Source organism: Bombyx mandarina, chromosome A1 (genome assembly GCF_030267445.1).
Source record: "Bombyx mandarina strain Sakado chromosome A1, ASM3026744v2".
NCBI lineage: Eukaryota > Metazoa > Arthropoda > Insecta > Lepidoptera > Bombycidae > Bombyx > Bombyx mandarina.
In genome coordinates this window covers 943,820-1,015,908 of record NC_143234.1, presented here as the reverse complement: position 1 = coordinate 1,015,908, position 72,089 = coordinate 943,820, and the positions used below count along the sequence as shown (strand labels likewise).

The following is a 72,089-nucleotide window of genomic DNA, read 5'->3' as shown; positions in this document are numbered from 1 at the left end:
ACACTGGTCACCATTCTCGTCGAACCTGTTACTTGCGACGAAGTGCTCGGCGAGTAAATTAATCCACAGACACAGCCCACTGAGTTTCTCGCCAGATCTTGTCAGTGGGTCGCGTTTCCGATCTGGTGCTAGATTCTGCGAAGCACTGCTCTTGCTAGGGCTAGTATTAGCCACGTCACCAGGTTAGAGCCCCGTGCGCTCACCTATTCGTTCAGCGAATCTAGTATAACCCCTCAAGGTTACTAGAATGGGTAGGAAAAAAAAGAGAATGGTGACAGGTGCTTGGAGAGCTTAAAAGCACGGGTCTGATGTCGTAACGCTGGCAGCATTGAAAGATGGCTCATACATCAGGTGGGCTATGATGGGACTAGTTTATCATCAATGCAATTCTTGTCTATCTACAAAAGTCAATTAAATTTACCTTATACTCGATGTGGCCCCAACCGCTGACCGAGATCAAAGCCCCTGGCTGGATGTCGTTAGCATGGCCTATAGCAACAGGTCTACTTTCCATGGTCACTGGCACTGCCACTTCCAACAAAAGCAGTTGATAGTCATAGTCATGGCTGTGGAGTTTTGAAGACGAGTTCCACAACGGATGAAAGAAGTGAGCGCAAACGGGATATCGGGTTGCCCTACTCCTGTATGTCGAACCGGCTAGGATGAAGTCGCTTTTGTCTCTAAAAGAGAAAGTCTTATGGTTAATTAACTCCTTTAACGAGCCAACAAGCTTACAGTGTTCAAACTTAAGTGGATCTTTACCACTTACCAACAGCACAAAACCGACCTAACACCAGTATTTAAGCAAATTTCGCACGTTTGCTTTAGAAAAATCGGTACCCGTCTACGGGATTTTAACACGGGCATCATCACATCGCTTGATATCCTATCCTAAACACGTTCCAGATGCGTGCTATTCGTCACGACTTCAAAATAATGTTAGACCCATCTGGTGTTAAGGTATGGTCGTTTTCAAGAATCCGAATCAAGAAGAAGAAAAAATAATTGAGTGCTTACTTGCAGTGAGCAGCCGTCAGAACCCAGTCTGGTGCTATCAGAACTCCACCGCAATACATACCATAGAGTACTTGATAGGGAATTTGTTTGATGCTAACTTGGTCCCCGCCAACGATTCTCCATTTAATCTTGAACCCAAATATAAATATTATTAGTTTTGGAGCTCTATACATTAGTTTTCCAAGTGTTTTTTTTTAATTATCGGTTCTAGTATACAGGGTGTAATAAATGCGTTTCAAAGCGAAAAGGGAGATTTAATACTATCTTAAAGCAAAAATAAAGTATCTCATATCTAGCTATCTCTATTTAGTATTTTCTTCAACTCTGCCCAGTCGTTAATATAATTCAAATTTTTTTTTATTGCTTAGATGGGTGGACGACCTCACAGCCCATCTGGTGTTAAGTGATTACTGGAGCCCATAGACATCTACAACGTAAATGCCGCCACTCACCTGGAGATATAAGTTCTAAGGTCTCAGTATAGTTACAACGGCTGCCCCGCCCTTCAAATCGCATTACTGCTTCACGGCAGAAATAGGCAGGGTGGTGGTACTAACCCCGTGCGGACTCCCAACAGATCCTACGAGTACCACCAGTAATTTTTGCGGCTTAATCTCGTTTCCGACGTTTCCAATATTTGACAGGTTTTGTTAGAATGAACTAATAAGGTATTATCGACATTCGAATATTGTGCTACTACCGTCTAATTTTCTATAATAAATATAATTCTCGACAATTACATTTCTTTTTTCAGTTGTGGTTGGCATTCCAGAGAAAATGACTGTCACCGTACCAGGAAAGTATTATATAGGACCTTAATACAAATTAGCCAGTTATAGTAAAGCGTGGCTGACCCTCACAAGCTCAATTTGTTTTTGATTTTATATGTAATACTGCGAATATAATATGTCGGCGCAACGTCACTATTTAGTTAGCTAAAAATAGTTAAAGTTAACTGTTTCCATAATATTACGCATGTCAATAACTGTTTAAGACGGTGTTCAGGAGAATTCATGAATAAGCTACCCCCACTTTTTACTATAAATACGAGTGACTATTGTGGCAAAAAACAAAGTCATTTCGGATCCTCCCGATCCACTAACGGTTCTTTTAGGTACCTCAAGCACCGGTCATCGTTTTGGACTCGACGAGTAAATTTACCCACAGACACAGCCCACTGAGTTTCTCGCCGGATCTTCTAAGTGGGTCGCGTTTCCGATCCGGTGGTAGATTCTGCGAAGCACGACTCTTGCTAGGGTTCGTGTTAGCAACGTCGTCAGGTTTGAGCCCCGTGAGCTCACCTACTAGTTAAGGTTACGCTGAAATAGCCTCTCAAGGCTCTCAGCTTAGGTAGGATAAAAAAAAACGCTCAAAACATTCCAGCCTGAGCTGTCGAACGGAGCGGAAGTCTCTGTTGATACGATGTAGGCTTGGAATGTAATAAACGGAATTCATTAGAAAAATGAGTCTTAATTGCTATCACTATGCAAAGCAATGATGAAGATAATGGCATCGCATTTTTAAAACACCATGGAACCAGCCTGCTGCGTCATATACAATGGATCCAATGAATTATAAAATATAAAATTATAAAATATTCGCAATATATTATTTTCGTATGTTGATTGCGGATTCGCAATATTATTAATATTGCTATAATGTTTAAAGTGAAATAAATAAAATAAGTAAATTGGATCCAAGATAGGAGCTTCACCTACGTTAAAGTGCATACATATTTGGGAATATACGACGAATGGAAGATCTTCCACCGGGCGGGTGATATTGCTCGGTAGACCGACGGTCCTAATGTTGTTGTTCGGAACTTGTATATATGCGCTTTATCTTGAAAATGTCGTAAGCGAGATTCAGGCATCTGTCAAATATCTTGCGTTGTATGATGGCTACCCGCCACACATATCAACCAACATACATATTCTTCAACCTATTTGAGTGAGATCTTCAAGATCATAATCCCCGGACGAGAAGAGGACACTGGTCGACGTGGCGAGGTGTATGTGTAAGCGGGATACTACTGGCTTACTCATCACAAGACCTCCGAAGCTGTATGTCCGATCGAATTTAAACTGAGCATCGTTGTTCATTTCTAATGACTTGCCCATGGACATCCACAACGTAAATGCGCCACCTACCTTGAGATATAAGTTCTTAGATCTCAGTATAGTTACAACGGCTGCCCCACTCTTCAAACCGAAACGCATTACTGCTTCAGAAATATGCATAAATAGGCAGGGCGGTGGTACCTACCCGCGCGGACTCACAAGAGGTCCTACCATCAGTAATGACGTAAGACGGTTGTATGTCCGATTGAATTTAAACTGAGCAACGACGTTATAAAGCAAGTCATTAGAAATGAACAACGATGTTCAAGCCAAGAAGTTTTGAAAATTTGGATACTATTTTTCTATGAATTTACATACCATTGTTGAAATCGGCCGTGATAAATTGTAATGAAAACAAGACGACAAACAGTAAGTGACACCAAGTCATGGTCGAATGTTAAATTGTAAATGTTCCGAAGCAAACCGTACAAGGAGCGGTAGCAGTCTTTAATAATTATGTTACATGACGTACATAAAAATCGGGTAACATTGTAAATGACTGCATTATGGTTGATTCGAAGTATCAGTTGAATGAAATATTTGAAATGTATTCAACATCGTTATTCATTTCTAATGACTTGCTTTATAACATAGAGTTCGCCTTTTCGAACTAACCACCTAACTAACCACTAACAAAACGAACATAGTTTCGTTAGTGGAATACAGATGTTTGATTATAGTTTCTTCTTCTTCGAACGAGGCTTGTGGGGTGAGTATTAAGCGGTAGGCAGCGGCTTGGCTCTGCCCCTGGCATTGCTGGCGTCGATGAGCGACGGTAACCACTCACCATCAGGTGGGCCGTATGCTCGTCTGCCTGCACGGGCAATAAAAAAAACTTTAAAGAGAAAATGTGTCTATAGCTAAAGCTACACGTTGTGCTTGCAAGTTTCAAACTTTAAAGCATACTTCGTCGTCAGCGTCACTGGATTGGTCGGACATAGCCTCGTGGAAGTACTGGTAGTTTCTTGGCGCGCTCCTCTTGGTGACGTAGATGCGGTGGTATTTCTTCACGCATTCAGGTGACAATTTCCCTTTGTATGTAACTGGAAGGAGAGCTTATTTTTGAATTCAGTCGGAGCGACTTTTTGGCGGGAACGCGAGGAGTGAAGTGTTGTGATTTGTTTTATTTTGTCTATTTAGTGTTTCTTCAGGTTTAAATGTGTAATAATAGTGTTTTATTAACTGTTTAATATCTGTGAAAGTGCACAAATGTAGGAAAATGAAACAAAGCCGTTGGACGTAACTTCTCGGGAGCCTCCAAAAAGTCCACTGAAAATTTTCCAGTAAATGACTACCGTTTTACTGAGATTATGTTTCATCTCATCTCATTTCATTTCGTTTCACTCCATATTATAATTTTTCATACAATTAAAGAATATAAATTAAAATAAGACATGACCTAAAGGTCTTTAAAAAATCCCTTTAAAAAAATATGAACAGGTAGTAATTAAACATTTTGCGTGATTTCTAGTCTCCCAGAGTCACTAATCTGTATATTAATACGTGAAGCAAAAACTTTGTATCCCTTTTTACGAAAATTGTGCAGACGGAGGAGTATGAAATTTTCCACACCTATAGAGAATATAGAGAAGAAGTGCACAATGCTAATATTTTTTTTAATTAATGCATAAAAGATACATTAAATCAATAAAGAAAACATTACACACACTACATACCATGTATTTGACGCACACACGCATGCATACTATTTATTGTCAAACTTTTGCTCTTGACGTCTGTACTGTTGTCAAATTGAGATTAAATATTGTTTGTCTTTGTTAATATTTTTTATAGTGTAGTCTTGGCGAAATTTGTGATTATAGAAGTATAAAATACAATCATAATAGTGTACAAACTTACAATTCCAGTTAATTATAGTCGAATTTCGACTACTGCGGGACCTCTAGTTTAATTAATTAGAGCCACCGTCTACGCAACCTTGTTCATTCGTAGTTTTGTACATAGTATACAGTATTCTTATCGTAAATGTACTAAATAATTTTTATATCTACAGACTAAATGTTATTAGCTAAATAAAATGTCCATTAATGTGTTTCACAATATATTCTTAGGAACGATACGTCCTATCACATATTAGTTTTTTTATATTTATTTTTTATTGCTTAGATGGGTGGACGAGCTCATAGCCCACTGGTGTTAAGTGGTTATTGGAGCCCATAGACATCTACAACGTAAATACGCCACCTACCTTGAGATATAAGTTCTAAGGTCTCAGTATAGTTACAACGGCTGTCCTGCCCATCAAACCGAAACGCATTACTGCTTCACGGCAGAAATAGGCAGGGTGGTGGTACCTATCCGTGCGGACTCACAAGAGGTCCTAGTACCAGTAATGACGCAAATTATAATTTTGCGGGTTTGATTGTTATTACACAAGGTTATTCCTTCACGGTGGAAGTCAATCGTGAACATTTATTTTGTTGAGTACGTATTTCATTAGAAAAATTGGTACCCGCCTACGGGATTCGAACACCGGTGCATCACTAGATACGATTGCACCGGACGTCTTATCTTTAAGGCCAAGAAGTTTAGAAAATAATACTATTTTTCTACGAATTTACATACCATTGTTGAAATCGGCCGTGATGAATTGTAATGAAAACAAGACGACAAACGGTAAGTGACACCAAGTCATGGTCGGATGTTAAATTGTAAATGTTCCGAAGCAAACAGTACAAGGAACGGTAGCAGTCTTTAATAATTATGTTACATGACGTACATAACAATCGGGTAACATTGTAAATGACTGCATTATGGTTGGTTCGAAGTATCAGTTGAATGAAATATTTGAAATGTATTCAACTGATAGCTATTTTTAATAAATGTATCTTTTTTATTTGATTGGTTTTGTTAATTTTAAGTATGTTTCAATGATACTATGTACACATATGGACTTGTTGTTGTTGTCCGAAATAAAATAAATCATTCATTCAATCATTCATTCATTATTTTAGTCATGACTAGGTATAGGCTGTAATAGTATTCGCAATTCACGGTTTATTTAAACGTGTACTCGGTCGTTAAGGTCGATACTAACACACAACATGAGACATCGCGGGAAGGCTGGTAGATGTTAAACGTTGATATTATTTTGTACAAGCGTGGACGCGCGACAGCCGTTGTAACCATACAGAGACCTTAAAACTTATAACACAAGGTGGGTAGTGCATTTACTGTTCGCGACGGACATAAATAAATGCAGTTAAATAGATATTGTTCACGACGGACATAGATAGTTTTAAAAGTAGATAGAAAATATAGTTATAGGTTGGCTGTAAAATAATAGAAAAATGTCCGTAACAAATAAATGAATAGTATGTTAAAATAAGTTGAAGAATAAATAGTTATAATAGGGAAATGTCCGTAAATAGTTAAATAGAGATATGTTCGCCAAGAACAGCGAAAATAAATAGACATCCAAATAAACGGATATGTTGTGAAATAATAAATGTGAATAGAGATAGTTAAAAATAGGAAAATAGATATAAGTAAATTTGTAAATATTTGTTTGAAAATAAAGATTGGTCCTCGTGGTCTTTAATTTGGCGTGGGAACGCAGGAGCGAGTCACAATACGGGCAACTAATAGAGCGACTAGGCAAAACAATAGGCGAGCGAGGCGGCCGAGAGAACAATAGACGCCCACCGTGCTCGGACTCATAATAGCGCTGGCCGAGTGCGTGTGGGCGACCATAAATAAGGGGCCTACCTCGCTGCAAATTCATTATTCAGTCGGTCTGAACCCCCGTAAGGGATTGTATTTTTATATATTTCTAATTCATTTGTAATTTAATAAGGCACTGATGCCTGGTGACCCTGCTGCTGCCCACTAGATAGCCAATATCATGTCGGGGGGGACATCTCCCCCCATTAACAGCACGCCCGGTCCGTCCCGCAAGGGACGCCAAGCGATGGCGGGAATTTTCGCCCATCGCTCCCAACCCACCGGCCCGGAAATGGACTCCGGAAAGGACGACCGGCCCAGGCCTTCGGTCGCGGCCCAGGGGACTCCGAGGATTCGTCCGGAGGAAACTTCGTCTCCCCCGTTGACGGATCGCTCTGGACCCCCTCGGCCGCGAAAGAAGGTCAGATCCGAGTCCGACCGAAGCATTTCCGAAGCCCAGGACAAACGACCCCGAATTGGACCCTCGTCCAAATCAATAAATGAAGCCGAAGAGGATGAGGACAGCGAGGAGACTTCCTACGAGACAACGGACTCAGAATATGAGTCCGATGTAACTCATTCTTCTCGCTCCTCTTCTTCCTCGAGTAAGGAGTCCCCCCCCACTCGCAAGCCCATTCCCAGACCGAGGATGTGTGTCGAGACGGCCGTGGCTGCAGCAGCTAAGCAGCTGCGTACGCCTCCTCGGTCTCCCTCTCCTCCAATCTCACCCATTCCAACAATCCCGCGCAGAGGTGCCCCCACTACAAGCTGCACAGTGGGCAACCTTGAATCAACAAGGTACATGGATCTCGAATATTCCAAACCTACGACCGGTGCACCCGAGTCCCCGACCCCTTCAACTTCATACGCTGCTATGGCAGCCAAGCAATTCGCTCCCACCAAAAATACTCAACGTAAGCCCCCTGCTCCAGGTAAGTCCGGTAACAGCGTGGTCCCCCGCCGCCATCCCCCTATTATGGTCGAGGCGCTCCCCAATTGGTCCCGCCATATGGCGGCCTTAAGGGAGCGCTTGGGGAGGGCCCCATCTGTGCGTCCATATGGAACAGGGTTTCGATTTCTGCCTGCGTCGGGAGAAGAATATAGGGTTGTCCAGGCCTATCTCGTCGGGGTCTCCTCCACAGACAATGCCATTAAATGGTATTGTTACGCGTTGGAGGAGGAGATCCCGGCGAGGGTGGCTATTCGTGGACTGCCTGTCGACACCGACCCGACAGAAATCGTTAACTCCTTGAAGGAGCTAGGGTTTCCGGCTCGCTACGCGCGGTGTATACGGGCTAAGAGAGGGCGGCCAGGTTGCGTCTTTTACGTAACCTTGGACCACCTCTCGAAAGATGACCTCGCCCGCTTGTACGCAGTTGAAGAACTGATGTACTTGCCGGGGGTGTCAGTTGAGGGATGGCGTTCGAGCCGAGGACCTGCGCAGTGTCATCGCTGCCAGGCCTTCGGACACGCCTCCAGCAACTGCCACCGAGCGGTCCGCTGCGTACGATGTGCGGGTGAGCACATCGTGGCGGACTGCCCGAGGCCAAGGGAGGGACCCTTCACCTGTGCCAACTGCGGGAAGGGCCATGCCGCTGTTGACAAGCGGTGTGTGGTCTACCGCAGGAGGGCACGGATGATGGGGGTCACTATTCCTCCCCCCGTACCGCCAGCGACGCGTGCTGTTCAAGCCCCTACCCCCGCTCCACGTATCGCTCCACTCCCATCTCGGAAGGGCAAGGGCAAGGGAAAGACATCCCAAGCCCCTACTCTCCCTCCGGTTAACAGACAACCTGCTACTGTGGAGGCCAGCCCAACAGCGGCCACCCTAATGGCAGAGGCGAACCCACAGCGACAGGCTACAAAGCCGCGACCTGCCCCTCGTGTTAGCAATAAGGCAGTATTTAATTTGCAACCTGCCCTAACCAAAACCCAAAAAAAAATTAAAAAGAAAAAAATTAAGGCCAAAGAAAGGAAAAAAAAGGAAATGGAAGAAGCAGCTGCCCTTAGGGAAGGCCAAGTTGCGCCAATGAATGAGCCTCCGATAACGACTGAACCTCCATGCCCCTTGGAGACAACAGACATCGACCCGTCCCAGAACGAAAATATCACTCTGGGCGACCCACAGCCCCCACTACCACCCCGCCCGCAGAGAGAGCGGCGCAGTGGTCGACAGGACACGCAGCCTGCCGGCTTCGCTGCCTGGCTCCTCTCCCTGTGGGAGAAACTGTCCGAGGTGATCTCCGGAGTAATCCGAGAGATCGCCTCGGGAGCCAGTCCCTTCGGGGCCTTGCTCGCGGGGTTCTACCGGATGATTGCGCAGCTTAATGGCTAGCCAGGAGCTGCGCATCATCTATTGGAACCCCGACGGGATAGGGTCCCGGAGGTCGGAGCTGATCCGACTCGCCCAGGAGTATGACCCGCAGGTTATCCTCCTGGGTGAGACCAAGCTTAAACCTCGACAAGATTTTAGGATGCCCAACTACTTCGTGTATCGACGGGACGAACTGACCTCCAACGGGCGCCCGTTCAGGGGCACTGCGGCGCTCGTCAGGAGGGACGTGGTGCACGAGGAGCTTGAGCTACTGACCTTCGCCTCTACCAGAACGGTCGGGGTGAGGGTCCACGTACCGGGGGCCGAATTGCGGATTTATGCCGCGTATCGACCCCCGGGTCCTGATTTTGTCGAGGACGATATTAGACGGGCCTTGAACCATGATCGCCATCCGGCCTTGGTGGTCGGGGACCTCAATGCGAAACATGTCGCTTGGGGCTCCCGAATCATCACGGCGCCCGGAAGGCGATTGTACGAGGATGCCGAAAGGGGGGACTACTGCGTGGTCGGCCCCAACGAACCCACCCACGTTCCAACGTCGGCCCGGTACCAACCGGACGTCTTGGACGTGTGTGTTCACAAGGGGCTACGGTGCCCTCTAGCGATAGAGGCACTGTACGACCTGAGTACCCCTCACCTACCGATCTTGGTCACGGTGGGTTTGGGGCTCACTCGGGTCGCGACATCCCCTCTCAGGCCTAGGGTCGACTGGCAGTCCTTTACGGGACTGCTGGCCGACCAATCCTTGTTTCAAGACCCGTCTACCCCTGATGAGGTCGACACGGCGGCTTCCCGTCTCGTCGACACCATCAGGGGAGCCCTGGACCAAGCGACGACTCTGGTACCCAGCGGGGGGCCCAGAGCGGAACTCCCGGTGCACCTCAAGACGTTAATTCGTCGGAAGAGGGCACTGAGGAGGCTCTGGGCGACATCTAGGTGTCCCAGGATTAAGCGCGAGCTAAACCGACTTGAGGATGAGCTGGCGACTAAGATGCGGACTTACCGGGGTGACACCTGGGAGGGGAGACTGTCGGACGCGTCCGACGACCGTACGATGGCCCCCTTCACCGCATCTGTCGCCGGCTCACAAACAAGCCTTCCCCCACTTGCCCCTTGGAGGACGAGGGGGGAAGACGGTGTTTTACACCGTTGGCTCGTGCTGAAGTCCTGGCCAACTCGCTGGAGCGGCAGTTCACTCCGAATGTCTCTGCACCCTCGATGGTTGCATTCCATCGGGAGGTGTCAGAGGGCGTAATCCAACTCCTCAAACCGGAATCGCCGGGAGTCGAGCTGGGAGGTGACGATCTAGTCACTCCCAGGGAGGTGCGCCTCCTCATCAAGCTGATGAAGAGGCGCAAAGCCCCCGGCGAGGACGGTATTCCCCCCCTCGCCCTAAAAAATCTCCCTCCTTCAATTGTGTCAGCAATGACACGATTGTTTAATTCCATTCTCCGGGTAGGACACTTCCCTGGAACTTGGAAACTGGGCAAGATCATCGTCTTGCCCAAACCCGGCAAGGACAGGAGAAAGCCCTCCAGTTACCGACCGATTACCTTGCTTTCGCACGTGGGCAAGTTGTTTGAGCGGCTGCTCCTGAGGAGAATATCGCCGTATATTCTCCTCAGGCCGGAGCAATTCGGCTTTAGAAGCGGCCACTCGACGACTCTGCAACTGACCCGTGTCCTGCATCACTTGGCGGACCGGCGAAACTCAGGCCAATACACGGTCGCGGTCCTTCTCGATATCGAGAAGGCCTTCGACCGTGTGTGGCACGAGGGGCTGGTCCACAAGCTGCGGGACGCGGGCCTACCGCACGCTCACGTGCGACTGCTCGGGTCGTATCTGGAGGGCAGAACCTTCTTTGTCGCGGTCGAGGGCGCACGGTCTTCCGTGCGTCCCATTACGGCCGGGGTTCCCCAGGGTAGTGTCCTATCACCTATCCTATACGCCCTCTACACTAATGACATCCCCACACTGGAGGGTCACCTTCGGGCGTGGGAGGAGGACGTGAAGTTGGCCTTGTTCGCTGACGACTCGGCCTACTTCTCGTCCTCTCCGTTCCCCTCTGCAGCCATTATGAGGATGCAGAGGCTTTTGGATTTACTGCCCCAGTGGCTGGACCGTTGGAGAGTCGCGGTCAATGTGGGAAAGACCGCGGCCTTACTCTACGGTCCGGTCCGTATCAGAGTCGTCCCAAAGAAACTCAGCCTCCGAGGTGTGAATGTCGAGTTCAGGACCACGGTCCGGTATCTCGGATGCGACATCGACCGCTCCTTGAGCATGGTCGCGCACGTCAACCGAGTCATCGGTCAGACTCGCGCGGCCAGGTTCTTGTTGCGGCCGGTGCTTGCGTCCGGGCTTCCGACCAGGACCAAACTCGCCATTTACAAGACATACGTCCGTTCCCGCCTCACATACGCTGCTGAGGCCTGGTACCACCTGTTGTCGCCGTCCCAGCGATCTAGGTTGCAGGCCCGGCAGAGTCTTTCCCTCCGCATTATCGTCAAGGCCGGGCAGTACGTCAGAAATGACGTTATTGCCCGGGACCTAGGTGTGGAGTCGCTCGTGGAGTTTGTGACTAGGCTCGCCCGTAATATGTACGAGCGAGCCGAAAATGGGCCCCATGAGCATCTCCACAACATAGCCCCGCTGCACGCCAGACCACCGGATGGTACGGCGTTGCCGCGGGAGCTATTGGTACCCCCGACGATCATTCGGAGTTAAAGCTCCTCGCCGGCTGTGAGGCCGGGGAGGACCTATGAGCGCCCCTCTCGGAGCTGAGTTTCATCAGTCTCTAGTCCCACGCCTCTTGCCCGTTTGGCGGGTCTCCCGTATGGGGACCGCGGCTGCACCCCGTAGGTGCAGCCTCATTTCCATTAGGGGCTTTGACCCTACCCCCCACCCCCTTTTGGGATGGAGTGTTCATACCCGCTACAGTCCTCCCTCCCATCAAAATTGTAACAATGGGGAGAGGGGGGGGAGGACTCTAGCGAGGAGTGCGGCTTGCTCTCTCCCCCATGCTAGGTTAGATTAGGTTATGTTAGGTTAAGTTAGATTAGGTTTAGGTTTAGGTGTGACGGCGCGCGCTGCCCCGGCACTCCACGGAGTGCAGGAACGGCGCGCTGCTGTCACTTAGATGTAAGTTAGATTAAGTTAGGTTTAGTTTAGGTTAATTGAGAAGCGGCCGCCCCCTGCTGACGACGAAGAAGTTAGAGAAGGAAGAAAGAAGAAAAAGCGATCCCACCCAACATCACAACTCCAAGCCTGCTTCACTCAGTCCTGCAGTGCACCACCCCTGCCTCGATAGGCGGGGAGTTACATGCCCGGGCAGAGGGGTTTCCCCGAGGCCCGCTCCGTGCCCCCGCAAGGGGGTACGACGACCCCGACTGACTGCAAATTCAGTTCGAGACAGCGAGCCGACGAGTCAAGACCTCTCCGGAAGAAGAGGAGAGCGCCAACCGAACAAGAAAAGACTCGCTCCTACGCCCTGCGCCGGTCAAGCCACGAGGACCGTGTGAACGCCATACTTGAAGCCTTCGTTATTTTCCTCGAACCAATCCCAGCACCCGTTCCGCGACAGCCACTGCGGCAATACTCGAGCCACCACGTCTCAACGAGTAAGAAGTCTAAAAATCACACGTGGTGGCCGAAACCTGAGCGGTGGCCGTCCGGAATATTGGTCCTTCGAGAGCCGGATTCATTTGAGGAAGATCGAAGAAAATTGAAGATTGAAGATTGAAGAAATGGTGCTCACACGGTCCGAGAAGATGAGGTCGTCACGCCTTGACCGGCCCGGCAACGAAGCTGTCTCGGGCTCAACATCGCAAGACGCACAGCAACGAGCTGTGTCGGCCGCGCCGCGTTCGGGAGTGACGCAGGGACCGCCACCGTTGGCGGCAACCTCCTCCCAGTCAACCGCGCCGCGTTCGGGAGTGACGCAGGGACCGCCACCGATGGCGGCACCCTCCTCCCAAGTGGAAAAGTGTCCGGGAGTGCCGCGGGGCTCACAAGCGATGCCCCCTCCCGCCAAATATTGCCTACGCAATACTCGCCGGCGTCGCCAACGGGACCGAACAGCGGGGTCTGTCGTCGAGTGGTCAGACCTCCCAGCACCGCGACACCGGCAACAACTTCAGGCGACGCAGCAACGGAGAGCGTCGTATCCGCGAGCCAGAACAGAAAAGAGTCAGCGCTCACGGCCAATCCAATTGTACACGGGTCCCACATCACGGACGCCGCTGCCAAAATCTCGACGACAGAAGAAGGCTCCACACTCCGCGACGGGATGGCGCCACCAGTACGAGGATCTTCGAGAAAGTCGAGTCAACAGTCACAACGGCTGTTGCTTATGGCGCGCCTCAAAGAAGAGCATCTCCGCGCCAAGGAAGAACAAGCCCGACTCCAAGCAGAGCTCGCCGCCGCCCGCATCTCAACATTAGAAGCCGAAGCGCTCGTTGAAGAGGAGGAAGATGCGCGCACAACACTCACGGAGGACGAGAACGAGCAATCACAGCGCATCGATACATGGCTCAGTCAACAACAATCGATCGCGCTACACGGAGTCGAAGAAACAGTAATGCAGCCAACACACGGATCACCAGCCACCATCGAGCAACCGCAACTGGAACTTCCCGCACCAATAGAACAGCTGAAGCTACCGGCCCCTGCCGCGGCACCGATTGCCGCACCTGTCGCACCGAAGAGCGACATCGCCGAACTAGCAGCTGCCATCGCGACGGCCGCCCGCCAAGCCAGGCCCGGACCATCGCATCGGTACTACGGGGAGCTTCCAGTGTACAGTGGATCGCACCAAGAATGGCTCTCCTTCAAGGTCGCCTACGCCGAATCAGCGGACAGCTTCAGCGCCGCAGAGAATACTGCGAGACTTCGGCGTACGTTGAGAGGAAGAGCAAGAGAAGCGGTCGAAAACTTGTTGCTGCATTACACCGAGCCCGCCGAGATCATGCGGACTCTAGAATCGCGCTTCGGACGTCCAGAAGCAATCGCCGCAACGGAGCTGGAACGACTGCGCGCGCTGCCACGCTGCACGGACACACCGAGGGACATCTGCGTATTCGCGAATAAGGTGAACAACGTCGTCGCCGCTCTGAGGGCCCTCGACCGCGTACATTATATGTACAACCCGGAGCTCACCAACATCACATCAGAGAAGCTGCCGTCCACTCTACGCCACCGCTGGTTCGAATTCTCAGCGACTCAACCGGCGGGAGAACCGGACCTCGTCAAGCTGTCGCGCTTCTTACAGCGCGAGGCGGACCTGTGCAGCCCATACGCACAGCCGGAGCCAGAGACGAGAGTGGAGAACACCAGCGGTCGGCGGAAGATGGTGAACATGCCCCAGAGGACGCACACCACGCAAGCAAAGGAAGAGAGGAAATGCGCAGCATGTCAGAAGCCGGGGCACATCCCACAAGATTGTCCCGAATTCAAGAGAGCAGCCGTCAGCGAGCGCTGGGATACGGCGAAGCGCGAGAATTTGTGTTTCCGGTGCCTACGGTTCCGGTCAAGGGGACACGCGTGTAAAAAGAAGAAGTGCGGCGTCGACAGCTGTGAACGCACGCACCACGAGCTGTTGCATAAGAAGCCAGCATGGCAGAAACCGAAGGAAAAAGAAGAGGCGGTCACTTCGACGTGGGCCGCAAGGAGTGCGACAGCCTACCTAAAGATGGCGCCAATTACTGTTATCGGACCGGCGGGAGAAGCAGATACATGGGCCCTGCTGGACGACGGGTCAACGATCTCGCTGATTGACGAAGACTTCGCGAGACGAGTGGGCGCCAAAGGACCGATCGAACCCCTCTTCATCACTGCCATCGGCGACAATAAGATAGACGCAACACGCTCACGACGCGTCCCGCTGAAGCTATGCGGACGCACGGGGGAACCGCAAGACCTGAACCTACGGACAGTCAACGGCCTAAAATTAACACCACAGCGACTGAACGTCGAAGTCCTCGCGTCGTGCCATCACCTCACCGACCTCCGCCATCACTTCAAAACGAGCTACGCCTCGCCGAAGATACTGATCGGCCAAGACAACTGGCACCTGCTGGTGACGGAGGAGATGCGGACGGGACGACGCGATCAACCAGTGGCGTCTCGTACTCCGCTCGGGTGGGTCGTGCACGGAGCACACCCGGGAGGCAAGAGACAGCGCGTCAACTTCGTGGCACACACGACGACGGTCGACACGAACATGGACGAAGCCCTCAGGCACTACTTCGCGATCGAGGGACTCACCGTCGCCGCCAAGACGCCGAAGAATGACCCAGACGAGCGCGCGCTGAAGATCCTGCGAGAGACCACTCAACAGCGACCCGACGGCCGCTACGAGACCGCACTGCTGTGGCGTGAGGAGGGCCTGAAGATGCCCAATAATTTTGAAGCCGCACTGAATCGCCTGACGTCCGTAGAGAAGAAACTGGAGAAGGATCTAAATTTGAAAGAGCGCTACAAGCAACAAATGGACGCACTGGTAGCGAAAGGATACGCCGAAGTAGCTCCGTCAACGGGGACGAAGGACCGAACCTGGTACCTGCCACACTTCGGCGTAACACATCCCATGAAGCCGGACAAGATTCGCATCGTGCACGATGCCGCTGCGAAGACCAGGGGAAGAGCCTTAACGACTTCCTGCTCACCGGCCCGGACCTGCTGCAGTCGCTGCCCGGAGTGATGATGCGCTTCAGGCAGCACGCCGTCGCAGTCTCAGCGGACATCACAGAGATGTTCATGCAAATAGGCGTCCGAAGCAAGGACCGCGACGCGCTCCGGTACTTGTGGAGGGAGGACCCTTCACAGGAGCCTACAGAGTACCGGATGAAATCTATAATCTTTGGCGCGACAAGCTCACCCGCGACCGCCATCTACGTGAAGAACGCCAACGCGGAGAAGTACCGACTGCAGTACCCGGACGCCGCGGACGCAATCGTACGCAACCACTATATGGACGATTACCTGGGAAGTTACCGGACAAGCGAAGACGCGATCAGGATCGCAAATGAGGTGAGGGCAGTACACCGGCAAGGCCATTTCGAGTTACGCAAATGGACCTCGAACAACGAGGAGGTACGGTGCCACATGACCGACGAGGCCCCACCTACAAGTGTGACGCTGTCCGATGGAACGGAAATAGAACGAGTACTAGGCCTGGTGTGGAGACCTGCTGAAGACGTCCTCGCCTTCAATCTGGACATGGCGCGAATCCCAAAGGAAGTCTTGGAGAGCAGCGCGCCTACGAAGAGACAGGCTCTGCGAATAATGATGTCCGTCTACGATCCCCAAGGCATCGCATCACCAGTCACTGTCGGAGCGAAGAAGATCCTGCAAGAAACGTGGCGCCGAGGGACGGCGTGGGACTCCCCCCTCGATGAAGACCTCTGCGCGATGTGGAGAGAGTGGATCGACCACTTAAGACGCCTGCGCGACGTCTCAGTGCCGCGCTGCTATCCCGGCTACTCAGACGCCGCCAACCTCCAGCTCCACACATACGTAGACGCCAGTGAGTCCGCCTACGCCGCCGCGTTATACTGGCGCGCCGAAATGCCCGACGGGGAGATCAGGACCTCCCTCGTACTCGCCAAAGCCCGAGTCGCGCCCTTGAAACTCACCTCGATACCGCGCCTCGAGCTACAAGCTGCCGTGATGGGCAGCCGCATGGCCGCGGCTGTCACAGAGGAACACGACAGAAAACCAGACGCGAGAGTGTTCTGGACAGACAGCGCCACCGTACTGACCTGGCTACGAACGGGGTCGAGGTCGTATCGACCGTTCGTCGCTCACCGCATTGCAGCGATAGAAGAGGACAGCACTGTGGAGGAATGGCGCTGGGTCCCCACGAAGGAAAATGTCGCCGACGACGCCACTAGAGAACTACCCGTCGGCTTTGAAAGAAACCACCGCTGGTTCATAGGCCCGGAATACCTAAGACGGCATCCGGATGATTGGCCCGTACAACGGACTGCAAAAAGGGCAGAAGAGACGGGCGAAGAGAAGTGTGCAACGCTCGCCGTGAGCAGAGAGAGCCTCGGCGAAGCGATCCCGGACCCAAGACGCTTCTCCAAGTGGGAGAAGTACCTGCGTACAACGGGGCGAATACTGCAATTCGTCGACCTATGCCGCAGAAGTCGCGAGCGCACTCATTACAAGAGGACCAGACGGAACCCGCGTTCGGACCCGACGTGGGAGAAGAATAGAAAAAAGACGACTTCGAAGACCCCGCTGAACACACCGCGGACGCCAGAGCAAGCAGTCATTCAATGGAAGACTTTAGACGCCGACACGCTTCGACGCGCCGAGACGCTCATTTGGCAACAGAGCCAGCGGGCGGCCTTCGAGGAAGAGATTTTGACGCTCCAACGAGGGAAACAAGTATCCCAGCGAGCCGACTGCGAAACTTGTCCGTAACTTACACGGACGGGATATTGAGAATAAACGGACGCATCGGCAACATAGAGGGAACTGACGTCATCACCTCGCCTCTCGTGCTAGACGGATCCCGACGCGAAACGAGACTCATGATAGACTTCATTCATAGAAAGATGCACCACGCCGGAACCGAAGCTACGATCGCCGAGTGCCGACAGTCGTACTGGGTCTTACGCCTACGCCCAGTGACACGGAGCGTAATCCACAACTGCCTTCCGTGTCGTATCCGCAAGGACACACCACCGCGTCCAGCCACGGGCGATCACCCACCGAGCAGACTGGCACACCATCGGCGACCATTTACATACGTGGGCCTCGATTACTTCGGGCCCTATCAAGTTACCACCGGCAGAAGCACCCAGAAGCACTACGTGGCCATCTTCACATGTCTCACTACGCGTGCGGTACATTTAGAACCGGCAGCGAGCCTCAGCACGGACTCAGCGGTGATGGCACTCCGACGCATGATCGCGCGCCGGGGAGCCCCGACGGAAATATGGAGCGACAACGGCACCAACTTACGAGGTGCCGACAAGGAGCTGCGCCAAGCTATGGACAAAGCGACTGAGCATGAAGCGAGCTTAAGACTTATCCAATGGCGCTTCATCCCACCGGGCGCGCCTTTCATGGGCGGCGCCTGGGAGAGAATGGTGCGGGCGGTAAAGGCCGCGCTCTCGGCCACGGAACAGCCGAGGCACCCGACGCCCGAAACATTTCATACTCTGCTAGCTGAAGCAGAATTCACCGTGAACAGCCGACCTCTCACTCACGTATCGGTGAGCGCCGACGATCCCGACCCCCTGACACCGAACCACTTCCTGTTGGGAGGCCCGGCGCGAGTCCCCGTGCCGGGCAAGTTTGACGACGCCGACCTCATAGGGCGCGCACACTGGCGCGCAGCTCAACGTCTGGCAGATGTGTTCTGGAGTCGCTGGCTCCGGGAGTACCTGCCCGACCTGCAGAACCGGCGGGAGCCCCACAGCCGCGGGCCCGCTCTGAAGATAGGCGACGTCGTGATAATAGCAGACGGAACGCTCCCACGGAACACCTGGCCACGTGGGATCATCCAGGAGGTTTACCCGGGGGCCGACGGCATCACTCGAGTGGTCGACGTGCGCACCGCCGGCGGTATCCTGCGACGCCCGGCGAAGAAGATTATCGTGCTGCCCACGATGACCGCCGCTCACCAAGGAGGATGCAGCGACGTGAACGACGCTGCACGGCGGGAGGATGTTCGCGACGGACATAAATAAATGCAGTTAAATAGATATTGTTCACGACGGACATAGATAGTTTTAAAAGTAGATAGAAAATATAGTTATAGGTTGGCTGTAAAATAATAGAAAAATGTCCGTAACAAATAAATGAATAGTATGTTAAATAAGTTGAAGAATAAATAGTTATAATAGGGAAATGTCCGTAAATAGTTAAATAGAGATATGTTCGCCAAGAACAGCGAAAATAAATAGACATCCAAATAAACGGATATGTTGTGAAATAATAAATGTGAATAGAGATAGTTAAAAATAGGAAAATAGATATAAGTAAATTTGTAAATATTTGTTTGAAAATAAAGATTGGTCCTCGTGGTCTTTAATTTGGCGTGGGAACGCAGGAGCGAGTCACAATACGGGCAACTAATAGAGCGACTAGGCAAAACAATAGGCGAGCGAGGCGGCCGAGAGAACAATAGACGCCCACCGTGCTCGGACTCATAATAGCGCTGGCCGAGTGCGTGTGGGCGACCATAAATAAGGGGCCTACCTCGCTGCAAATTCAGTTCGAGACAGCGAGCCGACGAGTCAAGACCTCTCCGGAAGAAGAGGAGAGCGCCAACCGAACAAGAAAAGACTCGCTCCTACGCCCTGCGCCGGTCAAGCCACGAGGACCGTGTGAACGCCATACTTGAAGCCTTCGTTATTTTCCTCGAACCAATCCCAGCACCCGTTCCGCGACAGCCACTGCGGCAATACTCGAGCCACCACGTCTCAACGAGTAAGAAGTCTAAAAATCACACGTGGTGGCCGAAACCTGAGCGGTGGCCGTCCGGAATATTTACGTTGTAGATGTCTATGGGCTCCAGTAACCACTTAACACTAGGTGAGCTGTGAGCTCGTCCGCCCATCTAAGCAATTAAAAAAAAGAATGCAGCTCATTTCAGAGCTGCGTGGAATGAATTTTAACGCCAATTCATAACATTTGCGGGTATGTTTTTTTTTCGCTCCATTGATGTCATTCATGTCTTCAAAGAAAGTTCTTTGTAACTAGAACTTAAACAAAAAACCGATTTCTTTCTTCGACTGCGACAATTAGGGAATACGAAACTGTGACTAATATTTCGTTCACGCGATTAAATACAGCCATTAAAATGTATTACAGTAATGAGAAATATCAATACGAAGAACATAAATTAAATACGTGAATAATGAAGTCGCGGCGGCCTAAAAGATAAGACGCCCGGTGCACTCGTATCGACGGTGCCGGTGTTCGAATCCTGCAGGCTGGTACCATTTTTTTTATTTTTCTAAACACACGCACTTGGAACTTTTTCACGAATGATCTCCACGATGAAGATAATAAAAAAATTGTAAAATAAATAAAAACAAAGCCTAAGAATATTTACAATTTGAGTAAGTACTTGTGCTAAGGCATACTGTAAGCCCGTATGGGTAAGTACTTGGTCCTTGCTACCGCAAAGCAGTCATGCGGTTCTTGTACACCTCGAGATATGACTTATTTTTTCCTACCTACGCCGATAGCCTTGAGAGGCTATATCAGAGTTACCCTGGCGTGTAGGTGAGCTCTCGGGTCTCAAACCGGAGGTGTTGCTAACATTGGCCCTAGCAAGAGCAGCGCTTCGCAGAATCTACCACCGGATCGACAATGCAACCCACTGAATAGATCCAGCGAAAAACTCAGTGGGCTATGTCTGTGGGTCTGTCAGAATTGATTCTGCAATTTGTTTCCTGAGCGATATGAGATGTCCGTCTTCAAACCAGGAGCTGTAGACATTGTCTCTGATACCCACGAGCATCGGTAGCTATACAGCATTAAACATTCGGGTACTGGCTTCATTACTCCCTGTACATATTATTTTGTAAGCCGCTGACTAAACCCGAAACTTTTCATATTGCTTGTAAAATGATAACCCAAAATTCAGGGTATTTATTGTATATTTAGAACTATTGTCTGCTGTTATCAAAAGAAATGATAGGACTGTTTTTGACATAACGCCTTATAATTTTTTATGGCTCGTGTAGGCAGACGAGCATACGGCCCACCTGATGGTGAGTGGTTATCGTCGCCCACGGACTTCAGCAATGCCTGGGGCAGAGCCAAACTGCTGCCTACCGTTAAGTACTCTTCACAAGCCCGTTTGAAGAAATATATGTCATAGCGCTCGAGAAACAGCGTGGAGGGAAGCTCATTCCAAAGCCGGATGGTACGTGGCAAAAAAGATCTCTGGAAGCGCTACGACAGACAACTTTGTAAAGCAAGTCTTTGTCCACGCGTGACGCACTGCTTCTCTCTGTTAGGGATTCCCAGGATTTTGGACGCCTAAATTGGCTTTGCCATCCAAATTACTCATATATTGGACATCGATGGAAAGGTCGACCCCAAGTATCCCAATACTCGTGGAAGGTTGATTGCTCTCCTGATCCTACAGCGTAACTTCAATACGTCTCTCCAGGTCATTGTTATCGACGGTCGGATTTCGGTAATGTTTGCCACCGGCTGAAGGGATAAAATCGCCTTAGCGCGATTCAGGTTTTTGCTGTGTTAATTTATTCTGTGATATAAAGTGCTACCATTGTATGATCACACTTTAATTTCCAGTACAGGCTGTCTCGAGGATACAGCTATTAACGTTGGATCGGCTCTTACATTATACAGGGTGTTGTTTTTATACATATTTTTTGCTATGGTAAACCTTTTACTTCAAGGTCCTAATTCGTTTGATGTTTGAAACCGATATTAATGTCACACGTTGTACGTCTTATACGACCGTGTGTATTAATTCAATACCCAGGCGTGAGCACGTGTCGCGAACAGCCGATCACGAGCCGGCGACGTAGATCAAAGGAATTAATGCCGCGTTAAATGGTTCCTTGATATACTGTTGGATTATTGTCCTAGCTTTGAAGTTTGATGTTTTTATCGCGAACCTATTACTGTGAAGTTTGTGTGCTTAGCACTTTTTTTGTACTGCCATTATAGAAAGATAATGGTACGGCAAACCTGATGGTGACTAGTTACCATCTCTCGTGACCATCAGGAATGCTAGAGGCACAGCAAAGTAATGGGCTACCGCTGATGAACTTCCTTAAACCTCGTTTGAAGATCATGACATATTAGAAGTCATTGTGGCCTAAAAGATAATACGTCCGGTGCATTCGTATGTAGCGATGCACCGGTGTTCGAATCCCGCAGGCGAGTACCAATTTTTCTGATGAAATACGTACTTAACAAATATTCACGATTGATTTCCACGGTGAAGAAATAACATTGTGTAATAAAAATCAAACCCGCAAAATTTTAATTTGCGTAATCACTGGTGGTAGGACCTCTTATGAGTCCTCACGGGTAGGTACCACCACCCCGCCTATTTCTGCCGTGAAGCGTTTGTAAGTAATGCGTTTCGGCTTGAAGGGTGGGGTAGGGTAGCCGTTGTAAATATTCTGAGACCTTAGAACTTATATCTCAAGGTGAGTGGCGCATTTACGTTGTAGATGTCTATGGGCTCCAGTAACCACTTAACATCAGGTGGGCTGTGAGCTCGTCCATCCATCTGTGCAATATTTTTTTTTTTTTTTTTTACATATTTAGATAGTAAGCCTCCAGACAAAATGCAAAAAAAATGTTCGTCACACAATGTTTGCTCTATGTGTGAATCGAACCCACGACCCTCGGCACAACAGTCAGGGCTGCTAGCTACTGTACCATCGAGTTACTCAATATAAAAGATCCGACCATTAGGCCGCCCGATACGAAAACCGATAAAAGCCTAAAAAACAACCCGCAAAAAATCAAGACATTGGAAACGTTTAAAACAGCTGTCACGAAATCATAACTTCTAGCGAAAATAAGGGAAATTAGGCTGGAGACGTTGATCGCAACACGCGATACTAGTCTTTGTCGCTTACAACATAAAACACAAATCGGTCGGCTCGTAATTATGGACGTGCGACCTATCGATGCTGCATTGCGAAGTACGGCAGGAAAAAAGCCGAAAGAAACGTGTTATTTCACGAAAATCAAGAAAATCTTGTTCAAATAACCCTTTTTATTCGTGACCCTCGTTATAGAGCCAGATGGACTGTCATAGATCAGTTAAGTGCAGACATATTACTAATACATTGCGTGAAAGGCGATATGTGTAAGAGAGGAGTGAGCGAAGAAATGGTATTAAAGAGAAAACATCTTGCGGCAACCCCAGGTGATTGGGAGAAAGGCAGGAGAATGATGATGTATCACTAATACATCGATTATAAAAATAGCGGTGGTCAGCCATTATCAAATCACTTAATGCCTATAGATATTGCGATCCAAGTTACGTTCTTTTCGTTTTTTTACTGTATTGATTTTTATTATATTTACTTTATTTTTTTTACGTCATCACTTTAAAAACCCACGGAACCAGTCAGCTCCGTCATATACCTAATCAGGTCATAAATTCAATGTCACATGTTTAATGTAAAATAATTGAAACAAGTTTTTCATTATGTAACCATTCATATACCAAAATGAACTTAACAAAACATAGATTCTTATGACACTAAAGTTTATTAAAAATGACCTCCGTGATTTGAATACAGACCTTCAATCTGCGCGGCCAGTCGTCTATCGCAGCACGAACGAGGTCCATGTCAATATCGGTGGCTGCCTTAATCAAGGATGTCTTGGGTGACTCCAAATTGGGATGAGGCTTTGAGCACGCCTTTTTCTCCAAGTGTTGCCATATCTTGTAATCTAACGGATTCAAATCTGGACTGGAGGAGGGCAGTCTTCGTGCCGGATGAAGTCGATTTCACGCGCCGCCAGCCAGTCTTGTGTGCTCTTCGCTCTATGAGCTGGCGCCGAATCATGTTGGAATACCCAGTGCCTGTTATTGAACATGGTATGAGAAACAGGTTCCACAAGGTTCGTCAGGACTGTATTTTGATACACAACTGCATTCGTTTTTACACCTTTCTCACAAAAATGTACCTCTGTTAAGCCCCAATAAGAAACTCCCAACCATACCATGAGCGAGGATGGAAAATGACCTCGTGGACACGCGGAATACGGTTGCTCGCTTCTTCACTACTGTGTGCGTACACCTTATCATTTTGTTTGTTGTAGCTCTCTTCTACGGTAAAAATTTTTTCATCCGAAAAAGAATTTCCCGATATTTTTTCCCGCGTACCGCTTCAACAAAGCGCGGCATCTCTTCAGTCTCAGATCCATTAGACGAGCATTCAAACGATGTCTGTTTTTCTTCGATATGCCCGAAGCCCTAAGTTTTCATTTAACACCCTTTTCACCGTGGTTCTGCTTAACCCCATCTGAAGGGCCAACAGTTTCTTCTTACGTTTGGGATTTCTTTGAATTCGCGCCTCCACAGCTTTTATCACTGTTGGAGTCCTAACAGACCGAGGGCGACCACTTCTTGACCTGTCATCTACACTAGTCTTCATTGTATCGTTGATGGTACGATAACGAATCTTTTGGTTATATTCAAATTTTTCAGTATGTTAAAAATTTGAATTGGCGCGTAATCACAACGATGCAACGCAATAACTGCAACACGGTCTTCTTTAAGCGTCACTCCATATTTAAAAATGAATAAAATTCTAAAAGTATACATTTTTATTTTCATGAACAATTCGAAATTCGAATTCATTAAACTTTTTTGTGGCCAGCATTCTAAAGAAAAGTTTTTACTGTGTGACAATACTTATGACCTGACTAGGTATATGCAGCTGTTATATACTATAATCATGGCGCTTAGAACAAGCCGAGTTATCGCGAACACATGAATTTGAAACATTTTGTAAAAACTGTATGCAGATAGTTGCGAAATTTTTGAGATATTCATAAGTAGTGCTGTTAAAAATGCAAGCGCTATGATCAGATTCTGGTTCAATCCTCTGAATGCAATTTAAGGTCTATGGGCGCCACGCTGCCTGCTCCAACACCGATCGCCTGATCCTCTGCTTGTTTATACAGCGCACAGCATGAATCTGCGGAACGATAACGCAAACATATCCGCGAGCTGTGGCTACAATAGAAACGCTATAGCAATTATCTTTCTGAGAACATTCCGTAATAACGATTTAAATCAAAAGGAAACTGTGAAATCTCATTAAAATTGGTGTAAGTGTATTTGCTATGCTACAATCAAATAGATTCACTGAGAATATTTGCTTCTCAATAAATAAATTATTTATCTATGCTAAAACCGTTTCAAAATCGAAGCTATATCGATATTCAAATATAAATTTGAATATCTGCTTTGTGAAATAAACTTCTTTAGGTGTGTTGAGAGTAAAATTTGACTTGCGACATATTCGTTACGGCTAGAGAGAAATATACAATTAGGAAGAGTCAGAGAGAGAAAATAGACGGAGTGTCTCGCAAACCACTCGTCCGTGGAGAGAGGAAAGGACAAGCAAGCTAGGTCGTTTGTCGTCGTTGTCGTCGTTATACACAGCATCCACTATTACAAGAGAAATTTGATTTAAGATTTAAGGACGAAAAATGAAGAAAACAAATACTACACACCTCAAAAGAAGTTTCACTTCTTTCGCGCGAAATGCACGCGCGCCATTTTTTTTTTGCTTTATCTAAATAATTATCAATGCTGTACAGTATTCAAAACCGTAAAGTATGTTTTAAAATTTCTAAGTCTCACGAGAAATTAAGTACATACTTTTTTTGAACTAAAATAAAGTGTTGAAAATGAGCTCCCTTCTATAGTCTCAATTTTTTCTTGACGGGCTTCTACAGAACAATGAGTGAAATCATTAAGCTAGCATTTATCGTGTAAATGTTTTGAAATAATTCGTCCGCCTTCCTTCATCTGTGCTTAGAAGAGATATCACAATATTGAAGTAAGTTTGAAGAAGGGATTTAGAGCCACAAAAAGAGCTTTACACAATACAACTGAGTTATTTTTATTGCCCTTATAGGACGAGCATACAGCTCACCTGATCTAAAAATCCTTCGACCCACAACAATAAAATTAGTTAAATTCAAAAGATTTCAAAGGAAGCGACCTTCGGCTCGTCTCGTCGGTCCCTTTTTAACAACTCACCCGATATCCAGCTCCCATATTTAATTCAATTCGTCCCTCGACGACGTATATGCAAATTTTTGCCCACATTAACAGCTCGCTGTACGATACCATTAATTGTGGGTCGTTTATAATCGGACGAGTGTATTCAAGAAGCATCCATTATTTAAAAATAGGTTAGTTTCTATTTCGGAAACACCTGATAGCTTAGAGCAGTGCTTCCCAACCTTTTTTATCCCAAGCCCCACGCCAAAAATTTTATGCCCTCCATACATAATTTTTTCATAAAAAAAAATTTTTTTTACTTAGGATACACAAATGATAGGTTTTACGAAGAAATCAACATAAAATTGTTATCAGAACACAGTAAGTAATACATATTTCAAAACGTATAGTAAAAAAATTAAATTGAAATTCAAAATAAGTTTAATACAGATTTTCTATATTAATTTAGTGCAATTGGTCTCAGTATAGTTACAGTTAGTTCTGCGAAGCTCTTGTTAGGGCTAGCGTTAGTAAATCTTCTCAGGTAGAGTCCCTGAGCTCACCTACGCATCCGCGTAGCTGGAATAGCCCCTTCAGCTACGGACGAATGGATAGAAAAAAAAAACTGATTTTCGGGTGAAATTTCGTATACCTATTTTAATTCAGGTGGTCACCAAAAAGTATTTTTAATTAAACCAATATAGGTTTATCAAACTGGTCCCTCATTGCATAACAGCATCCAATTAACGAAATCCCCAGCGCGTCAGAACGTGTATGTACATCAAATGAAATTAAAAACGATTTTTGTCCTTTTTAAAACTTTGAGGTCGAAGTTGCGTGAGATTTGTATAAATGTAATTCGTTAATGCTGTATTTCTATATATTCTATATACGCCACATACACCAAAATAATTATTTACAATTTTTGTCTGCCTGTCTGTTTGTTCCGGCTAATCTCTGGAACAGCTGGACCGATTTTGACGGGACTTTCACTGATATGTAGCTGATGATATAAGGAGTAACTTAGGCTACTTTTTTTAGACTAGCTTCGTCCCGCGGCCGACAATACCGCGGGTAACATCACGGGACTCAGCTAGGCAATAATAAAATTTAATGTTTCCGAAGCGAAGCGAGGGTGGGTCGCTAGTATAATATGTAGGTACTAATATTATTTCGCAATGTTTGGATTTTATTGCTCACGCACGAGGATATGGCTGCACGGCTTGGGTTCAATTTCACGCACAGACAAGACTATGACCTGAATGAACAAATAGGAGACGATTTTTCGCGCCAAATGACATGACCCGAACAGCGCCGGATATCTTTTTGCTATATTAAGTACCTGGTAATCGTTCTCGTCGAACACGTCGCTTACTTAGGTACCACCCTGCCTATATCTAACGTGAAGCAGTAATGCGTTTCGGTTTGAAGGGTGGGGCAGCCGTTGTAACTATACTGAGATCTTATATCTCAAGATGGGTGGCGCATTTGCGTTGTAGATGTCTATGGGCTCCAGTAACCACTTAACACCAGGCGGGCTGTGAGCTCGTCCGCCAATCTAAGCAATAAAAAAAAATAAAAAACCAGACGGCACAGCTCACCCCAAGGACGCCCGTCCGACGGAGTCTTCGAGGCGAATCGAAGGTTTTGAAACGTCGGCCGTCTCGGTACGGCCATAGACAACGTAAATGCGCCACCCACTTAACGATGTAAGTTCTAAGGTCTCAGTATAGTTACTGCGGCCGCCCCACCCTTCAAACCGAAACGCATCACTGCTTCACGGCAGAAATAGGCAGGGCGGTGGTACCTACCAGTGCGTACTCACAAGAGGTCCTACCACCAGTAATTACGCAAATTATAATTTTGCAGGTTTGATTTTTATTACTCGATGTTATTCCTTCACCGTGGAAGTCAATCGTGAACATTTGTTGAGTACGTATTTCATTAGAAAAATTGGTACCCGCCTGCGGGATTCGAACACCGATGCATCACTACATACGAATGCACCCGACGTCTTATCCTTTAGGCCACGACGACCCAAAAGTAGTGTTGACCGCGGTAGCGCCTTATCTCATCCGGGCTCTGATCTCGGAGGGGATCGGACGCTTGGGCGAAGAGTGCAGGAGTCATTTAGTGGGTAGGGCCCTGAAAACATCCTTGGGCAAGCGGTCTCACAGTCGCGGACCAGTCCCACATACCCCGCGCGCACCCTAGGCGCGGGGACCTCGTAGGAGGTTCGGCCAACGACCCGGAAAAAAAAAGGTCCACATTAGGTCGGACAGTTTTGCCGTAGGTGGTCCAGTACCAGTTTGACTGGTCTACTGTTCACTTCACTTCACGTGCCTTTTCCAATTCAAGGTTTATAGTTTATTAAGTTGGTAGGTCGGTAGGCGGTTCCCTGTATGATGCTCAGTCATGGGTGGCATAGACCACGTGGTATGGACTGCCACCAACCACCTTGACTAGATCTGACCATCTGGTTGGTGTTCTGCTTAACTTAAACGTTGGGCAGCGGATTGGCTCCGCCTGGTATTTCTGGAGTCCATGGGCGACGGTAACCACTCACCATCAGATAGGCCGTGGGCTCGTCTGCTTATAAGGGCAATAAAAAAATCCCACCATTTTACTGAGAGGTTAATTTTATTGAACTATTGGCTGAATGGGCTGCGTTTCGTTTGCCTAAATTAAAAAATAAAACTCTCAATATTTCAGTAATTTTAATTTCACCGAAATCTATGGAAACAGACATCCAAGTTTTATATATTTATAATATATATAATATATCTGTTTATGTGTGTTAATTGAGTCGTCTATTATCAAAGGTGGCAATCTGTGCATTTGGAGAATTTTTTTTTATTGATATGTCAATACAGATTGATTTGAATATAATCGTCTCCTTCAAAGAATACGGTTCAAAACCTGCATTAAATAAAGGTTAATAGTTAACCTGTTATTTATCTAAGATGTCGTTCCGAAGAGTTTTGTGACTGCCAATGGAATACAAAGTCAATAATTCGTTTTCTGATTTACCAATCATTGTCCAAAAGTCAGATTGCCGGCTTTGATAATAGTCGACTCAATTATTGTTTCCACAAAACCATTACATTCTTCGTCGCCTTTGGCTGACGGTAGAGAATGGCATTAGTAACGGCAACGTATCAAATAACATAAAGTGTAATAATAAACAAATACATTTCTATTATATTATTTGATTCGTGTATGTATTAACTTGGAGATACGGGACTTCAGACGAACAGACAGTACTCACAAAAATATATTTTAATATTATACTACTTTCATTTTTATTATTAAATTATAATTTTTAAAGTATTGGTATTCATTTTTTATACGTTCACACAAACAAATCATCTTTCAATAATAGGAATACAAAAAATAAGAAAAAAAGTCAACGGCAGACAATAATGCATTTTTAAAATACAACTTCACTGATTAAAACCGAACGTTTTTAATTCAGTGCATTTACTGAACATGAATTAAAAAAAAAAACGGTTTTTGAGTTAATTTCGATCACAGATAACATATTATTTCTTCATCTTCTTAAAAACTATTTAATATAAATTATTATTAGCGTCAGTTTCGCTTGCGTTCTGCCAATGGACATGTGAGACGAATTTTTCCTTGCAATAGGTAGTGTACGATATATGTACAGTAAGGAATACCCTACTAAAAGGGTATAAAACCGGCGCGCAGTTCCGTCACGCGCGCATTTGTCGGTTGACATTCGTCGAGAGAACATCGTTCAGACTTTAAGTGTTAGTATTTAAGTGGGTAGATTTGAGACAATGGCGCGGTACCGTAAGTAGTTTAATCTCACTTCTGTTTAAAATTACATAGATTGTTGTTATTTAATCTGATTACATTATTGTTTTTTTTTATTGATATTTATCCGATTATCTAAATGTACTATTAAAAAAGAATTTGAACAGTTTGAGAACCGTACACACATCGCACTAACATCATTCACGAATCACATAATCTTTATCACAATAATTACATACCAATTGTTTTTTTTTATTTTATTTTTTATTTGTTCAATTTAAAATCGCACCTTTTATACATCCAAGATATTAATAAAATCAATATTCGACGATTTTTTTTATCACAGCTAACATTTTTCATTTGTTACACAAAAATACATCCAAATTCAATAATTTTATGTTTACCATCTCAGTTCGATATAGCAACAAGGTCGAAATTCGTCTAAGCATGAGTGATGGTTGCCTGAATTGACTTTTAATTCGAATTAGCTTACACCGAACCGAGATATCGATTATCGATATTATTTAACATTTAAAATTTTATATCGATTTTTCTTTTTTTTCAAATCGATTTTAATTTTGATCACATCATTCCATTTTAACATCACATCCCTTAATACATCTACTCTAGTTTTAAATTTTTTTTTTTTTCATTTATAATGCATTAGATAAATATGCACGATACTAAGAATCTATTTCAATATCCTGTAAACATGAACATCGCCATAGACGTCCGTAAAAGATCGCAAAAACAATATATTCATCCCATCTTAAACTTTATTTAAGGTAAAATATTCCAAAATTTCAACGTACTAATATTATCTTTGATTTTCGCGCCTCAAAGACAGCCTTCAGTGTGACATTACTTATTAATGCACAGAGGACATTGATCAAGTGGAGAGTGTTAATTTACAAGCACTTAACTAAATACTAGAGAACCCACATATGACGTCATTAGAGGCCAAAGCAAGATCTGAGCTAATAACGATCAGCCATAAGTTACATCATACATTATGATCGATATATAAAACAGTAATAATATAGAATTATTAAATTTTCATACATCATTAATTAATCCACAAAACTTGCGTACGAAATGTATGTGTAAAAAATTCATTTTATTAAAGGTCTTAAAGATAATCTTTTACAACAACTTTTACTGACAATTATGTTATCGATATTCTAATTTATTGAAGTGGAACTTCTAATGCGACTTCCAACAAGGTTGCGTTAAACGTTTCACACTACCTTGGAATAGACAGAGACAGAGCGAGAGTGAATGCGTGGCACTCGAACGCATGCGCGTAGTATACCTGTCACAGGCCAGCGCGAGCGTCAGCAACGAGTAGCGATATTTTAATGAAGTATTTAAAAAAAAAAAGTTATCTTTCTATTAAAATGTACATTACAAATGTTGAAGATGTCGCATCTCTTATACACAGCATTCCCTATTACAAGAGCGATCTCATTTAAGTATGCAAAAATAAAGAAAACCACAATACTACACATCGAAAAAGAAGTTTCACTTCATTCACGTGCACCAACTTGCACGCGCACCGTTTTTTGTATACATGTATAATATTATCATTGTTTGTGATCTGCACGTTATACATCGCTCATCCCGGGGGGCGCGACACTCCCCCGGGAACGCGCCCCCATAGTAGGGGGACCGACAGGTGGCGCGGGGGGACAAACATCATATCTATTCTCGGCCAGTACATTTACTTTGTTGTAGTCACGAGAGAAATATATATAGATATAGCAAGAAAGCCCTCTGACAACCTGAAGAGACTCATAGTGACGGGTAAAGTGGATGGAAGACGATGCAAAGTTCGGATCCGAAAAGATGGAGTGACCAAGTGTCCGAGTATCTTTTTTTATTGCTTAGATGGATGGACGAGCTCTCAGCCCACCTGGTGTTAAGTGGTTACTGTAGCCCATAGACATCCACAACGTGAATGTGCGACCCACCTTGAGATATAAGTTCTAAGGTCTCAAGTTAAGTTACAACGGCTACCCACCCTTCAAACCGAAACGCTTTACGGCGGGGTGGTGGTACCTACCCGCGCGGACTCACAAGAGGTCCTACCACCAGTCAAGAGAGAGTTACTCGCCTGGTGTCCGTTTGGTTGCGCAACCAATTTGGTGGGGCGACCAGCTCTGACGGTAGCTCAGAATGATACTGGTCGCGCCACCACTAATTACTATAGCGCTGTATGGTGTCTCACTCCCTCAGCCGCCAGTCCGGCCGCCATTCCATTACTGGCACAGTATGTGTGTGGCGACCCTGGGTCTGTATAGTGTCTACTATGGTAGCTTACGGATACCAGTGGGTCGACCGATTTGCGTCACCATGGTGTCGAAATATAGCCCTAATTGAGTATATTGTATACTAGCGACCCGCCCTCGCTTCGCTTCGGAAACATTAAATTTTATATTGACTAACTGAGTCCCGCGATGTTACCCGCGGTTATTGTCGTATCGCGGGTGAAGCCGCGAACTAGTCAGGTCATAAGTATTGTCACACAGTAAAAACTTTTCTTTTAGAATGCTGGCCACAAAAAAGTTTTGAATTCGAATTTCGAATTGTTCATGAAAATAAAAAAGGTATACTTTTAGAATTTTACTCATTTTAAATATGGAGTGGACGCTTAAAGAAGACCGTGTGTTGCAGTTATTGCGTTGCATCGTTGCGGTTACGCGCCAATTCAAATTTTTAACATACTGAAAATTTGAATATAACCAAAAGATTCGTTTATCGTACCATCAAACGATACAATGAAGACTAGTGTAGATGACAGGTCAAAAAGTGGTCGCCTCGGCTGTTAGGACTCCAGCAGTGATAAAAGCTGTGAAGGCGCGAATTCAAGAAATCCCAAACGTAGCAGAAACTGTTGGCCCTTCAGATGGGGTTAAGCAGAACCACGGTGAAAAGGGTGTTAAATGAAGACTTAGGGCTTCGGGCATATCGAGAAAAACAGGACATAGTTTGAATGCTCGTCTATATGGACCTGAGACTGAAGAGATGCGCGCTTTGTTGAAGCGGTACGCGGGAAAAAATATCGGAAATTCTTTTTTCGGATGAAAAATTTTTACCGTAGAAGAGAGCTACAACAAACAAAATGTAAGGTGTACGCACACAGTAGTGAAGAAGCGAGACCGTATTCCGCGTGTCAACGAGGTCATTTTCCATCCTCGCTCATGGTATGGTTGGGAGTTTCTTATTGGGGCTTAACAGAGGTACATTTTTGTGAGAAAGGTGTAAAAACGAATGCAGTTGTGTACTCAAAATACAGCCTGACGAACCTTGTGGACCTGTTTTCATACCATGTTCAATAACCGGCACTGGGTATTCCAACATAATTCGGCGCAGCTATAGAGCGAAGAGCACACAAGACTGGCTGGTGGCGCGTGAAATCGACTTCATCCGGCACGAAGACTGGCCCTCCTCCAGTCCAGATTTGAATCCGTTAGATTAACAAGATATGGCAAACTTGGGAGGAAAAGGCTGCTCAAAGCCTCATCCCAATTTGGAGTCACTCAAGACTCTGATTAAGGCAGCCGCCGATATTGACTGGACTCGTTCGTGCTGCGATAGACGACTGGCCGCGCAGATTGAAGGTCTGTATTCAAAATCACGGAGGTCATTTTGAATAAACTTTAGTGTCATAAGAATCTATGTTTTGTTAAGTTCATTTTGGTATATGAATGGTTACATAATGAATAAACTTGTTTCAATTTATTTTACATTAAACATGTGACAGAATTTATGACCTGACTAGGTATATCATATGCATGTAGTAAAAAGCGGTTATTTCAATATTACAAGCACTCAACTTTATTTATATGTATAGATTTCCATCAAAATGCGTAGAGGAGTAGTTAGGCGTTAACAAACATCAGTCCCCTAAACTTCAGGCGTGTAAGATCTTAGAAACCGGTTCAGCTGTTTCCGTTGATGCTCCAAACAGAAAAGACATGTGTGTCTGGCGAGTCCTGCTCATCACCCTGAGGATATGGTTCCACTAGTCGTCGTTATGGTCTGGCTCGTCCGGAGCGAGGTAACCGGAGACTTTTCGTCCTTCAGAGCCTGCTCCAAGATCCTCCTCCAGCTTGTTCTGCACGTCCCCGAGGAGCGCCGCTGGGAGGGCTCGGAGGCCCAGCACGACTCCATGATCTCCCAGCACTCGTCCGAGAACTGAGGTAGACTTCAGGTCTCAGACCTACCGATATACAGAGAGACTATTACAAACAGACACATCTAAGATTATAAATGTTTTTTTTTTAATCCTTAGATGGGTGGACGAGCTCACAGCTCACCTGGTGTTAAGTGGTTACTGGGCCCATTGACATATACAACGTAAATGCGCCATCCACCACCCGCCATAGTTTAAGTTCTCAATGTAGTTACAATGATTGTGTAGATAATGAATTCTAAATTGAGCACCTCTACCTCATTGTGGTTCGACCTCATGTCTCACGGGATCAAACTCGACGAAACTGTCACGGTGTATAAAGCAGAAATGTGAAGAAAAAAAAAAAGATTGTATTTACCTCTTTTAACCTTACTCCAAAGCTGTTCCTTTTTTGGAAAGTTTCGAAAGCTGACGGTAGCTTTATGTCACCAGCGCACACGTACCTGTGGACAATTATTTTATTAGGGATTTTATGACCTGGTAACTAAGACCTTTAAATCATGTCTTATTTTAATTTATATTCTTATTTTTATGAAAAATGATATATGGAGTGAAATGTAGATTGAATTAATTTGAGACATTCATCAAGTGGGATGAAATTAAATGAAATGAGATGAAATGAGATGTTATAGGATGAAATATAATCTCAGTACAAAATGGTGGTCATTTACTGAGATTTTTTCAGTGGACCTTTTGGAGGATCCCGAGAAGTTACGTCTAGCGGCTTGGTTTCATTTTCCCACATTTGTGCACTTTCTCACATGTTATACACAGTTAATACCTTATTACACATAAAATTGAGAAACACTAAATAGACAAATCACACAACTTCGTTCCTCACGTTCCTGCCAAAAAGTCCTTGTGTTAGAATTTTTTATTGCCCTTGTAGACAGCTGAGCATACGGCCCATCTGGTGTGAGTGGTTGCCGTCGCCCATGGACTTCAGCAATGCCAGGGCAGAGCCAAGCCGCTGCCTACCGAGCCAAGCCCTTGAATACCGAGCCAAGCTGTTGCCTACCGAGCCAAGCCGCTGCCTACCTGAGAGAGCCAATAACAATGAGAGACAGAGTATGTCTTCAGTTCCCTATAAGACCCCCCTGACTGAGTGGCCGTACGCGTTAACAGCAGACCGCGCTCACCAGAACAAGATCCCGAAAGCGTACACGTCGACGGAGGCGTGGTAGTCCCGGCCAGCAGTCGGGCGCCATGTGCACCGGCGTGCCCACCACGGAGCCCGACATGAGCGCGCCGGCCGTGCAGAAGCCGAGTCCGACAGCGCCGCGCGGTCCGCCCGTCCAGGAGCACGTTCTTCGTCTTGATGTCGCGGTGCACCAGACCCAGCGAGTGCAGGTAGCGGATGCCTAGAGGCAGTGCAAGGATCAGCCCTGGTTAGGTACTACAGATGTCTCCACTTCTAGACCTATTACTTGTGGTAGGACCTCTTGGCCTTGAGGTCCACTCACCGTCGACGATATCGCAACTGATCCTCATCCGAGTGGAGAAGGGGAGTTCCCTGACGGCCGCGTGCAGATCCCGACATTTCCTCTCGGACACCAGCAGCACGCTGGGCCCGGAGCTCTGGCGCTGCACTATCGACCCGTACAGGCGGACTATGCGGGGGTGCGCCGGTATACTCCTGGGAACAGGATAGGGACGGTAATAATAATAATAATAAAAAAGACGTGTGGCACTTGGAGACTGCCGGGGTGAATCTATTACATAGCATTTTTATCAACTTATGCAATTATAAATATACCAATTATATCACATATTTTGATAGTACATAAATCGTGTTTAGACTTCCTACTTTAAACACTACACAAGCGGAACGTGTGAATGTGTTGAACGCGAGACGCGAGCTACATAGTAAGCGTAGTGAGGGGTGGAAGGTTTTTTTCGTTACGGAATTTCACGATTCCGCTCTCAAGCCCGCGCTCAAGGCCCGCGATAAAATCTATGCAATAGCTTATAATATAATATAACTCTTTATTTAACACCACAGGTACAGAGTAAGTATTATAAAACAAATAATAGACGGTGATATAAGTGCGCCTTATCGCTGAAAGCGATCTCTTGCAGGGAGAGGAATAAGCAAACTAGCATGGATGGTGCTATATCTTAGTAAACTTAAATAAAAATATATACTTATATACACATACTGTGAAAATAAATACAATATAAGATAGAGATATACAATATAAAATAAAATAAATAGACTTACATACGATTAAATACAAATAAATACTAAATTATGCAAGTAAATACAAAAGAAGTATCAACTTATATAGTTATATCGTAGGAGCCTATTAGTGCAAGGTAGTGCGATTTTAATCTGAACTTGAAATTTCCGGCGAGGAAGATTGTTTGATGCTTAAGGCTTCGTCAAACAGAACGCGTAATTAGCGCGTGTCATAGCGCGGCGTTAGTTTAGCGCTCTGACGCGCGCTAATACGCGTTCTGTTTGACGAAGGCTTTAAGGGTAGTGCATTCCATGAACGGACTGCTTCAACCGCAAAGGAATGGTCATAAAATGACGTCCCGTGAGCCGGAAACTTCAGCATTAAATTTAGTTATTTAAAGCAAAGACGTACATATTTCAGCCTTGAAATAGTTTTTTTTGGCACAGTTTGACTCCGGGAAAGAGCATAGGCTATTTTTCATCCCACTGCTGGGCATAAGACCGCCCACGCGGGCAGTACTGCGTGCAGATATTAGTGCCACCACAGCTCTCTGTACAGAACCCTAGTCGACTGCTGGAGAATCCGTCAGACATTCGGTATGCCGCTATGCGCTAGTTAAGTAAATCATGAAAATGACCAGCACCTAGTAAAAAGAATTCCATGCCAGCTCGTGGTAATGGCGCTCGTCCGGGGCACAGACTTGACGGCGACCGGCGAGTGACCCCCCCAGCGCCGCGGACGGCGTACACCACGCCGTACTGCCCGCGACCTGATGGACAATGGTGGTCAATGTGTGAAGGACGAGACATATCGGGCCTCAAAAAACAGAATAATAGTTAGGGACCACAAATGTCCCCATAGCAACTATTCATATGTACGTGTTAGCGATAATATTATATTTCAGTGACGCTAAGTCAGACTCAGGTAGGCCTTGAAACTGTGATACTTTAGAACAAATATATATTTTTTGTATGGAAACTATCGACATCTTGTAGCGGATGCCCCTAAACTTATTGTTAAGTCTTATTTTTGTTATAGACAAAATCGATTAAATTTATCAATTTGTGGTTTCTGAAGATTTACAAATCCTTCATTGATGCCTTTGGAAAACATACAGCATTGTATTATGAAGAAGCAGTGTGTACTTAGCTTAGATTCCTTGTCTATGTCCAACCATAGACCGTCAATTTAGTTCCATCTTTAGCCGCTAGGTGCTGCCAGCAAGTATAAAGGAGCGCAGCCATCTTTGATCTTCATAGCGTTGTGTACTTTCGTACTGTGAAGTCGCAAGTCCACAAATATTTATTCGACTTCTTATTAATTGCAAAAAAATTTATTTTGTGTTTCTATGAGTGTTATTTTGCAATCATTACGAGTATTATTTACCAATCCTATCATCGGACGCCATGAATCACGCGTCATCTGTTGGAGGTGATGTTGAGTCAAGCTCCATAATTTCCGAGAGGGAAGATGTCCAGGCGAGACGCGATGGAGACGCCTCGCGTTCGAACAGCTCGTCAAGCGAAAAAGAACAAAAGGAGTCTCTGCGTAAGAAACGACGGGATTCAAAGGTAACGGTCGATCTTCGAATCGGCTCGTTATCCCACCAGGTCAGTGACGTTGTAAATCTAATAATGCATCAACTGTGTGTAACAATTGAATGTAACGAAAATGTTGTAAACAAATTGATCTCGTCAATACGGAAATTTTGACAAAAACACAACAGATTTAAACTAATAATCTTTGTAACATAATTACTGAAAACTTTGACAAATCGTCTCCGTCGTACAAGTTACCCGTAAAAGCGTTTTAAATTGTATACGGAAAAAAGGGCCGTATGTATAGAAATAAGTCAAAGTTTAATTTCCGTGGTCTCTAACAAAGTATCCTGTTGCCAACGCACCACTCATTGAGGAATTTTTGTTTGATAATAGTAAATTGAAATCTATTCAGTCCCTCGGAGGGCTACAATCCTATTTGTCACGATCTCGTACAAAAGGTAAGCCAAACATTATAAACAATCATAGTCTGTAACATCTGGCACAATCCAGAGGGGGCAATTGAAGACACCGACGGGAGGCACTGAGTGCCACCAAAATTGTAATAATTTGTAAACCATGTATGGTTACCAAATACCGTAAAAAAAAAAAAAAAAAAAAAAAAAAAAAAAAAAATACCTTTTTCTGCGGAAGAAAAGCGACGGATCAATGCGTCCAATTTTGGATCTTCGAGAGTTGAACAAGGTCGTAAAGATAAAACACCTAACTGTTTTCGGACACCTAGGTACCAAACTTTCTCCACCCAGGGGACTGGATGATAGAATTGAACATTTCTCAGGAATATTTTTCTAGTATCAGTCGCAAAATTTCGTCGATACTTCTTGAGGATCAGTACCAAGGTACCAGTATCAGTACCTCAGGAAGGAATCGGTACCTTCTTATGAGTTAGTATGAAATGACATGCCTACCCTTCGGTCTGGCTTCAGAGCCACACCTTTTTGCTTCTATAACATGCGGGTCGCAGAGACCTTGCGTGCAAAGGGAACTCGAGTGCTAGTGTCTACTAGACGACTTCCTTTTGGTCGACCAAGACAAATCCAAGTTGAAACTTCAGGCTGCAGAAGCTGTGAAGCTTTTGGATTAACCTTTTTTGCTTCCATAACATGCTGGGTCGCAGAGACCTTGCGTGCAAAAGGAACTCGAGTGCTAGTCTACCTAGACGACTTCCTTTTGGTCGACCAAAACAAATCCAAGTTGAAACTTCAGGCTGCAGAAGCTGTGAAGGTTTTGGATTATCTGGGCTGGCATGTCAATTTCCATTATATAGGGTGCTCGGTCGCTCGGTCGCGGAGATATTGCGTGCAAAGTCGAGTGCTAGCTTACCTACACGACTTAATCTTGTTTCACCAAGACAAATAAACGTTTTTGTTCCCATAGCATGCTCGGTCGCGGAGACCTTGCGTACATAGGGAAGTCAAATGTTAACGTACCTACGCGACTTTCTCTTGGTCCTTGAAGACAAATACACCTTTTTGCTTCCACAGCATGCTCGGTCGCGGAGGCATTGCGTGCAAAATCGAAGTGCTAGCTTACTACACGACATGATCTTGTTTCACCAAGACAAATAAACGTTTTTGCTCCCATAGCATGCTCGGTCGCGAAGACCTTACGTACATAGGGAAGTCAAATGTTAACCTACCTACGCGACTTTTTCTTGGTCCATGAAGACAAATACACCTTTTTTGCTTGCATAGCATGCTCGTCGCGGAAACATTGCGTGCAAAGGGATGTTGAGTGTTATCCCACCTACGCAAATCCCACCAGGTCCATCAAAAGAAGTCCAAGTTGAGTCTTCAGGCCACATAAGCTGTAAAGCTCTTGGATTATTTGGGCTGCCAAGTCAGCCTTACAAAAAATCAATTAGTACACTGGTTCAAGAGATGACATGTCTAGGGATTCGATGGAAAATTGCGAGAAACGAAGTGGCCACTCAACAACATCCTAGCTCAAACTCTGACGGAATTACATCAATCTATGCTAACTTGCAAATTTTCTTGCGAAGTTTCAAGAAAAGGGGTAAAAAACAGGCCATCCTGCATGTGTTAACAATTAAATGCAGTGCTGACGCGAAGCCACATGTTAGACATTGCCGATACACAAAACCAACCATTTCCTGGCAACGGAAGCTTCGGACATGTGTAGGGGTTACAAATGCAGTGCTGACGCGGAGCCACATGTCAAACATTGCCGAGACCCAAAACCAACCATTTCCTGGCAACGGAAGCTTCGGACATGGGTAGGGGTTACAATTAGACAAAATATTAACGTCCTGTCTATGGTCAGCTCAACAACAAAACGGCTCACCCACAAAAGAGCTATTTGCAATGGTAGTGACAATCAAAATGAATCTGAAAGTATTTCACTAACGTTGACCTTTCGATTTTTAAACCTAAGCGATAAGTTCAAGATAACTGTCAGCTTATCTCTCGGGGAGATACAACATCATAGCCGACAGGCTATCACGAGGAAATCAACCTGCGAAATGGCACTTTTTACCACAAGTGACCACAAAAGTTTTTCGAAAGTGGGGTCATCCGGATATAAACCCATTCGCCGACCAAGATTGGATACCTTCAGCAGACCGTAGAGGATGCAACTAGCATGGAGAATTCCTCCTCTCAACCTTCTCCCCAAAGTACTGACTCACTTCAACAGTGTCTAGGGAACCTACCTGGTAGTGTTCCCAGACTGAGCGAAAGCATTTGGGTTTCCAAGCCCTCAGATCCCGAACGCTAGATAACTCGCACGAAATCCAAAACCTGCCTCCTCCACAGGTTAAACATTAACCCTGAAAGCTTAGAAAGGGGGGGGGAGGTTGTACAAATAATGACTGGTCTAAACAGGAGAAGATTTGTTGAAAATTAGCTGGTGTCAATCCACTTTGTCAGCATACTTACCAGCAACTAGAAGATGGTGCATATGGTGCTACAGTTTTAAAATTGATCCTAAGTCTGCAGATGTTGCCAAATTCTTTCTTCTTTTCCAAAAAGAAAATTTTGCCTATAAAACAATCCTTCTGCATCAAAAGCAGCGCTGTCGACTTTCTGTGGGCGAAATACATGTAGGACAGCAAACATTCTCAAGCTCTCTAATAAAAATTGCTATTTAAAAAAGCCATCGGAATAGCTAAACAAAATTCAACTACTTATTACAATTTTACTAAGTGTAGTCCCATTCACATGAGATCCGAGAATAGTTCTAAACTGGTTTTCTTCAAACCCAGCCACCACATCACGCCTCAATGTAGCTTGAAGGACACCAACAACCATGTTGCTGGCTACGGACGCAGAGTTAATGACCTTACTTTGCTCAACATTTCTAAAGACAGTTTCTTTGATAACAGAGAAAAACATCTTTCTGATACCAGTCTTTGGGTCTAAAATTGAAATCCATTTTCGTCAATAATCTGCATAAGTGCTTTCTAAACATGAAACTAAAGACATGCCCGTAAGATTCGTAAGGACTTTTTTCTAACTATGTGTGTTGTCACAAAAGCGGCATCCCGTACTGTAATTGGAAACTGGTCTTCGTTCAACCTTACGAGGTAATGGCATCAACGCATCTCTAAGAAGTGGTAGATCAGCAGTAGCCTCTGAGATGGATTGATAATGAACCAATGGACGAAATACTTTCTAGAGGCAATTGCAAATCATCCAAACGTTTACAATAATTATTGCCGAATAATAGAGCTTCGTAAAGATCCTCACGATTCTTTTTTCAACACATTTACTTCTACATGATGTATATACATCATTTATACAATTTATACATTTTCTTGTATATACAAGATAAAATGTTTATTACAAACTTATAAATATTTTTAATTATTGAATTAACGTGGAAGTTAACAACTGTTTTTCGATTTAATAATTATATAAATTATGAACATTATCATTGCGCTTCATAATTTTATTATGGCTTTACCTATTTCATCATAGCGTTGTGCTTAATAATTTCACCAGCAGATAACAAACACGTCTTCATAATACAATGCTGTATGTTTTCCAAAGGCACATCAATATTACGGTTTTACATAACAATAAAACCGATATTATGTGCCGAGAAGGAAAACATACAGCATTGCAGGAAGTTCTTCCTGGAAGACTATGAAGATCAAAGATGCTGCGCTCCATACTGCTGGCAGCACCTAGCGGCTAAAGATGGAACTAAATTGACGCTATGGTTGGACATAGAAGGAATCTAAGCTAATACACACTGCTTCTTCATATACAATGCTGTAGTTTCCTTCTCGGCACATAATATCGGTTTTATTTTATGTAAAACCGTAATATTAAAAATAAAATAGATATAGTAATGTTACTGCCAACAGGAGCATGAGAAAAATCGAAGCGAATCTATCTAGTTGCCGACTCCGTAAACATTTTGTTGAGTGCTTGAGTTGCTTATCTATAACAATTTATGATATATTTTTGTGTGAGTGTGTGCATCAAATACATGGTATTTAATTATTCATTGATTTAAGTATTTAATGCATAATTAAAAAAAAATTAGCATTCTGCACTTTCTATATTCTATAAGTGTAGGAAATTCATACTCCCGTCCGCAATTTCGTAAAAAGGAGTCAAAGTTTTTGCTTCACGTATAAAACAGGTAATATACTTTTGCACTGATAGAAACTGGATGCAACGAAAAGACGACACCAAAAGACAGATACAATCAATCGTAAGAGTTAACGTGCGAGTGAAGAGATAGAATCTTTGAATGTCATGTCACCGCGTGTGAACTGCATATAATTTATAATTGCGGTAGCAGCGACTTGGCTCTGCCCCTGGCATTGCTGAAATCCATGGGCGACGGTAACCACTCACAGCAGCCGTATGCTCGTTCTGCCTATAAGGGCAATAAAAAATAAATAAAAATACACTTGCGTTACATGTTATGGTACACCGTGGTGAACGAACTAAAGGTTACCTGATCTCCAGTGATCATCGGAGTCAATAGACATTAGATAAGAAATATCGAAGTTCTTTAGAGCACCAGTTTAAACCAGTGGTTTTGGTAATTTATCTACTACCCTTGTATTAAGATAACGGTACCGCCTACCAGATGCTGAGTGGCTACCATCGCTCATGGACTTCAGCAATGCCAGGAGCAAAACGGTGACTTTTTTTATTGCTTAGATGGGTGGACGAGTTAAGTGGTTACTGGAGCCCATAGACATTTATGACGTAAATGCGCCACCCACCTTGAGATATAAGTTCTAAGGTCTCAGTATAGTTACGACGGCTGCCCGCCTTCAAACCGAAACGCATTACTCATTACTGCTTCCTACCGTCCTACCACCAGTAAACAGTTGTAGGTCTTATGTCCTGTCAAAGAGGTTGCACGCCACGACAGTATTAACGAACTGTGTGCTGGGTGGTGCCATGGTATGGTCCATATCGGTGTACCGCAGCCAGGTCAGTAGACCGGGCCAGTCCTGTGAACACTTACCGATCTCCCTGCCCAGCTCGGGAACGCCGTGCATCAGCATGTCGCACAGGGACGTGCTCTCGAGGCAGAGTCTGGCGAAAGACGGGGCGTGTTTTCTTCCTGATGGCCAGCTTCACGTCCTCGGTGTGGTGGAGGCGCCCCGTCAGAGCCGCCTCGAGGGACGCCAGCGCCGAATTGATAGCGTTCGTGAGCCGTGCTTAGCTTCTCTAGGATCTGTGAGCATAATCATTACACGGGTCAACACCAAATTTAACTTTGATTGCAAAGCATAAATTTCGATATTTTAGATCGTAATTAGACGAAAAAAAAATACATGGCATGAAACAGTTTGCTTTTGAACTGAAATAAATTAACCACATATGAAACAAATGCATCAGCATCGAATTTACACTTCGTGATATTTTAAAGTTTTCTGGCTTGGTATAAAACAATGATCGTTGTCTATGACTCGAGTGCATTTAGTGGCACTGTGTAAACGTAACATCCCACTCATCCAGCGCGGTTTTTTTGAAAGTATTAAAATTAATTAAATTTATAAAAAAAATTGAAAAATGTGTATTATTACAATAACTATCACAAAAGCAAACTATATACCAAAAAAGGTATTTTATTTTCGTTTTTGTGATAATTAACCGGAAAAACCTAATATAAACGTTAAAACAAAGAACGATTATTTTTTTATAGAGTTGTGTTATTGACACATTTTTTATAACGCATATTCTTGGATTTTCGTGAATCCTAGACATATGACTAGTTTTACTGGGCATCTTGTGAGCCCGCACGGATAAATTCCACAACCCTGCCTATTTCTGCCGTGAAGCAGTAAATGCCTTTTAAATCAAATGAATTTATTTAAAAGCATGGAGCTATATTTTCGAATTCAACTTAACTTTTCCCTGTGTTCCCCCCTCCTGCCCCCACTGACCTGCGTGGATATGAGCCTGGCGAGGCGGTGCGGGTTGAGCGAGTGCGCGGCGTGCATCGCCACGTGGCGCCTCCACACCGGGCTCAGCACGCAACACGCGTCGTCATCTTCACCGCTCACTATCTTCAATCTACACGATTTAAATACTTTATAAGGTACTAGCGACCCGTCTCGCTTTGCTTTGGAAACTGTAATTTATTATTGATTTCTCCACTATTTAATGGATATTATTATATATATACGGGCCGTCTGGTGTAGTGGTGACATGATCACTACACAAGGGGTCGCGGGTTCGAATCCCGCCAAGGGAAGGTATTTGTATGATCAATATAAATGTATTTTCAGGATTATGGATGTATATCAATATATATACGTGTATAATAAAATCTTACATTTCATTTCCGTTATCTGGTACCTGTAACACAAGTTCTTTACGAACTTAGCACGAGCCCAGTTAACGTGGCGTGATTATTATTAAATATTTATTTTATTTATTTATATAAACCTTCCTCTTCAATCACTTATCTATTACAAAAAAAAACCGCATCAAAATCCGTTGCGTAGTTTTAAAGATTTTAAAGATTTCAAATCGGACCAGTGCTTCCTGAGATTAGCGCGTTCAAACAAACAAACTCTTCAGCTTTATAATATTAGTATAGATTACATTGTACATTACTATTGGAGATCATCTTGACACATTATTAGATTTTTAATAAATAAGTTCAATATCTCAAGGCTTAAAGCAATAAAGTCACTCACTTATGCAAAAGTCTTCTAAGTGATTCGATTAGAGTCCTCATACAGAGAAGGAGGCACAGGGCTGGAGGTCCACCTGCCAGGCAACCGAGAGCAGCTGCCTCATTGCTTCACTGGCCGGTAGACCACCCAACTCCTGTCTGCAAGACGATTCTAGGGATTCTAGACATCTGAAATAAAAATATAATGATCTACAACATGATAAACTAACTAAACGTTCAACTACTACCTGTTCATAGATTTAATAAAACTGTTAAGGAACGTTGTGCAACAAGGCATATTATAAAGTTAAGGATTATCTACTAGATGGCACTACGTGGGAATGAGGCGGTCGCTCCTGGCCTTTTAATTTTTCATTATTATTATTATTATTTTAATTGTATGTTTTGACTTGTTTTTTCCTTTATTGTAAATATTTTATTTATTTAAAAAAAAGAAAATATTTGAGAAAAAACAAGAAAAAAGGGCCGCTGCGTTTGTTTCGCCGGTTCCTCTCAGGACTGTGGCTTTTTTTGGAACCGGTGGTAGAGTTAACATTGTTATTTGTATTTGGACATTCAACAAGTGTGTCATACTGACATCTAAGTTGAAATAAAAGATTTTGAATTTGAATTTGAATTTGATACGATACATAATCTATACGGGCACGGGTATTTATACTCATCATTTTCAAAATCAATTTTTTTTTATTAAACATAAATGAAAGTACATACTTGTTGAACGTGAAAAAGAACTACCGCCAATTCACAAGAACTAACCTCCGTCCTGAGAAGAGCTGGCAAGAAACTCAGCGGGAAAGTTTTTTTTTTTTTTTAAATATTAGATTATTTTTTTAATATTAGATTTTTTAAATATTCATTTTTACATGAGTATAATAACATAACAATTATTACAATATTGAAATGCCCGGAGCGAGCAACTCATTCCCACTTTGTGCAATCTTCTAGATAAATAATCATTGACTTTATAGTAAGCTTTATTGCACAGATGTTCTTTAATAGTTTTCTTAAGCCTATGTATATCTAGGTTCTGAACATCTTGTGGGGTTTTGTTGTACAGGCGCACACCGTACCTATTCGCTGGTAGCCTAAGAGGCTATTCCAGCTACACCCGGACGGGAAGGTGAGCTCATGGGCTCAACATGGGAAAATTTGCTAACACTAGCCCTGGCGAGAGCAGGGCGTCGCTGAATCTACCATCCGGCGAAGATCCGTATGAAGATCTGGCGAGAAGCTCAGTGGGCTGTGTCTAAGGGTTAGTTCGCTCGTCGAACCGGTGCTTGGGGTCCTAAAAGCACGGAGGGTGAATCCGGGGGATCGGACAAGACATGTCTCGGGCGACGGCGGGTTTGCGATGCCCCTTAACGTTCTGAGCGCGAGCCGTCGATAAATCGACAATGTATTAATAGTTATAAAAAGTGGTGCGTCGGAATACCGACATTTAATTTTATAAAATAACAATTTAAAATTATTTTGCTGTGAATTTAGCACTGATTATTTATTGTATTTTTTTAAGTTAAAGTTATTGTAAGGTACTTTTTTTTTAAATCCTTTAAAATCCCTCCTTAAAAAATGCAAACAGTTGCTTTTTTTTTAAATATCAAAGCTTAAAGTCGACTTTCAATAATTCAAAGAACAGTATTACAGTCTACTAAAACAATGCGTCGTTAAAAAACGCGCACTTTATTGATTTTGTGTGTAGGTGTCGCTGCGATCAGCCCTCATCGGGCATGTGGATGGGCCCACCGATATTAAACCGACTCACTCACCTTTGCAGCGTACCGAAGTACGTGTTCTTGAGGCAATCCACGAACTTCACCAGTTTCAAGCTAATTTTCGGCTCAGCTTCGATAGCACTATAAGTATAAAAAATCTATGAAGCAAAAACTTTGTATCCCTTTTTACAAAAATTGCGCGGACGGAGGAGTATGAAATTTTCCACACTTATAGAGAACGTAAAGAAGAGGTGCACAATGCTAATATTTTTTTTAAATAATGCATAAAGATACATTAAATCAATAAAGAAAACATTACACACACCACATACCATGTATTTGACGCACACACGCATGCATACTATTTATGTCAAACTTTTGTTCTTGACGTTTGTTGTCAATTGAGCTTAAATATTGTTTGTCTTTGTTAATATTTTTTATAGTGTAGCCTTGGCGAAATTTGTGATTATAGAAGTATAAAATAGAATCATAATAGTGTACAAACTTACAATTCCAATTAATTATAGTCGAATTTCGACTACTGCGGGACCTCTAGTATATATTAATGAAACTATACATATCTTTTTTACTAAATTAACCATAAATACTTTTATCATATCGATAAGTTCATTATCGTTTCATGATTACGTAATATTTGTAAGTGATAAGCATTGGGTCATTGACCCCGTCCGTCAGCTGATCAGTGTGTATTCGTTGAATGAAGTCGGGAAAATAAAAAAAATTCGATATTTATCGAAACTTTATCGATGTTACCATTTGATGTTAAGTGGTTACCGAAATGTGATAAGCTGTGGAGGCCACCACTCAAGAGACACCAGTGTGCTTAGTGCGAGTTTTTAACATTCTGGATAGCGTAAAGGTTAACCTTATTTTGTATGCAGCTGGAACAGCGCCCTAGCGGCAAACGATTTTTTTTTTATTGCTTATATGAGTGGACGAGCCAATAGCCAACCTGGTGTTAAGTGGTCACTGGAGCCCATAGACCTCTACGACGTAAATGCGCCACCCACCTTGAGATATGAGTTCTAAGGTCTCAAATATAGTCACAACGGCCACCCCACCCTTCAAACCGAAACGCATTTTTGCTTCACGGCAGAAATAGGCAGGGTGGTGGTACCTACCAGCGCGGACTCACAAGGGGTCGACCTTACCACCAGTAATTACGCAAATTATAATTTTGCGGGTTTGATTTTATTACACGATGTTATTCCTTCACCGTGAAAGTCAATCGTGAACATTTGTTGAGTAAGTATTTCATTAGAAAAATTGGTACCCGCCTGAGATTCGAACACCGGTGCATCGCTACATACGAATGCACCAGACGTCTTATCCTTTAGGCCACGACGACTTCAGCAGCACGACGTAGGCAAACGATCCCATTCCATACGAATTTGAGTTAACTTTTACGCTATCGAGAACGTTAAAAAACTCGCACTGAGCACACAGACCTAAGTCGAAGGCTTTGTGGTAGCCGTCTTTATAGCTGTGAGGGGTGGTCCCCCAGATCTACCGGTGAGGGAACACGCCCCACCACAAATTAATGCAAACACACTACTACAAATATTGTTAGCGATTTCTAATATATTATTAATCCTTGACTAAAATAACTGTTCATGAAAACATGCTAAGAATGGTATGAAGTCGTCGTGGCCGGGGGCCGAACCCCTACTATATTGAGACCTTAAAACTTATATTTCAAGGTGGGTGGCGGCATTTACGTTGTAGATGTCTATGGGCTCCGGTAACTTAACACCAGGTGGGCCGTGAATTCGTCCACTTATCTAAGCAATATTTTTTTTTTTTTTTTGCTTAGATGTGTGGACGAGCTCACAGCCCACCTGGTGTTAAGTGGTTACTGGAGCCCATAGACATCTACAACGTAAATGCGCCACACACCTTGAGATATAGTTCTAAGGTCTCAGTATAGTCACAACCGCTGCCCCACCCTTCAAACCGAAACGCATTACTGCTTCACGGCAGAAATAGGCGGGGTGGTGGTACCTACCCGTGCGGACTCACAAGAGGTCCTACCACCAGTAATTACGCATATTATAATTTTGCGGGTTTGATTTTTATTACACGATGTTATTTCTTCATCGTGTAAGTCAATCGTGAACATTTGTTGAGTACGTATTTCATTAGAAAAATTGGTACCCGCCAGCGAGATTCGAACACCGGTGCATCGCTCGATACGAATGCATCGGACGTCTTATCCTTTAGGCCACGACGACTTCTAAAAAATAAAAATAAAAATTAACGTTACGTATTCTGTGGGCCCTGACCGTTAGTGGGCGCTAATAAATCACGGCTGTGCGTTCACGTCGAGGAGCTTACCGGTCTGCTGCACGTCCAGCGACGCCTGCTTGATGGAGACGTTGGTGTTGTTGGTGCAGGTGGTGACGTCACTGCCGGTCGCCACCGCCCAGCCGCTGCGCGCCGACGACACGGAGCACGACTCGTATTCATTCTCGATCTTGATGTTGTTGAACTTGGACGCGTCCTCCTCGGGTCGAACCTGCGGGTGTGACGCGGGCGTGTCGATCGGGGGGGACGGTTTCAAATCAAATAAAAAAAAAAAAAATTCAACACTAGCTAACCCGGCAGACTTGGTAGTGCCTCATTCCCACTTTGTGCAATCTTCTAGATAATCATTGACTTTATAGTAAACTTTATTGCACAGATTATCTTTCAGTTTTCTTAAGCCTACGTGTCTGTAGGTTCTGAACATCTTGTGGGATTTAGTTGTACAGGCGCACAGGTTAGTGGGGGGGGGGGTCATCTCCGGAGAAGATATTGTGTAAGATCAGCGTGGGTGTGGAGCAAGAAACTATGCATTGGATGCAATGAGTTGGGGGACCGGTGTGGATCGGCAGTCCCTCGGTCCCCTGGATGGTCGCACGAACCCCGAAACAATGACGTCATCATTGCTCGCCTCACAATTAAGGTTCCATACAACAGACCTCTCCGGAACATACTTATATATAGTTTTACGAAATTTGTATATGACAACGGTCAAACGTAACACCCTTTTTTTCTTTTGTCAGGATGAAATCGCCGGACTTCCGCCCTTTTCTGGGGATACTGGGCGAGGTATGTCAGAGTCGAACTGACTAAAACCTCCTGTCGCTCAACAACCAACGTCCAAACCTCGCATGAGTCAGAACTCATGACAAAGCAAAGGGGGGAAAGTGAAACGTTTAGTGCGGAGCACATCTCTCCCATCACCCTCCCCCTCGGGACGCCGGACTGTCGGTCGTCGGCGCCACGACCACCAACCCTCTCGGTCGGCAGACTGTCCGAAGCTCGCCTAGATAGCGCCGGTTAGTGGGTTACCCTACGGAATTACCCGCTGGGCCAGAACCAGCGTGGGTCGAGGATAGCCGGCCTTCCATCACCCGGATGCTCTTGCGTAAAACGCGTGCAGAGCAGCTTGCACGTCGTCTTCTTAGGCCCCCCTCGCCGGTCCCCAGACCGACATGTGAGGGGGACCCGAAACACTTAGAGGGCCAGGGCTTGGGCGAGATCCGCCTCCCTGGCCCCCGCTCGACGGCGGCGGGATTGTGCGTCTCTCACGCGCCCCGCCGCCTCCTTCTGCGAGATGGTGCACTCGCAGAAGTCGAGCATCGCCTTCCACGACTCGTCGTCGCCGAGCATCGATGCCACAACACTCGGAAACGACAAGTCGGTTCCTATTTTTGCGACGAGGACACGGCGCCACTCCTCCCATGCGGGGCAGGCGACGAGCGTATGCTCTGCCCTGTCCAAGTCGCAACCACAATGGTGGCACTCTGCCGTCGGCTCGGCTGTGATCCGGTGCAGGAACTCACCGAAGCAACCATGCCCAGTGAGCACCTGCGTGAGCCGGAAAGTGAGGCGTCCTCTGTCACGATTCACCCAATCCACAAGGACCGGGCGAATCGCCTCGACGAAACGTAACACCCTATACTCTATTCTAATTACGAAGTCCCATTTGACAGATGTTATAATTGGACCGTTTATTTTGAAAGTGGTGTAAGTCCATTTTCTTTTGTTTCGAGAAAATTAAAGGTTACTATATTTGTTGATTTAAAAATACAGGCAATAAATCATATGAGATCTGGCTATGCATATGAGATCTGGCTATGCCACCTACCTCCGTCAATTGGACTTACACCACTTACCCCACCCTTCAAACCGAAACGCATTACTGCTTCGCGGCAGAAATAGGCAGAGTGGTGATACCTACCCGCGCGGACTCACAAGAGTTCCTACCATCAGTAATGTATACATTTTCGAATTACAAAACTGACCCTCATCGGAAGCGAGTCCCCGAAGGTGTCCAGGCCCTGCTGGATGATCTCGTAGTCGTCGAAGTTGTAGGTGTCGTAGGAGACGGCCTCCTCGCCATCCGAGGGGTCAGGGCTCCGCGACCAGTCGCGCGGGTGCTCCGGACTCGGCCGCGCCGAGTAGAACGTAGAGCTGGACACCGTGAAGCGGTGGTCTTGGTGACACGGCAGGTCTGCAGTCGACAGTTATACGTCAGGGCTTAAAGTCGTAAGGTAGCAAAGTATAAGTAAGTAAAGTAATGTATGTATGTCCTTCTTCAAACGAGGCTTGTGGAGAGTATTAAACGGTAGGCAGCGGCTTGGCTCTGCCCCTGGCATTGCTGAAGTCCATGGGCGACGGTAACCACTCACCATCGGGTGGGCCGTGTGCTCGTCTGCCAACAAGGGCAATAAAAAAATAAAAATTAAGTTTTGTAAGTCGACGTGGCCTAAAGGATAAGACGTCCGGTGCATTCGTGTTAAGCGATGCACCGGTGTTCGAATCTCAGGCGGGTACCAATTTTTCTAATGAAATACGTACTCAACAAATGTTCACGATTGACTTCCACGATGAAGAAATAACATCGTGTAATAAAAATCAAACCCGCAAAATTATAATTTGCGTAATTACTGGTGGTAGGACCTCTTGTGAGTCCGCACGGGTAGGTACCACCACCCTGCCTATTTCTGCCGTGAAGCAGTAATACGTTTAGGTTTGAAGGATGGGGCAGCCGTTGTAACTATATTTGAGACCTTAGAACTTATATCTCAAAGTGGGTGGCGCATTTACGTTGTAGATGTCTATGGGCTCCAGTAACCACCTAAAACCAGGTGGGCTGTGAGCTCGTCCTTAGGTGGGTACCTAAGCAATAAAAAAAACTTTTACGATCTAATCTCGGGTTTATTCTTCTTCTTTTTCTCCACCTTATTCCACTAGGTGGGGTCGGCACATCTAATTTTTCTCTTTCATTTTCTTGTCAGCCGTCAACTCAACACTAACTCCTCTCTCTCTCACATCGTCATTCAAACATAGTACGAGATCCGACTGCAGGATTAGTGCGCTCATTGGTTATTTGCTAAAAACCAAATTTTTATGTATATTTATAATTAGGAGAATATATATCTACCAAGTTGCCTATAAAAATTTGGCCGCTAGTATTTTTAATTAAATTATTGTTAATTGCTTTTTAGGAAAAAATTATTTCACTTGTTTTTTAAATAAAATATCGTCTACATCACCGCAATTTACATAATGATTTTAAAAAATCACGGTTGCCATTGCGCACCTCGCCGCACCTCTTCGTAGCCAGGTGTAAACAGGTATGATTTCGATACTTTTTTACGTTCATAACGTATATTTATTAATTATATATCATATTGAAGCTAATTTTTTTCTTAGATCTTAGACTAACACTATATCCATGTCTTCTTCGCTACGATCTCTTCCCCCTCTACGTTGCACTACCATTTCCATACATCTCCTAGTCACATGCGTCATGCATGCTTGGATTTATTATTGTCACTATATTATTTCCGACGCTTCAATTAATTTGGTTTAAGAACAACACAGGTGTTACTCGTCGATAATCGAATATTAGGCGAACTAATGTGTTTTTAAATAAAAACACTTTTAGAGTCAAAAATCGAGTCGAGTCAAAGTCGTTAGTTCGAAGCAGAAGAGTTAATAAGTATTTTATTTGCCATGAAAGCTCTTTGCAGATAATATGACAATACATTTTAATGGCAAGAAAAGTGGCGAGTGAAAAGCAACATTCTGAATTATAAATGACCTATCTCCTGAAGTAACTTGTGAAGGCGCAGTACTATTTTTTTTTCCAAAGTGAACCGTCAAACTTAACTAACAATATTTATGTAAAACATGACTCGGTGAAAGTTAATTTATTACATTAACTTAACAATGTTTATTACGTTGATTTGTGGTTGCTGTTAATAGGATGTTTCTTTAGATAACGTCATTAAGCAAATCACATTAAAGTTATGAATTGTATGATCTCACTATTTAAAATTTGCGATTAAGGATGTCATTTTTTTTTTGGTTCCTACCCGTGCGGACTCACAAGAGGTCCTACCACCAGTGGGTCTGATTGCGTTCTTCGATTTAGTTCTCTCAACACACAGATAGGCATATTATTACGCATATTAATTGGTTTGGAACTGCCCGTATTGCGGTGCGGTGGTCACTTACCGTCGACGCTCCAGTCCATGTTGTTGATCTCGTGCTTCATCTCTTGCAGCACGTCCTGCATTATCCGCAGCAACTCGTGCTTCTTGTCACCCTCAGTGAACTTCTCGTGTATAGTCTGTGGAGTGTTGCCATACTACATGTTTTTATTTATTTTTTATTTATGTGTAATAATGGTGGTTTATTAACTGTTTAATATCTGCGAAAATGCATAAATGTGGGAAAACGAAACAAAGCCGCTGGACGTAACTTCTCGGGATCCTCCAAAAAAATCCAGTGAAAAAATCTCAGTAAGCGACCACCATTTTACTGAGATTATATTGCATCCCATATCATCTCATCTCTTTTCATTTCATTTCATGCCATGGTTCATATTAATCGACTTCATTTCATTTCATAAAAAGATTTTTCATGTAAAAACAGTATATAAAAAATTAGGCTGTATGGTACAATACCTTTGCCTTTACAGTTGAAAAAATAAAACTACTACTTTATTTTTTATACCTATTTTAGTGACCTCGAGGGGTCATACTAGATTCACCGAACGACTGGGTGAGCTCACGGGGCTCAAACCTGACGACTTTAGTAACACGAACCCTACCAAGAGCCGTGCTTCGCAGAATCTACAACCGGACGGAAACGCGACCCACTGAGAAGATCCGGGGAGAAACTCAGTGGGCTGTGTCTATGGGTTAGATAAATAATACGCAGGTTCAACCAAATATCTCAAGGTGGGTCAAGGGATTTGATAAAAACCGGTTCTCATGGTGCTGAAGTATAAGTGACTCTTATTAACAAAGCTAATCATTTGCGCTATGACATGTCCTTTTTCACACGAGGCTTGCGAACAGTACTCAGCGGTAGGCAGCCACTTGGCTTTGCTCCTGGCATTGCTGACGTGCATGAGAGACGGTAGCCACTCACCATCTGGTGGAGACAGTGATCTTCCAATAAGGGCAATAAAAAGAGATATTAATTTTTCTAAACAATTTATTCAGGCCATTTAAAACAAATAGTCAAATAGAAACCACTTCCCAGTTTTCACTAGCGACTTTTTTGTTATTGCCCTTGTCGGCAGACGAGCATACGGCCCACCTGCTGGTGAGTGGTTACCGTCGCCCATGGACTTCAGAAATGCCAGGGGCAGAGCCAAGCCGCTCCCTATCGCTTAATACTCTCCACAAGCTTCGTTTGAAGGATCCTCAAGACCTCGAATGAAGATTGACAATGTTAATATCAAGTATGTTATTTGTGTTTGTTTGTCTGTTTTTTCACATGACATAATCTAAAGTAATAGTTTTAGGTCATTAGAGCGAGTGAGTGAGAGAGGGTTATTCATACCGACATAAATAAGTGAGCACATGGGCGAAGTCACGGGTAACGGTTAGTATAGGACCCTCACCTCATACAGCTGTTGCTCCTGTCGAGCCACGTACTGGATCTTCTTGGGCACCACCTGCAGCTCTCGGGCCATGTCGTACGAGGCCAGGATGAACTGCTGGAGCAGCTTCACGTGGATCTGCAATACGATACGTCTGTGAGTCGACCCAGCGTGGTGCGTGGCCGGGATTGTGTGGTTACCGTGAAATACATATATATTGATATGGAGTATTTCACAATAAAATACTTCATTGTGTTCTATGTGTATATAATATTAATACGTGAAGCAAAAACTTTGTACTCCTTTTTACGAAAATTGCGCAGACGGAGTATGAAATTTCCCGTATTTATAGCGATTATATTTCATCCCAGTTGATTAATGTCTCAAATTAATAATCTTCATTTCATTTCACTCCATAATATCATTTTTCATAAAAATATGAAGATAAATAAATTAAAATAAGACATGACTCAGTTCAGACAGGTCTCAGTTATCAGGTCATAAATCCCTTAAAAAAAAGATTAATATTGAAGTTTTTTGGCGGGAACGCGAGGAGTGAAGTTGTGTGATTTGTTTTATTTTGTCTATTCAGTGTTTCTTCAGGTTTAAATGTGTAATAACGGTGGTTTATTAACTGTCTAATATCTGTGAAAGTCCACAAATGTGAGAAAACGAAACAAAGTCGCTGAACGTAACTTCTCGGGGTCCTCCAAAAAGTCCATTGAAAAAGTCTCAGTTCATCTCATTTCACTTCATATTTTACTGCACGAGAAGTAAACAAAATCTTGGTTGTTTCGTGTATAGAACCTTCTAGGCTACTAGTGGTGGGGACCGACCTCGCCGAGCCTGGTGGCGCGCTGCAGCAGGTCGGCCAGCGCGGCGTCGGTGGCGAAGCGCACGGCAGCCCCCAGCAGCGCCGTGCGCGACCCCGCCCCCCGCGCGCCGCCCGCCCCGCCCTCGCCCCCGCGCTGCACCACCAGCTCGTTCAGGATCATCCACTGGCTCTTGACTTGGTGCTTCTGCGGCCGGGAGGCTGTGGGGATTAGTAACGTTTATTTGAAGTCGTCGTGGCCCAAAGGATAAGACGTCCGGTGCATTCGTGTTGAAGCGATGCACTGGTGTTCGAATCCCAGGCGGGTACTAATTTTTCTAACGAAATACGTACTCGACAAATGTTCACGATTGATTTCCACGTTGAAGGAATAACATCGCGTAATAAAAATTAAACCCGCAAAATTATAATTTGCGTAATTACTGGTGGTAGGACCTCTTGTGAGTCCGCACGGTTAGGAACCACCACCCTGCCTATTTCTGCCGTGAAGCAGTAATGCGTTTCGGTTTGAAGGGTGGGGCAGCCGTTGTAACTATACTTGAGACCTTAGAACTTATATCTCAAGGTGGGTGGCGCATTAGGTTGTGGATGTCTATGGGCTCCAGTAACCACTTAACACCAGGTGGGCTATGAGCTCGTCCACCCATCGAAGCAATAAAAAAAAAAACCTTGTTAAAAGGTTTCAGTCCGCACCGGTAGGTACCAGCACCCCGCCTATTTCTCGAACCGAAATACAAATTAAAACTGAACTGAGTTATAACGACACTTAAGGTAATCTACGAATTACCATGGTTTGCTTTTATTTTAAAAATAATGTAATGGAGAAATGATTTGCAAAAAATTTGATTTTATTTACGAATTACAATAATTAACCGAAAATGTCATTATATTCTAATTTAATTTAGCTTTCGTACATACTTACACATAAGCTCCCACTGGTCCAGAAGCTCGTTCAAAAAAGCTATTTGTGCTTCGTGCAGCCGTCTGTCGTCCTGAGCTTTCGATGTCGGAGACCCGTTATTATTCCTTAAAAGCACAGATAAAAATACTTTTAAGAAAAGGCTAAGCCATTACTACAATTAAACATACTGAAGGTAACGCAAATAAAAGTATGTCTGTCTCTTTTCCTCAACGAAGCATCTTTAAATGATGACGTCACTGTACAGAATAGTACACTCTCAATTTGGAGCTCAAATCACTCAAAGCGAGACAAAATGTTATGTTCTTTTTTTATTGTTCAGATGGGTGGACGAGCTCACAGACCATCTGGTGTTAAGTGGTAACTGGACCCCATGGACATCTACAACATAAATGCGCCACCCACCTTGAGATAAAAGTTCTAAGGTCTCAAGTATAGTTACAATAGCTGCCCCACTCTTGCTTCACGGCAGAAATAGGCAGGGTGGCGGTACCCACCCGCGCGGACTCACAAGAGGTCCTACCACCAGTAATGTCTATGAAGAGAGGGATGAGGCGGGAGGTCACCGTATCTGGACCAGGCCCTGGTCGCTCTCCGGCAGCTCGTCGCAGCACACGGAGCCCTCGGTGGACTCCGTCGCCTCCACGTCGAGCTGCAGCCGCGCGGCGCCGCCCCCCCGCCCCGCGCCGCACGTTTCCGCGCTGTCCGAGAACAATACGAACATCACTTGAGCGTTCGGATTTATCTCCTTGATTTGGTGCAGGTCCAGGCAGTTCTGGAAGAGAAAAGAAAAGGTTTCGTGGTCTTAGAGGTCAGAGGACGTGGGAATTTCGTGTTGATTGCCAACGATTTTGTGGCCATTCTAATTAGGATGCGTTTCCAGAGATCTTTTTTGCCACGTACCATCCGGCTATGGAATGAGCTCCCCTCCACGGTGTTTCCTGAGCGCTATGACATGTTCTTCTTTAAAAAAATAAGAGGGACTACCGCCGTCTGTGGCATCGACAATGTCAAGAGCGCAATCTCTTGAGACAGGTCATGGTAAGGTACGATGAAGAAACGATTTCTGGAAACGCAATGTATGATAGACAAATTTTGAATTTTGTTATACATTGCATGAACCTGGTCACGATCGACCAGGATCACCCACCAGAGACACAGGGTCGGACTCAAGACCGAAGTCTCCACTGTATAGCGGCTATACCACCCTTGAAACCTAACCTGACGAAGAACCTGACTGTGCAAAGGACCGACTGCGTCGCGGCAGAATTCGGCAGGACAGTGGTAGATACCAATGGACATTTACAATATAACCTACTACCAGTAAGAGTAAATATTTGCTGGAAATTCTGACGTTGAATCCGTTTTCACAAAAAAAGGACGGTTTAATCCCAAAACGAACTAACAATTTAAATTATTTTCCTTATTTAAAAAGGTTAGATTTCTTGTTGGTCGAAAACTTAGACCAAAGTAATAAAATTATTGTTTTATCTTTCAGTCCATTGATATGTGAGCAAATTTTCAATTTAGTAGCACGTCTTGAAGTTTTAGTAAAATTAACCAAGCTAAGAAAACAAACTTACAAATTAATTACAAGTATCGAATTAAACCAGCAAGCTAACAATAAAGTATAAGGTTAACTCACCTCGCCACTGAAAACACAAGGTTCCCTCGTTGAATTCCACTCTCTGTCCTCTCTATCTATAACGATCTCAGTCTTCTCCCTCTCCCTCTCACTCTTGCTCATGCAGTACAGATTGAAACTGTCCCAAAAGTCTTCTTCGCTCTTCGACACCACAAGCGAATTCATTATATTATCGCTGAAGATGTTCTTTCCCATTCTGTCGATACCGTACAGGTATACCGGGTTGATGCTCCTCAAGATGCTTTCTCTTTTCGTGTACAGTTCATGGTGGAGCTTCTTTAGCGTCAGGTGGTCTGCGAGGCCTGGCTCGACGCTGATGTCGGGAGGTATGATGATCTTGAGGCCGTCTCTTAGGAACTGATTGTTGATTTCCACTTCTAATATCGTTGAGGCGTCGGCGTTGTCTCGTCGTACGAGATCCTGGAAATTTTGAATAATTAACGATTTACATTTCGGCTCCAGCTAGGATAACAACAAGCGAACTGAGCTCTGAATACCAATAACTTTTAGCATTTCCATTATTTATCATTCTCCTGCCTTCTCCCAGTCACTTGGGGTCGGCGCAACATGTTTTCTCCTTCCATACTCCTCTATCATATACTATTTCTTTGCTCACTCCCCTCTTACACATATCGTCTTTTACGCATGGTTGTCATCTATTGTGATGTATAATAGCTTGGTACATCCTATTCGTGGCACCAAAAAACGTATGACTAGGGGCGCGGGAGTAGTCTCAAGAATTCTAGTTTTTCACACATGCTCGTTGGAAGACCGAAACAACTTTAACTCTAACACATACGCCAACTAAAGCTAATAGTTAGTGTTGAGGTTGAGGTACATGCGTGTTCAATAAAAATCTTGTCGAGCCAAACTACGCACAGCAAGTCTTGTCTCGTTCCCTGAATTTTTTACTGGTGGTAGGACCTCTTGTGAGTCCGCGCAGGTAGGTACCACCGCCCTGCCTATTTCTGCCGTGAAGCAGTAATGCGTTTCGGTTTGAAGGGTGGGGCAGCCGTTGTAACTGTACTGAGACCTTAGAACTTATATCTCAAGGTGGGTTGCGAATTTACTTTGTAGATGTCTATCAGGTCCGGTAACCACTTAACAGCAGTAGGGCCGTGAGCTCGTCCACCCATCTAAGCAATAAAAAAAGGTTAAACTGCGATTCTTTGTGTCGCCAATCCGTCTGTGTCCCAACAGTTAGGTTTTCAAGGTCACCTTTTCTGTTTCCACTACGCAATGTTCGTTAAAGCGGCAGTGTATAACACACAGAGCGGTGCACTGTGCGCATGCGTAGTTACCTCGACTTACCTCAACGGGGAGCGTCTCCCAGGGACGCTTGTTGCACTCCAACTCTTCGACGAGCTCGAACTCTGAGTTGCCGAGGGTCAGGTGGACCTGGGTTGTGCTCCCGTACTGGATACGAAGCTGCCCGAAACGATAAATAATAATAATAATAATAAATAATAAACATTTATTCCAAACATAAATTTACAAAAAATGCAACAAATATTAAAAGAAAAATAACGAGGCTTGGAAAGGGTTACCGGCTCAGCAATGCCTAACAGTATCGAGACAAACGGTAATGCGGCGCTGAAGTGAACGTGCCGATCAAAATTTTATAAAAAAACCAACACATATATACTTTTGTATAATACATAGATGGAAACTTCTTTTAATTTGCCTTCCAGAAGCGATATAAAAAATATGAAAGAAAATGTAATAATATTTTTTACTGAGGGCGCCACTAAAGGTAAAGGCAGCCGTTATAATTCAAATTCAAAATTCAAAATCATTTATTTCAACTTAGATGTCAGTATAACACACTTGTTGAATGTCAAAATATAAATAACAACGTTACCTCTACCACCGGTTCCAAATAAAAACCACAGTCCTGAGAAGAACCGGCGAAACAAACTCAGCGGGTTACAATTATGATATACCTAGACCTTGTTTCAAGGTATGGTATTATCAATCTATACTTCTGTACTATAATAATATTATAAAGAGGAAAGATTTGTTTGTTTGTTTGTTTCGAATAGGCTCCGAAACTACTGGACCGATTTGAAAAATTCTTTTTCCATTAGAAGCCGACATTGTCCCTGATGAACATAGGCTACTTTTTTTTAATTTTTTTTTATTTTATTTTTTTTGCTTTCATGTGTGTTTTAATGTTTCCGAAGCGAAGCGAGGGCGGGTCGCTAGTGTATAATATAGTAATAACATAAAATCAGGTGAATCGTGCGCAAGTTTGCCCGTTTAAGCAATAAATTTAGTTTTAGGCCAATTTTTTGTGAGTTTTGTTTGACATCACAATCTACACCAGTGTTTCCCAACCTTGTCTCTGCCATGCCCCACTGTAACATTTCTTACATTTATATGCCTTTATTATATATCTTTTACCACCACCAGCCCGCCTATTTCTGCCGTGAAGCAGTAATGCGTTTCGGTTTGAAGGGTGGGGCAGCCGTTGTAGCTATACTGAGACCTTAGAACTTATATCTCAAGGTGGGTGGCGCATTTACGTTGTAGATGTCTATGGGCTCCAGTAACCACTTAACACCAGGTGAGCTGTGAGCTCGTCTACCCATCCAAGCAATAAAAAAAAAGAATCCTGTACTTACCCATCTGCATCCTCTCGGCGGAGAATCAGGCAGCAGCTGTCGTCCCAACAAGCAGTGCAAAAGCCTAGCCTTGGCCGACGGCGTGCTCCCTAGTACTACGATAGCTGTGCTTCTCGCTAACTGGTTGCCTATATCTTGAACTGTTACCAGGATATCCGGATCTGAACGACAATCGAATTTAACCAATCAGCTCTGGTCTGGGCAACTTATAGTGACACTATTAGGAAACTAAATATCGACTAGTCCACAGCATATCGGAACATTTATTTTGCCGTAACAAAAGGGCCTTTCATCCCAGTGAACGCGCAAACCTGTGTTGAATGGGTTGAACTGAACAGAATTCAGTTCAACCCACTTGAAAACCCGCCCCAGCGATTTCCCCACTTCAGACACAAGTTTTGATCGCTTATCTTGTACCACGCTTCGAGACAGACTCTGGTTTTTTTATTGTTTTTTATTGCTTAGATGGGTGGACGAGCTCACAACCCTGATGTTAAGTGGTTACGGAAGCCCATAGACATCTACAACGTAAATGCCGCCACCCACCTCGAGATATAGTCTCAGTATAGTTACAACGGCTGTCCCACCCTTCAAACCGAAACGCATTACTGCTTCACGGCAGAAATAGGCAGGGTGATACCTACCCGTGCGGACTCACAAGTGGTCCTACTACCAATAGTAATGAACCACCAGTCATAGTGGATCCTGTTTATAACAAACGACTTAAGTTTGTGGTTCACTTTAAAAAATAGTATCTAGGAATTAAAGTGTCTTAGGCGTCTTACCCGTTAAGCTTAAAGCCATTATTTATTGCTTCAATCTAGTTTTAGCAAAGCACACATAGACAAGTACCTTTCTGGACTAATTTCGATTTTAATATAAATCCTTACTGGTTACCGGTGGTAGGACCACCAGTGGTGGCCGAGATATCGTGCATCTCGTAACGCCTAATCTAATCCTAATCGTAATCTTCAACATACACTTCCCTAAATATTATACACATTCTTATCAATTGTGTTACAAAACACTTACCATAATTCAATATATCGCAGACGTCGTTTAGAGCCCGCTGTGTGTCCCGAACTAATCCTCTAAGAGTCCTTGTTCGGGCGCCCACACGTCGCGACCACGCACACCCACCGGCCATCGCCAATCAGCAGCCTCCTAGGTGCTTTGAACATGCGGCTTCTGTATTTACCACAAACAGTATAATCAGTCGAAGGAGATCAGCATTACGGGTAAAGTAGAATGAAAGGAACGCAGAAGACATCGTCTGTGGACCGTGGAAGAAAATAATCCTTAACCCATTGACTGGTAGGTCACAGGTGCCCCACATAAGTAACTACATCGATTTCTGTTACTAAAAGCGCCGGAATATCTAGTAGACTCTGGGAAAGACGAATCCGAAGATACTAAAAAGAAATATATTTTTCTGAGAGACTAGCTGTACCCGCACGCTTCGCTGGGCATTTAAAATTAACATTATTATATTATAAGCGATAAGTATTATAATATTATTATATTATCATTAGCCCCACCACAACGATTCTCATCATTAACGCCCCTGCAACTGGTGTAGGGAGTCTAACACTCATATAAATATTAGCCTATACGTATTTTCTAAATGGATACCAAGTTTCAAGTCAATCGGATGCATGGTTCAGTAGTTATAACGGAACATCCGTAAAAACCACTGTAGATTTATATCTAATATATAAAATTCTCGTGTCACAGTTTTCGTTGCCATACTCCTCCGAAACGGCTTGACCGATTTTGATGAAATTTTTTGTGCTTATCCGGTATCTATGAGAATCGGCCAACATCTATTTTTCATCCCCCTAAATGTTAGGGGTAGTCCACCCCTAAATTTTATTTTTTATTTTTTAGACGAAATTTTTAATTTCTATTTTTTTATGATACAACATACAAAAATACATACAATCCTCAATTTTCACCCTTCTACGATCAACCCTTATTTTTTATTTGCTAATTAAAACTTTAAATTTTTTTGCGAGAATTTTGTTTTTATTTTGTCATGACGTAGAATTAAAAAATTTCATATTACTCTGAAATTTTCACCCCTCTACGATCAACCCCTATTTTTTATTTGTTAATTATAAACTTTAATTTTTTTGGCAAGATTTTGATTTTTATTTTTATTTTGTCATGAATTAAAATAAAAAATCTGACGTTACTCTCAATTTTTCATCCCTCTATGATCAACCCCTATTTTTTATTTGTTGATCATAAACTGAAATTTTTTTGGCAAGTTTTTTATTTTGTTTTGTCATGACTTAAAATAAAAAAAATCATATTACTCTCAATTTTCACTCTTATACGATCAACCCCTATTTTCTATCCCAATTAATATATTTTTTATTCTATGCACAGATCCGCAATAAGGTTGCAAGATGGCAATCAAATATTATAATTGTAGTACGATAAATTCTTATTCAAAGTTTATAATTTCAAATTCCTTTAATTATGATTTTTTTTAAATTGAATTAGATCTCCCGCCCTCACCGGTCGACTACTGATCAACTATCAATCGATCAGTTATCCCCGCCAGGTGTCACCACTCATCCAGCAAACATCACGTAGTAGGGATGAGGACGAAGCCGGTCTCCTGTCTTACTCACTCACTATACATCATAGATTATATACACTTATTATATTTGAGAGCTATACAATACTATACATTTTTCCGCCAAGTTTTTTTGGTTTTATTTGTGTATCAATAGTATGTTCAGTAGGTCTGAGTATTGGCTACTATCTATTTTTCATACCCCTAAGTGAAAAGGGTTCTCCACCCCAAACATTTTTTATTTTTATTTTTTGTAATTTTTTTTTGTTTATAATGAGGTATTTATTATGTGGTTAAATGAGGTTTTTTTTTCTACAGTAGAATTTCTCTAGAAATCTTATTTAAGGCAACACGTTTGCCGGGTCAGCTAGTATTAGTATAGATATAGATTAAAAACGCCACGTAGGTCACCGGTGACCTGCATAAGTCAACGCGTGAATAAGATTATACATAGAGGTCATGACCCTGAGAACATCGACCCATCGAGAACGAAGACCAAAATTAATACCCGATAATGCAATAAAAGGACTCATGGTTTTAGTAGTGTTGGTAAGAAATTAATCGGTTGTAAAATAGTTTCTAAACTATATAACATCTTTACCCTGTAGAGGTTTAATACTGTTCATCTTAATACTATAACCTGTATCACTAGCTAGCAGTATTTAGCTCCTAAATTTATGGCTCCGTGGACGTGAATTTCATTCCCACGTCGGGTATATTTGTATAACGAACAGGTTTGATTCCTCTTTGTTGGGTATTTAATATCTATAAACTACTAGCTGACCCGGCAAATGTTGTTTAGCCATATATAAAGTTTCTAGGAAATTTCTAGTGTAGAAAAAAAAACTAACTTATTGTAATAAACAAGTAAAAGAGGCATGTGGCACTGTGAGCGATGAGGGAATATAAAAATAACAAAACCTCATTCAACCACATTGTCCAAAAAGTAAAAAATAAATGTTAGGGATTATCACTTATCACTTAGGGGTACGAAAAATAGATTCTCAGACCTACTGAACATGCATATAAAATTTCATAAAAATCGGTCAAACCGTTTCAGAGGAGTATGGTAACTACTAACATTGTGACACGATAATTTTATATTATATAAACTATAATAGTGCGTGCCAATCTCTGGTTTCCATATTACAAGAAATATTCTGAGGCCAAGCGATTTGCTCATTATCTATTAATTTAAAGGATTGATTAATTATAATCAAGGATAACAACTAGAGTTCTACCAAGGCAATAAGGACTTAGACCACACAGCTAACGGCTTAAAAACGTGGGTCGACAGCTCGTCCAAGACTGGTGCGCGGCATAAATGACCACGACTATTATCCACCACAGCAAGTCCTCAATCATACGCCACCAAGCCAACTATTTTACACAAAAATATTTCGAAGGCATTCGACACATTGTTCATTCGTGGCAACGATATGTTTTCCACAATAACATTCACAACATTGCACTCATATCTTTGGTAACTTAACATCGGGTGAGTCGTGAGTTCAGCTATCTTTATACGAGAATCAATTGTCCATATAATGCATTAGAATTCGACGAAAAACATTCACGTATTAACATATACTAGAGGTCCCGCAGTAGTCGAAATTCGACTATAATTAATTGGAATTGTAAGTTTGTACACTATTATGATTGTATTATGCTTCGATAATCACAAATTTCGCCAAGGCTACACTATAAAAAATATTAACAAAGACAAACAATATTTAATCTATTCTCAATTTGACAACGGACATCAAGAACAAAAGTTTGACAATAAATAGTATGCATGCGTGTGTGCGTCAAATACATGGTATGTAGTGTGTGTAATATTTTCTTTATTGATTTAATGTATCTTTTATGCATTATTTTTAAAAAATATTAGCATTGTGCACTTCTTCTTTATATTCTCTATAAGCGTGGAAAATTTCATACTCCTCCGTCCGCGCAATTTTCGTAAAAAGGGATCAAAGTTTTTGCTTCACGTATTAATATATAGAAATTGAGTGTGTGTGCGTGTTACGAACAATACCCTAACAAATTGTGCGTTATCGTAAGCTAAGAACATTGTAATATAACTAGCGATCCGCCCTCACTTCGCTTCGAAAACATTAAATTTTATTATTGATAGGCGAGTCCCGCCATGTTGCGCGCGGTACGACAATAACCGCGGGCGACGCCGCGGGGCGAAGCTAGCCTAAAAAAAAGTGGCCTAAGTTACTCCTTATATCCTCAGCTAGCTATTAGTGAAAGTCTCATAAAAATCGGTCCAGCCGTTTCAGAGATTAGACGGAACAAACAGACAGACAGACAAAAACTGTAAAAATCTTATTTTGGTGTATGTACCGTATTCATATACATGTAGTAAAACGCGGTTATTTCAATATTACAAACAGACACTACAATTTTATTTATATGTATAAATGTATAGATATAATAAAGACAACGTGGAAAGGAACCAAGGCTGCTTTACAAAATGATAACCCCAAGACTCGATTGTTGCCGGAGCAAATAGTGAAGTAAACAATATATCGGAGAAAGTAATGTTTGACCCGTAAATGATACTCGGCTTTGCACGGTTTTACGTAATTGTGAATGTGAGAAATATATAGGTACAATGGATATGGGGGCATCGAAATGGTTTAGAAACTGTTCGAAGAAGCCGAAGTCAAGCCAAGGTCATCGGGTCCCCAAACTAGGATTCCCTGTAGAACCAGAGACTGATTATGCGTTTTAAATATTTATATAGATACTAGCTGACCCGGCAGACTTCGTAGTGCCTCAATCGATAAATAAAAGACCTAAACTTTTGTATAAAATAAACTTAAAACAAACAAAAGGAATCCGTCCGACGGAGGACACATAAAAGGAAAAAAAAAAATATTTTTATTTAATTCCGAGCGTTTTTATATTTATTCACTTTTTAAACCTTCTCTGGACTTCCACGAATAATTCAAGACCAAAATTATCCAAATCGGTCCAGCCGTTCTCGAGTTTTAGCGAGACTAACAAACAGCAATTCATTTTTATATATATAGATAGATAGATTAAACAGCCAGACAAAATAGATATGCCTGTTCGTCGCTCGAATGTTAGTCTGTTGTAGGAATCGAAAAGACGAACCTCGGCCGAGCAGTCATAAGCGATATTTAATGCACCACCGCCACCACCACCATTACAGACAGACTGTTGACGTTTAGGTGAATAACACTTTAAAAATATATATATGAAAAACGAAGATTTTGTTATCTATACTAATATTATAAAGAGGAAAGATTTGTTTATTATTTGTATTGAATAGGCTCCGAAACTACTCAACCGATTTGAAAAATTCCAATAAAACTCCAATAATGTAACCCAAGGTGTAAAAAAATTACCTAAAATATTCTTTACATCGCGTGCCCTGCGAAAACTATTGATGATAGAATAAAATAATGTACTACGACTTTGTAGAATACATTATTATTTACAAAAATTGTTGCGACAGCATACGTCTAACTATTATAGTTATGCCGCAATAAGTGTTCTTTTATTTTTTTAAATAAAACTACGTCAAATATCGTTAAATTTTTTGTTAAAGACTCGAGCGGAGCCGGAGCGGGCCGCTTGTAAGTAATAAATATAAGAAGCGATCTTGGCCTAAAAGATAAGACGCCCGATGTATTCATATTAAACGATGTGACTAGACCTGTATTCAAATCCCACAGACCATCTACGATGAGGAAACAAATTGAAATAAAAAAATAAAAATTAAAACGTCACACGGGTTCATAATTCGCCCTACCAGGATCCTTATCACCATCCTGCCTATTATTTCTGGGAAGCAGTCACGCTTTCCATTTTTAAGGTAGTACGATCTAATTGAGATTTACCAGCACTTAAAGCCAGATGGACCGTAAGCACGTTAGCCCAACTAATACTTTTATATAAAACCATACCAAAGAAACAATAAAAATATCTCTAATCTCAATTGGGAAGTCCCAATTACGAAAATATAGATTATATAAAATGGTTTATATGTCATGCCTATTTTAATTTAATGAATCATCGGAATGGTGGCCAGTACCAATATGGACTTACCATGGAATAAAATATAAAATTATGAACATCGCATTTTTAAGGTCAGAAACTAAATAAAATTTAAAAGTAGAAAAACGCCACCAATAACAGAGAACAACGAATTAACAATTTCAAGAAAAACATCCTGGTGGTTAGAACAGAAATAGGTTTTCAATCAGTCACTCACAATGCCTATGATGGATGCCTTACACTCAACAGCAGACAGTCTCCCGTTGCCATTATAATGATATCACCTTGTGCAATCATTAAAATGAATCATCAATTAAATGTATGTATTATGATAGGCACAGTCAGGATTTTTAATTTTGACAAATGTATGTATCTACTGCCAATAATAAAACTCCAAATAAATTATTTTGTATGATACATTTCCAATAATAAAAAATTACATTACTTATATCTTTTTAAAACTCTAAGCAAATACGAGTACAGTAGATTGGAGGGAATCGGGATGCTTTCCAATTCCAACACAAATTTTCAGCAGTTTTCCTTAGGGTAATACCAATAAGATTGAGATTAAAATGGTTTCGGAGCTTAAAATTTTCATATAAGATGCATTATTATACATAGTTCATTGAAAAATATACACAAAAAATCGGTTGTCTGTAAAATCGGTTTACTGACGATAGTTGAATGTGACAACGTCTTAAGAAAAAAAGCCTCAAAGCGAGGTAACGCCGCATGAGACATGTTTTTTCGTGCGTGCAGCCGGCTCCATCGAATTATAAGACGTTGTCACATCAAAAAGTTAAAAAATTAGCTTAACGTGATTCAACTTGGCTTTTGGGGTGAATAGGGATCACGTATTAGGAAAATCGCGTTTTTCAATAGGGCTGGCCCTGTTTAGTTGTTAGCTAAGTACTTACCTTTAGGTAATTAACTTTTCAATATCTTTAATCAGTTACAAGACTCTGATGACTAAACTAAACTATTTAATATTCATAAACACTAAATAACACTCACAAAAGCATTGTAACAACCCAGATTTATACCTATCCTACCCCTAGTCCCTATTCCCTCCTATCTACAGTATATAGAAAATTTCGTAATATACATATAAATATGTTTAATTAATGGGCAACTTGATAGGGTATGAAAAATATGGGGTAGTTTCCAATTACTACAGTAAGGTTCTATATTTTTTTAAAATTCTAAATATCATTATACCTAGTGGCTATTTTAAGAAGCACTTTCTGAGACTAAAATGGTCCGCCTAGTCAAAAGTAGTTGGTTAATCTCAATTGTAAGCACAAACTATGTCAGAGGTACAGTAAAGTTATCTTTGAAACTTATTTTTAGGAAGATTATATCTTAGTGATGGAAAATAACCAAGTCAAGTTCTTTCATGATTAAAAGTCATAAAAAAACTGGTTTCTTGATATATATTGTGATTGAACGCAGCAGAGATAGAGAACGCCCCAGGACCGGCAGTTACGTGAGAGAACCGGAATATCAGACAAATGTTTAATGTAGAATAATAATAAAAATAGTACTAGCACAAGTCAAAATCTATATATATAATATATATATGACAAAATGATTTAAAAGAAACATAACTTTAAATGAAATGAAGTTTAGCATTCTCTTTTTATTTATTCAATTTTATTAAAAGGCCAAATACACCGCCAAAGGTAACATACTGCTTTTAAGACACACTACTTTATGGCAATACTGTGATTAAAATATTTTTATACATAAGAGTATAAATGCATTTACATAACATAATTCAAGGTACATAATAAAATTTAATATGATAACATGCAGTTTCCACTTATTTGTGTATTGATTCAATATAATTAACTACATGCATATTTATGTCACACTAGTGGTAATGAACCCCCTTTTAAGTAAATTCACACAGAATGAATAGCTAATTTATGTTTTACTTCATGAAACCAAGCAACTCAAGGGACTTTTTGCGAAAACAAAGGAGTTTTAGGCTGAAAGTGCCGTATGCTTGATTGATTTCATAGCAATACTAGAAGGAATAAGGTTTAAAATACATTCACATTGTTGAGTGACTGTGTTGTGGTTGTATCTCGAGAAACCTGTTTTATCATTTCTATTTTTAAACATTCATATATAGAATATATATTAAGTCGGTTGTTTTTAATAGTGTTTAATACTTAGATTAGGACTTTAAATTGGGAAGGGAAAGTGACAAACTTTGCGTTAAGAAGGTAGAATCAGAAATTTAAACAAATCATTTGGGAGGTAAGTTGGAACAGGTATTAAACTTTTAAAGGCATTTAAATTCGAATACAAATAGATTGTACATAAGAAAATAAACTAAATTCGACTTACTGCCTATGTTTGTTGTCTTAAAGTTTACACTAAATTTTTACACAAAATACTCTTGGTGTACTCATAAATGTTAATTCAATAAAAACATTGTTAATTTTCACTGTTGCACGTTAACTTTAAATTAACTTTCAGAAGAAATTAGCACAAGAAAAGGGAAATCAAACAAAAATACGATAATAAATATTTACACAACTTTGATCTACGTAATTTGAAGTTTGTTTACATAGAGTACTTCTTTGCACTTTGACAGACTACAAACTAAAATTATAGACACTGTACAATCAGTGACATTTGGCGTTTTGTGACAGAAAATATTTCTTTTGTGGCCTGGATTAAAGCTATTTAGCCAAATCTTCATTTTCGATTTAATACTATAGGTACTTTAAAAAGAGAATTTAAGCGAAAGCTCATTGATGTTAAATTTATAAAGGGATAAAGTGCGTGAAATGAAACAAGATGAAAATTGCTGAAACTTTACGAGGTATTACATAAACTTAGTAAGGTAAAAATATTTACATTATTCACTAACGTTTGGGTGACAACAAACGGTTTACTTTTTTTGTATCGTTCTAAGTTGGAATATCAAAAATATTTCAATGTATAGCAATGCTACATTTTATTTACAACGCTGCACTATAATGAGCTCACATAAACAACGATAACCATGAGAAATCTATGCATCGCCAGCACACTACGACGTCAACGATCATTATATAAGCGGATGCCCCGCAGTCCACTCGTTTGTCCAAGCTTGATCTGAGCGGTAGCCCCGCAGCCCTCAGAAAGAGCATCAGCTGGGAGATTAAGGAGCGGTAGCCCCGCAGCTCGTTCCAAGAACCACCCTTAGGAATTTGTATGTTTACCTAAATATCTGCGTATTCGTATGTTTTTGTATAATTTGTCTTAAGAATTAATAAAGCTCCTGTTTAATCAGACATGAGCCATTTTAATTTCTATGGCAACATCATAAATGTAACATTTAATACAAAATTCTCTGTACCTACCACTATTCACTCTGCACTACCTTTGGTTGACTGGTAGAGAATGCCTTAGGCCAGCCTTTCCCAAAGTGGGCGATAACGCCCCCCTGTGGGCGCTGCCCGCCTAAAGGAGGGGCGGTAACAGATCCAGAAAAAAAAGGGAGCGTTGTGCAAAAGCTTGGGAGGCGATTTGTAATTTCATCTAAGAGGACTCTTAGACGCCGGCTAAACTCTCACTATAGTGGTTTTTAGGTATGTGAAAAAATGGGGGCGCTAAAAAATTATGTATTCTCAAAGTGGGCTGTACACAAAATAAGTTTGGGAGCCCCTGCCTTAGGCATTAAGTCCGCCAATGGAAATTTTTACATGAAGTGTAATAAATAAAATAAATAAATAAGTATAATATTCAGTAATTAGACTTTTTGGCATTTTGTATATTTAGTGTTTCTTCAGGTTTAAATGTGTAATAACGGTGGTTTATTAACTGTTTAATATTTGTGAAAGTGCACAAGTGTGGGAAAATAAAACATAGCCGCTGGACGTAACTTCTCGGGATCCTTCAAAAAGTCTACTGAAAATAATCGCAGTAAATGACCACCATTTTACTGAGATTATATATTTCATCCCATATCATCTCATCTCATTTCATTTCATTTCATCCCAGTTGATTAATGTCTCAAATTAATCATCTTCATTTCATTTCATTTTATTTCACTCCAAATTATCATTTTTCATAAAAATAAGAATATATATTAAAATAAGACATGACTTAAAGGTCTTACCAGGTCATACAATCCATAAAAAAATATTCAGTAATTACTGTAGGTAGGTACCTACCTTGCAGAAACGTGCGGTGAGGCCAGAGACAGAGAGAGAGAGAAAGAGAGAGAGAGAGAGAGAGAGAGAGAGAGAGAGAGAGAGAATTAATGTACTTTATGCACAACTTACAGACTGACTTCGGGACCATAGAGTTTTTCTTCAATAATACCAGCTTTTAAAACTATTTTTCTTTATTGGTTTACGTAAATTATTTTAACAATATAAAAATGAAAGACTGTCTTAAAATTGTCGATAGTGTGATTTATTGCTTTGCCGGAGTTATCTCGGTGGTGGCAATTTTTATTGGGTACGGCGGAAATTGCCGTGTTTCCAATTATTCGTCGGAAGTGAACCGGCTAAAATGTGATCGTGCTGTAACATAAATCATTCGATACACGCTTGAGGCAAAGTGATAAGCTTCACACGGAGCGCATGTCTTCTCAGCCACCTACCCCGATTGGAAACTTAACCGACGGTCGTCAGTGCCAGTCAAAGCCTGCCTAGACAACTCAGTCTCTCTCGTCTGTCTCCAAGCCGACATACAAAAGGAATCTTAGGCCAGGATTTCGGCGAGTGCGATTGGTTGATACAAAAAGAAACGCCTAACCACAGCACTCATGCTAAACAACTCTTTTTGGCCTAAAGGTCTAGATACCAGGCCATAAATTCCAAAAAAAAAATCATGCAGCATAATTTGAACATTGCATTAGTTAATTGAAAATTAATTCAATTCACGAAAAGATTGAGCCTTAAAACGTAGGTAATTACTATTTCTGGGTCGTATATTATTATTATTTACTTTTTGTATTTAGCGATTTTTTTTGCTTTTTAAACGACCACGACCTCATATTTCCCTTGGCTACGTCACGCCTTAAATAATTCGAGACATCAGCGAGTTCACAGTTACTTAAATCTGAATTTAAAATACATAATAACCATCTTCTATTTTACATGCACTTA

At 43.0% G+C, this 72,089-nt stretch overlaps 4 protein-coding genes, 1 long non-coding RNA gene and 1 pseudogene across 5 annotated transcripts in view; 3 read left to right on the top strand and 3 right to left on the bottom strand.

The window, feature by feature from the left end:
- LOC114240385 (trypsin 3A1-like) overlaps positions 1-5,793 on the bottom strand; it is a 9,228-nt gene extending 3,435 nt beyond the window's left edge. The window contains exons 1-4 of the mRNA XM_089739740.1: positions 5,724-5,793; positions 4,044-4,180; positions 1,018-1,145; positions 422-680 (exon numbers count right to left, since the gene is read on the bottom strand). Coding sequence (XP_089595866.1) covers positions 422-680; positions 1,018-1,145; positions 4,044-4,180; positions 5,724-5,793 — 594 coding nt within the window. The remainder of the gene's footprint in view (positions 1-421; positions 681-1,017; positions 1,146-4,043; positions 4,181-5,723) is intronic.
- Positions 5,794-12,899: 7,106 nt separating this feature from the next.
- On the top strand, positions 12,900-15,531 carry LOC149499456 (uncharacterized; annotated as a pseudogene).
- Positions 15,532-15,852: 321 nt separating this feature from the next.
- LOC149499455 (uncharacterized) lies at positions 15,853-17,583 on the top strand. Its single transcript, XM_089739739.1, has one exon. The coding sequence runs from the start codon at positions 15,853-15,855 to the stop codon at positions 17,581-17,583; it is 1,731 nt and encodes a 576-aa protein (XP_089595865.1).
- Positions 17,584-17,717: 134 nt separating this feature from the next.
- On the top strand, positions 17,718-18,857 carry LOC149499454 (uncharacterized). Its single transcript, XM_089739736.1, has one exon. The coding sequence runs from the start codon at positions 17,718-17,720 to the stop codon at positions 18,855-18,857; it is 1,140 nt and encodes a 379-aa protein (XP_089595862.1).
- Positions 18,858-28,568: 9,711 nt separating this feature from the next.
- On the bottom strand, positions 28,569-69,591 carry LOC114240384 (dual serine/threonine and tyrosine protein kinase). The gene is given in 32 exon segments (XM_089739793.1): positions 28,569-33,852; positions 33,855-33,866; positions 34,198-34,230; positions 34,233-34,282; positions 34,979-35,023; positions 35,025-35,106; positions 35,109-35,129; positions 35,132-35,200; positions 35,303-35,475; positions 36,661-36,712; positions 36,715-36,750; positions 36,753-36,788; positions 43,033-43,126; positions 43,128-43,205; positions 43,207-43,245; positions 43,958-44,087; positions 44,717-44,759; positions 44,762-44,883; positions 46,482-46,545; positions 46,548-46,568; positions 48,783-48,963; positions 50,738-50,946; positions 52,959-53,073; positions 54,358-54,474; positions 55,173-55,369; positions 56,091-56,194; positions 56,654-56,862; positions 57,733-58,152; positions 59,044-59,160; positions 60,357-60,517; positions 61,389-61,544; positions 69,331-69,591. Coding segments are annotated over 31 exon segments (3,351 nt in total). The 5' UTR covers positions 61,504-61,544; positions 69,331-69,591; the 3' UTR covers positions 28,569-33,646.
- Positions 39,723-41,672, bottom strand: LOC149499453 (uncharacterized). The gene is made up of 2 exons (XR_016325703.1): positions 41,503-41,672; positions 39,723-40,622 (listed from the first exon to the last, which is right to left on the bottom strand). It is a non-coding gene; the product is annotated as an uncharacterized LOC149499453 (long non-coding RNA).
- Positions 69,592-72,089: the final 2,498 nt, after the last annotated feature.

Excerpts from the sequence above, each read along its gene's own strand:
- LOC149499454 (XM_089739736.1), top strand. The coding sequence starts at position 17,718 with ATGCACCACGCCGGAACCGAAGCTACGATCGCCGAGTGCCGACAGTCG.
- LOC149499455 (XM_089739739.1), top strand. The coding sequence starts at position 15,853 with ATGATGCGCTTCAGGCAGCACGCCGTCGCAGTCTCAGCGGACATCACA.